The 72,089-nt window shown below is 31.9% G+C and overlaps 2 protein-coding genes across 2 annotated transcripts; both read right to left on the bottom strand.

The window, feature by feature from the left end:
* Window positions 1–32,133: 32,133 nt before the first annotated feature.
* LOC146993807 (uncharacterized protein F54H12.2-like) lies at window positions 32,134–32,832 on the bottom strand. Its single transcript, XM_085826247.1, has one exon. The coding sequence runs from the start codon at window positions 32,830–32,832 to the stop codon at window positions 32,134–32,136; it is 699 nt and encodes a 232-aa protein (XP_085682373.1).
* Window positions 32,833–33,450: 618 nt separating this feature from the next.
* Window positions 33,451–64,886, bottom strand: LOC146993806 (uncharacterized). The gene is made up of 5 exons (XM_085826246.1): window positions 64,541–64,886; window positions 61,135–62,376; window positions 35,320–35,692; window positions 34,023–34,291; window positions 33,451–33,771 (listed from the first exon to the last, which is right to left on the bottom strand). Exons 1-5 carry the CDS (start codon window positions 64,694–64,696, stop codon window positions 33,451–33,453), a joined length of 2,361 nt encoding a protein of 786 aa, XP_085682372.1. The 5' UTR covers window positions 64,697–64,886.
* Window positions 64,887–72,089: the final 7,203 nt, after the last annotated feature.

The raw sequence follows: 72,089 nt of genomic DNA, 5'->3' as shown, positions 1-72,089 counted from the left end.
CAGGAGACAAAGAGAGAAGAACCGTTCTTTCATTTTTCGATCTACTCAAGAGACAAGATTATTTTTAAATTAGTTTTTTTTCTTTTCAGATTTTAAAGTTTATGAATTAAATTATATGTTATTTTGAATTAAATAATAAATTTATTATGAATTTAATAAATCATTTATTATTAAATTAATTTATTACTATTATAAAAATAATAAATTATTTTTGTATCTTTATTATTAGCCTATTATTTGCTTCACAATATTACTAGTAAAATGTGCGTGTGTGTGATTATGGCAAAGCCTCGAGGGCTATCTGCCTAAGGGGGATTGATGCCTTCGTGGAGGACTTTCTAAGGGAAACTTGCTCGTATACACGTTACACATGGGGAAAACCACGAAAACGCCCATGCAGCCAGCCCGTTCGCGGGATTCGAACCTTCGACCGAACTACCGGTGTTCAGTGACTTTACCGCTCGGCCGCTGGTGGGCCCCTACTAGTAAAATGCTTTTGCAATAAAGTTATAAATTGAATAAACTTCTCAATTAACATGCTGTACTGAATAAATATGGCCTAAAGTTCGTTTTCTGTAGTCACATGTATATTTCACAATTTTGTATGCAAATCTCCAAATTTATAATAATTGTGAATAATTTTTTAATATCACTTTCTAAATGATATTATTTTTGAATTAAAATGAATCTTTTAATAATTTGACCGTAAAAAACAATGTCACATTTATGCTTTACATTAAATCATACTTATTTGTAATTATGCTAAGATTTTATAATAATATAAAAAAATTTGAATATTATTAGAAAATAACACTAAATTAAATTAAAAATAAATTATTGTCTTGTCTTAACATTTAAAAATATTTATATGTTTTTATAAAACAAGATCAAAAGCAGGTAATGAACAAGATGGAAAGGCAAAGTTTTTAACACTTTTTGAAACTATATAGCATTGATTATGCAGTAGGTTGTAGGTGTTGAAAACTATGAATTTACGAATTTATATAAAATTTTGTGATGCTTATTGTGTGCTTTAAATTTTGTTAACATGGAATTTTGTAATGCAAGAAATGAGAAGTTGTAGCAGTTTAAAGTTTGAAAGATGATAATGTCTTTTTTTAACATAGAAAGAATATGAGGCAACTTTTAAAAAAAGATGATTATGAAAAATTAAAAATCAATTCTTGTGTAGCATGAAATATAAAAATAGTATTTCTTTTTTAAAGTGGCTTTTACATTCAGTGGTCAGAATTGGCAAATTTAACCTCACAATCTTTAATCTGCAATTTCAGATGCAAAGGATTTAAATTTAGTTGCTCTATAGCAAACATGTATCTGCATATGAGTTGGAAAACGAAAAGGTTTTTAATCTATGAAAACTGAATTTTTTAAATTTTATTTTACAAGTTTTTAACCTGTTAATAAAGAAGATTATTACCAGTAATGGAAAAAAGCCATCATTATAGACAAAACATCTATTATCTTTACAGATATATCCTTTAGTATTTCAGTTGTAACAAATATATTCAACATATGTAATTACATAATGTGTTATAAGAAGCAATAAATTTCTAACTTATACAGATACATAGTTTAGGATATTACATACGAAAAGTACGTTGTACTGACATAATTATTTCGTGAAATAATACAAAAAAATAACCTGGAATGGTTACATATTTACATGAGAAAAACACGTTCTTTTCACATAATTACTTGCTGTAATATTACCCGCAAATAATCTGTAACCATTACAGATATATCGTTTGGGATTTTACATGAGAAAACATGTTTTTTTTTTACATAATTACTTGCTGTAATATTACACGTAAATCATCTGTAATCATTACAGATATAGCGTTTGGGATTTTACACGAGAAAAATATGTTCTACTTACATAATTATTTGCTGTAACATGACAAGGAAAAGATCTGTAACCATTACAGGCATTATCCTTGTAAAGTTGCAACGAATGCACCTGTTACTGTTACTCAAATAACCCATGGCATCCCAGTTTCCATGAGTTTTTTTAGTAACGTTACAGAATTTTTTTTTACAGTGTGCTATGCATTTATATTATTATATATACAATATAATTTATATTAGTATATTGTACAATGTGTACATGGTATATGCTTTAGAGATAGCATTTCCAATGCTACATGATAATAAAATAAAAACATCCTTAAGGTATATCGGAAAACAGTTATATATAAAATTTGGAGTCCTGTGTATATGAATTTTTCGAAAAGTTAATAATATTATAAAGAAGCAGACATATTCTTTTCAAATCACTCAGTTCGTTATAAGTATTGCTATATTACTGTCATAATTTTCAAACAAATTAAAAATATGTTGTTTCATGGAATGTTAGCAACTCGTAACACGGACAGTCTGCCAGACTTTAAATGAGTTATTGGAAACAAAACTTTGCCATAAAAATATAATAATCTCTTTAAAATGTGCTTCCACCATATGCATAATTTAATTATGCCAAATTCAGGTGCTCGAATTCTGTTTCGGCATAAAACATATAAATTCATTTAGTAACCTAAATCTAAATTTTCTTGAATTTGAGCTCTGGACAATTCGCGAATCCATCAAATAAGAATTCGAGAAACACAAATAAAGAAAAATATCACTGAATTTTTAAAAGTTGCTTATCCAACAAAAAAAAATGTGTGCCTTTATCCAACATTTGTATATTATACTTACAAATTTAAATTCAACTGCAAAATCTAGTGCAGAAATTCCTCCAAGGCTGAAAAATTTGATAAGACGCGCAGGAATTCCTAAAATTACATGAATAACCTCGCAAAAAGTAGGCGTAATCATTTCTGCTAGATTATTAAATGCTTATTCGATTACTTAGAATAAAAAATGTTTTATACTTACCACGGGTGAAGAGATTCTGCTACTCCCTGAAGGATTCTGCTAGGAAATTAAACACGGCAGCAAAACAAACTAAACTCCAACACGGCTGAGAGCAAATACTCTTTTGCATTGAAGGATTGGATATTTCATGAAGGTTGCATTTCCTCCGATTTCTGAGGAAGTCAGAGAAGATGATTGCATTAGCTGAAACCAATACTATCAAACAAAGGCATTGTTACTTGACCTTGTCACAAAGGAGACAGGTGTTTGCTCAATGTCAAAGAGCAGAACGGGCTTAGAATCCTGGATGCTTGGGCTCAAGACCCTACCCCAAGTCGAAAACATTTTTTCAATAGGTTGCGAAACAATAACTTTTATAAGGCGCACAAGTGAAACCCCATACCCGATAAGAATATTGTCCCTAGGAAATTGTCGAACTGGCGGCGGGGAAAAAAAAAAAATAGGAAACGCAGCTTTCAGAAATTAGTTTCCACGAGGGAAACAGCTTTTTACGAGATTCGAAATATTCTTTTATTGAATAAGAATCTAAAATATTATTGCTGTTAATCAGAACGTAAACATTATTGATGATTATAAACGTTAATGAATATATGCCAGTTCTGTTGAAAAATTGAGCTTTTGGCCCTAGATATGGAATGTTCCATAATAGGTAAATCTACATAAATGGGAGGTTGAGTGGGTAGAAAAGAAGAAAGTGACCCATTGTTATGGTGTTTTAGATTATTCTTGGCAAAGCTGGAGAGGGGGCTGAGACGTAACCTTCGGGAACTTAGATGGGCTGGTCCAAGGCCAACTAGATATCTACAGGCCTGCTCCACCGATTCGTGACGTCACAATCGAAGGCGATCGTTCCCCTGCAGACGCAGCCGACTGATTCATTTATGTAGTACGCAGCGTTTTATTTCAAACACAAGTCAAGTTAAATTAGTTTTTACAACTAATATTTCGAATTTTAGGAATAATAACGTACTATGTTATATCGTAATGATATTTAAATAATGAATACCGTTCTACCGCTTTATCAAACAGAAAATAAAAATAAGATTCGAGTGATATTGTAAATTTAGCAGAGCTGATTTAAATAAAGTGAAACATATTTGAACTTTTATACGGAAATAAAATGGACACAAAATTATTTATAAAAATTATACGGTATGTTAATATCAATGAAAATATAACATATGTAATGAACTAAACATGAGATGCTTTCATTTTGTAATAAAAAGAAAAAAATATGTTAAGGCTCTCAGATGATTTTATATTGCTTAAATTATGAAGACTGATTTATACCGCTTGAATACTAAACAAACATATATAGTATTTCATAATAAAATTAATATCAATTCAGTATATAATAAAATATTGCTTTATAATTGTTTTTCGGTGCAATGATATTGAAGCAAAATTAACTCTTTCTTTTCTTTATTCCCATAAAGATTTTTTAAGATTCAATCAGAGATCCTAAGATGCTTTTTAATAATAAATGCACATGTGGACGTTAAGTGAAATACATAAATCTTATTAATACATTTATATATTAAAAGTATATCTGAAGTTTAGTCTATATATTGAAAAAAGGATTCATTCTAAAGATGTTTTATAGCAAAAACATTACACAGACTATTCAAAAATATATTTCAAATTCTCTTAAAAAAAGCAAGATCATAACTATGCAATCAATCCCAATGAGCATCATATCATGCTCCAAAATATTCGTAAAAATCTGTTTAAAAATGCACTCTTAAATACATCTCAATAAAAATACACAATATTAGCAATGAAAAATCCTGCGAGTCATTACGATAGTATAAGATATTGATTAGCCAGTTGAAATTATCATTTCACATCTGCAATAAGTGGTCATTTGAATTTTTTAAATATTAATAATGGAACATTACTATTGTAGACTATGATGCGAGGTCCACAAAAATAAACTTCATAAACTTGAATAAGTTTCTACGACTCACTGATATTACAATATATAATCTATATTATTCTATATAACATGGATATAGTTTACAGATGCTAAGTATTCAATTAATTTAGACATTCTTCTTTTTTTTTTTTTTTTTTTCTTTTAAAATTATTTAAACTCTTTGCACACCACATACTACTACATTAGTTTGTATTGCTTTAATTAATTAGATTGATTTATACTGATTAAATATTAAAAAGATATGTAATATTTCATAACAAAATTCATAAACATATTAATTTAAATAAGATTTTGATTTACATTTATGATTTTACATGCAATCCTATTGAAGCAGAAGCTAATTTTTTTTCTTTCTCATAAGGACGTTTCAACATTCAATCCAATATCTTAAGGTACTTTTTAATTATAAACATACAAGTGAACATGGGAAATATATGAGAAAAAAAGTTTTATTTTAAAGATGTTTTAAAGCATGAACATTATACGAGAAATCTTGTAGCATATCCAAAAATATATTATAAAATTCCCTGAAAACAAAATGAGATCATAACTATGCAATCTACCCCAATGAGCACCGTATCATGCTTTTAAAAATTCTTATGAAAGAAAATCTGATTAAATATACACTGTAAATTTATTTAATAATAGACAAATAGTAAAAGATGCATGCAGTATTAAGCAATGAAAAATCCAGCATATCATTACAATGTTATAAGATATTAATTATTAAGTTAAACATCATTAATTCACATCAACAAGAAGTTTGCCATTCAAATTTTTGAAATATGAATGCCAAAACAGGCTTATCATTGTAGCCCCTGATTTGAGGTCTACAAAAATAAACATGATTTAGCTAGTTGATTTGGCTTATGGCAAAGGATTTCGATTAATGTGCCTTGAACTACTACATTGTTTTGGTTTTTTTATCCAATCTATTAATGCTTGACAGTCTGAATCTGATTTAAATCCAGGTTGTTGTTCCATGTAAATTGGTTTATTCAAGCATTCATTTAAATATGCAGTTTTTACATCAAAAATCTTATTTTCTAGTTTTCGTAAACATCGTAATTTTCTTATTGATGGATCTTTCAACTAATTTCCAGACTTCATGAGCCTCCATTGAACTTAGTTCTTCTATCATTTCATACATCATACTACATAATCTTTTTTCATTGTTCTCGCTCGTCTTTTCTTCTGCTTTAGTTTTGGTAAAAATTACTTTTAAATCATAAATGTGTTTATCTTAAAGTTTATCTAATTGAAACTATATCTCTCTCTTTATTGCTTTTGATAATTTTAACAACAATCCTTTAACGTTCTTCTAGTATGAAGTAAATTAATTTTTTATCTCTTATTTCATTCCCAACTTGAATGCTTTTACTTTTCAGAATTACAGCTGTATTCATGTTAAGCATCTACAGATTCGTTTTGACTCATTTTCAGTTGAGCTAATTCTTTCTACATTTGATATGAATATCTTCTGTTCTTGCCGCCATTTCATTTTTTATTTTCTCCCATCTTTTCTTTGTATTTTGTTCATTCACATATTTTAACGCTTATGGAGCTGTCATAGTTTGATTCATTAGATTTCTTGCTATTGCATTATTATCATCCCATATTTCCCAAGTTTTTATTTCACTTTTAAAATTAACATCTTCCTTTTTGTTGGTTTTGGTGGTTCATCAGCTTCTATCCCACTTCTCCATATTTTCAAACTTAATTCACTTTAGATTCTATTTGATTATATAAGGTAATTACAATTCTATTTGCTCGTATAAGGTAATTATCAGCCAGCCCGTTCGCCGAGATTGGAACTACAGAACAAACTATCAGTTTTCAGTTATTTTACTACTCAGCCACTAGTAGGCAGCAACATGTTTCTATGGCTCAGTTATGCACAGTTTGCAAATACTAATTATTTAACTTTAAAATTACATAAAAAATTCACCTAAATTCCAGAATTATTTAATTTACTCATTTTTCTTTTTTGGTCATTGGTTTCCTTTAAATTGTTATTTTAAACCTTACAGTAATTATTCAGCAATATATTGGAAATGCATGTGGCACAACTTTTCAACAAATCATGCAATAATTTGCCACACTCACAAATACTATCATCCCAAATAATCCTGTTTCCAACTTTCTCTGTGATGAGACTTATTAATATAGAACGTTGATTTTTTGATGAAATATATAATTTCTCATACATTTCAGATATTAGAATTGAAAATATTTTAAATGCAGAGGTATTAATGAAAAGCACAAATTCTGTTAGCCAAAATAAACCACCTCGATCAACAACAGCTAAGTACGCAAAATCTCCAAAATAAACCACCTCGATCAACAACAGCTAAGTACGCAAAATCTTCACAATATTCAACTATCAATTCTTTGTCAGTAATTAATTTTTTTCCTGCAGAGTATACAATTTATATGCTTCAATACAGATCTACAAACATATCCAGAAATGTAAATTATACACATTGTATCTTTTTCTGTAACATTAACATCATTTGATTGATGCAAAACATCAACAAATTCCTTATCGATAAGTTGATCATCATTAAAATCTTCAATATCATTACAAGAAAAATGTTGTAAAATAAAGGAACCTTTCTCAGAAGACTGCATTTTAAGCAAACTAATTAATTTTAGTTTTCTTCCCGACTCTATAATCTGCTGTAAGGATACATTATAATTACAGCCACTCATTTGTCGAAATTGACCGAAACGTCCCTCAAGGTTATCTGTCTGAAATTTTCCTAAAAGAATAAAAGGTAATTTAAATTCTTTTAACAAATACTTTGAAAGTTCATTCAATGTTGCTGTTGTATGGAGAAGAGCAACTTGGGTTTCTTTTGACAGTTTCCTAATTTGTGACTTGCAATTTTTTGTTGTTGGGCAAAAATCGTTCCATGATATAAGCCACGAACAAAACTGTGATAAATATTCTAAGCTTTTATCTTCTGGTGTCCTTATAGGCTGCATAAATACACCTCGAAACTCTAAGGCCGTTTTAGAGTGTTTAACATTCACAATTTTCCACCACTTTAAAATTATATCAATTAAATGTTTAGTTTCTAAGACATCTTTTCCATACCCAGTTCTATTATTTTGCGATTCAATTTGCAGAGCAGTCTTTTCATCAAAAAGTTTAATAGCAGTACTTACATTCTGCTTCTCTAAAGACGACGGAAATAAAACTTTTCTTGATAAAGTTGCAGACATTTTAATATTATAATTTTTTTCTATTTCGTACAATTTTTTAAATGTAGAGCACTGGAATTGTAAACAATATTTGAGTTTTCAAATGACGGTATAAAAAATATTTGGTTTGAATCTTTCTGATTGAACCAGTTGTTTCGTATATATTTCAATAAATGAACTGTATCAAATAATATAAATATGGGAAGATTATGCATGGTAGGGTTTATAAATGAGGATTTAATGCACCACGACAAAGCATTTCGAACATATTTCTGTTAATTCTATTATTGTCTGATATTAGAGTTATAATTCGATAGCCACAAGACTGTACATGCTCAATTACTTGTTTTGTAAATATTAATAATTGATGTGATGATAAATTTTTTACGGGAAACATTGCTACAATATCTCTGTTTTTTGATAATATAGAGTTTATCATAAATGTTTGCAGAGTGTGGCCTCCATCTGCGAATTATCCGAAAAACCTAAAACACGACTACTTTTATACGAAACTTGCTAATATCTCATCTAATAATAATTGAGAATTTTTTTCAGAATCATTTAAAATTTCACATTTTTTTTTTCAAATACATCCAGTGACTTGTTTGTAATCCAGAATCTGCTCGGCCAATTTTCAGAAATAACTTCCTTAAGAATGACGGATAAGGCAATATAAAATACTTACTGTTACGTATAATATTGTAGCAGTTTGGATTACAATAAAATATATAACAAGACCAGGCAAGGAATTCTGCACTATACGAAGGCTGTTTCATTTGCATTAATTGAATCTGTTCATGCAAAAACTTAAATTTCTCAGAATGTGGATTATTTTCTGTTTCTGCACATTTCAGCAGTAGTTTTGATATTTTATCTAAATTTAAATTGCAGTCATCATGAATATCAGAAGCAGAAAAACCATCCAAATGGCTAATCATTGTCTCAAGTTTAGGCCATTTATCGCATAGGTTTTCTTCTCCAAATATCCATTTGAACTTTTCAATGGGAATTTCATTTTCATTGAAAAAAAAACGCTTACATTTAAATCTTCCAATATTTTTAAAGATACAAACACTTTTGGACAGTTTAAAAATTCTAATTTCGATAGCCAAAAGATCTTACCTTTGGTTATGAATATCCATGAAGAGGGAAGATCTATACCCCCATAGCACAAAACATCCTCAGGATGTCCTATTTAAGTCGCAATATCCCGGGACATACTTAGGATGTCCTAAGGATGTTGATTCTCAGATGTCCTGAGGAGATCGTAATTTAACATCCTGAGGATGTCTTATTTAAGTCGCTATGTCCCGGGATATGACAGGATGTCCTGAAGATGTTGATTGTCAGATGTCCTGAGGAGTTCATCAATTTCACATCCTGAGGACATTCATTCTGCATTGTCCGGAGGACTTTCGTTGTCAAACATTTTGAGGATATTTTGTTCTCAAATTTACCAGTTTTAATTTTTTGACATTGCACATCTGAAACTTGCACATTATTTTATTTTTCATATGTATTTTACTAAGTTGTTTCTAAATGCTGTACATTAAAAATATTGATATGATTGATGATTTATTCTTGTTATTTTGTTATTAATTTTAACTGCTATTTTTTCTGACGTTTTTAAAAATTTATTTAGTCATGGACAAGATTTTTTTCAATGGATTAGCATTTTCTAGAATATTTGCAAAATTCTAGATAACATATATTTTTTTTTATAAAAAATGTATAAATTACATGTATAATTACTTACAGATTACAAACCCTACTACAAATATAGGTAAAATTAGATATAGATATATAAAATTATATAATATTATAAAGATATATCATAACTACATCAAGTTTCAAAATCAACTTTTTAAACAAGTCAGAGGATTGCCCATGGGCTTACATTCCAGCACCTCGATCTGTAATATCTTTTTATTTGTCAAAGAATTTAACTTCCAAAAAAATCTACAACCACAAGAGTTAAATTACTACAAACACACCTACAGATTTATTGATGACCTTATTACAATTAATAATTTTGGTAAAATTGAAAACTCCGACATTTATCCGAATTGTCTTAAACTTAATAAAACTAATAATTCACAAAATAGCATAGACTTTCTAGATCTTCAAATCATTAACTACAAAAAAATTTTACTTTTTGACAAAACAAGAAACTTCAATTTCAATACTAACAAATTAATAAATTGGAACTCCAACATATCCAAAAAAGTAATTAACAATACTATAATTAATCAAATACAACGAATTAAAACTATATGCACAGATACAATAGATTTACAACGCGAAATTTTGATCCTTATCGAAATTCTCAAAAATAATCTAATTCCCTTTCAATTTATCAACCATTGCCTTAAAAGAGCAGGCGTTAAATACTCACTCTAAATCATTTAACTGATAGGGATATGATAATTTATTCCTAAACCTGAGAAGGCGGTATAAGTTGGACGACTGTCAGTTGAAAGATTTGTATATAGTGTAATTACTCAATTGTATATATTGTAAAAAGCTAATTGTCTTCAGACATATACTGTTACTATACTGTTACTAAAAAAATGGGCCTATTTCCTGCCTTTAGACTGTCTACTAGCTCTTGGACAGCGAAAATTCCTTTTTCCTTTCTTAAATTCTTAATCATTGCGACACGACAATTAGCCAGAAATTAATTAATTTCCATTCACTAGTATTTTAAAAAAAATCTTAACAGACGGTCTCTCTCAGATAAGAACTCCACAAAATACATCCCTCAAGAATTCCAAGTCCCACCCACTACCATAAATTTCTTCACCCAAGTCTTACCGACTGATATAATTCAAAGCCCCTACTGCCGCTAAGAATTTTCGGACACCCTACACTTCTGAGTCAGACACGAAGAGAACACATTGCCAACTCCCCCACTAGAAAGAATGTAAGTTACTTAATACCTTTCTGGCCTTTATATCTTCATGTACATTCACTGATCTTATTTATATTATTTTCTATTTTATTTTTATATTATTTTTATGTTCTCTTTGATTTGTTTTGTTTTTACAAAGTTTGCATTATTTATCTTTTTTATAATCTTCTATGTTTATTTCAACTTTACTTTGATTTCGATTTCATAATGACAATTTCCAATGTTTAATTTCTACAAATAATATAGTACTCAAATACATAAAGATGATAGTGTCGGGGACGATTACTCGAGTTTTACAGGATTTCTCTACAGTAATTGATTTTTACTCCAAATTGAATTGACTAAAATGCTTCATGAGAATAAGTTCTTTGAGTAACAACTATTCGCGGAAATATTTGGCCTGACTAGAATTGCCGGTTTGGCTTTAACTTATAACTCGAGTAAAGACGAAACACTTTCATATTTACGTATTTTTATCAATTATTGATCATTGAACGGGAGTTGGTTTGTTCCCCTTGAAAAGTCAACTAATTTCCGATCAATGACAATAATTACATGTTTTAATTTTTACTTTTACAATTGTAATATTATTCTTCGTGATGATTTAACTCCAGTCCCCGTTAAAACATTATTAACATTTTGCTTTCAAATTACTTCAAAACATCTTTCAAAATATAACTTACCAGTATGGATGCACACTTTTAAAATAATTCTACTTTAATTAAACTTAGGAGATAATATAATCAATTAATCAGTACTGTTTAGGATATATAAAATTAGATATATTAAATTACGGAAACGAATTTTTTTTTAAATTTGGTTATAGAGACATTAGGTATTTTTTTGGAAGCAGGAAACATGAAAAATTAGCAACTGCCTTCGCCGGGAATCGAAGGACGGACCTCTGGAATACCGGCCCAGTGTGCAGAACCACTACACCACGAAGACACGCTAGGTGTGGTGGTGGTGTATTTAATTATGCCAAAGCACACTAGGGCTATCTGCCTATGGGGAGGGATGTCTTCGTGGAGGACTTTCTAAGGGAAACTGGCTCGTATACACGTTACACGTGGGGAAAACCACGAAAACACCCATGCAGCCAGCCCGTTCGCGGGATTCGAACGTCGGATCGCACTACCAGGGTTCAGCGACTTTACCGCTCGGCCGCTGGTGGGCCGAAGACACGCTAGGAAAGCGGGAGAAATACCTTATATTACTTCTCTTTTTAAAGGCCGACATTTTTTTAAGGGGATCCAATCACTAAATCCTGGGTGTGGATATACCTCATCCAACACCTTTTTAGTTCGGGCGCCACTGTAGAGACATTAGGATTTTTTGGGGAGCCGTAGAGATGAAAAATTAGCAACCGCCTTCGCCGTGAATCGAACCACGGACCTCTGAAATACCGGCCCAGCGTGCAGAACTATTACACCACGAAGGCACGCTAGGAGAGCGGGAGAAATACCTCATAAGGAAAATTTTTTTCCTCTAATTACAGGAGAGAAAATGTTTTTCAATCGCGCGATCTGTTATTGATATTGAATTACAGTCGTGCGATAATTTCGCAGTAAAGATACATCTCTGATGACTATCCAAGATTCTAGAAACTTTGGTCTTGTATAGAGATGGTCGTCTTATAGAAATAATGCTTAATATCAATATTTATTTATAATCTCAGAACTATTGGTCACTTTCAGAAGTGGTCGTTTGAGAGGCGACATTCTATATATTTATTTACTGATACTCTCAGATTCCAAAATTTGTCTATATTCTCAGAAATATTGGATGGAAGGTGGTCGTCCCATACATGCAAAATTTTACATTTCATTAAAAATGAATTCGGCATTATTTAACTATTTCCCTATTAATTAATTAATTAGATAAAGAAAAAATTAGGAAATAGTACTGTTTATTACGGAATAATGTAGGAAGTTCTACAGAACTATATTCTTTCGCGTCATTGCACATTGTATCCGGCAAACTACTAGTTCCTCGTATTCTTCCGCAAATCCGTAAACATCTGTCTGATTTGTAGTGCTGTAGAAGTAACGAGAAATTGTGTACTCATATGTATTCGTTACTCGGTGAACCAGTACTCGTTACTATCGTATCGTTACTCGTTACGTTCGGTAAAAACCATCGGTATTCGTATCCGGAGCCTGTTTTATCGGTACACGGCCCTATGCGATAGGGAGTTTTACGTCGTATTTTTGGATGGAAATAATTCACCTCTTTTTGTGGTGTCAGAAGCGCCTACGGAAGGCCGTCAGGAAAATAGGAAAAAATAAAATAAAAAATAAATAAAATAAATATTACAATAGTAACATTAAATAGTAATTAAAATAATAAAAATTACTTAGTAAAAAACTTATTAATTAAAATAATAAAAAATAGTGATTAAAATAATGAATAATTAAAGTAACATAATAATTAGCAACTGAAATATAAAATACTTATAAGTAAAATTTAACAAAAATGTTAAGACAAATAAAAATTAAAATAATTCTCAAATTTATGATGAATAGTTAAATTATAAAGTAAAATACCAGACCTTGTCTTATTGGCTTAGTACCTTTTCGTCCTTTCTCATTTCATTCCAGCTCCAAACAGTGTCATTTCGTTCGCTGCCTTCCCCCACCAATTCCCTCTTTTCCGTTTTATCCGCTGTTTGCAAATTAGGTGTTTACTTTACGATAAGACGAACGTCTGTTTACTTCAATTAAAATGGTTTAGAAGAGATGACTGTTTCTACTTCGACTTAGCTTTTGATTTCTAATACTATTTATTATTTTATGCAGACGAATTTTGCTGAGCGGAAGAGTGAATTTCAGACGTGTTCAGAAGGTGTTGTGTCTAAATATAACAACATTTTTGTTATATAGTATCCATCTTTTTAATTTCACACATTTTCTAAAGCAACAGAACCACGGTATCACTATTTTGGCACACACACACCAAAAACATGTATCATTCTTTATTAAAAGCAATGAGTCCTCTTTAAATGCAACCATTCATGCTTTTTAGAGGATTTTACATGTCGTGGTCTTAAAAAGGTGATGTTCACTACCAATGTTTGTTTATGTTCTCAAAAATACAGATTTCTTAGAAAGTGACCTCTTCGAGATATCGTAATTAGATGATTTGCTATAATTATTTTCTAATAGATAACGGAATTAATGTAATTTAATGTCAATAACTCGAAGAAGCAAGTTTAAATACGGTGCAACAAAAATACAGAAGTATTTTAAATGACGAAAATATTCATATTTTGTCAATTTCAAATTTAAAAAGAATTAATTTTGGACAAATTATGAAATCTAACTTTTAATGTCGTCTTCTGGTTTCTATATTTATATTTGGCAAAGTTTTATATTCGTTATGAAAAAATAAAAATACAAGAAGTTTGAGTCCCGTAGACGGAGATTGACCGGGAAATTTAATTTCAAAATTTGCAGTGTTTGATGCCATTTGTAACTTGCCTTCGGGTATCGCTTAATTAAGTTAGAATAATCCGAGGAAATAAGTTTAAATGAAGTGCAGCAAAAATAAGCATAATTTAAAATGTTATGCGGTATCCATATCAAATTTCCCTTTTCATAATGACAATAAAACTTTCCCAAATACAAATAAAGAAACTGGGTTGGTGTTGGTGTATTTAATTATGGCAAAGCACACTAGGGCTATCTGCCTAAAGGGGGGATGCCTTCGTGGAGGACTTTCTAAGGGAAATGGCTGGTATACACTTTACACATGGGGAAAACCACGAGAACACCCATACAGCCAGCCCGTTCGCGGGATTCGAACCTCAGACCGAACTACCAGTGTTCAACGACGTTACCGCTCGACCGCTGGTGGGCTAAAGAAACTGGGAGACAGCATTAAAGATTAGATTTCGTTATTTGTCCGTTATTCCGTTTGCTGCTTCTCCCCATTCCTTTCATCAGAACCGCTAATGACGAAAGGGTGAATTTCTAGTAAAGCATGTATATTAATGTTCATTATACATTTGTCCTATTTTTGCTTTCTTTCAAAACAGCGATAATGTGGTTCTAAACAGCGATAATATTGTTTTATAAATTAATAAAATGGGCCCTATGTTATAAAAACCTAATTATATTCAGATACACACCTTTTGCACATGTTTGAAATCCAGGCTTCTAATCAGAATGTCTACAGAAAATATTTAATCATTATTAGAAATCAAAACCTAAGCAGTGGCGTAGCTAGGGGGGGACATCTGTTCCTGGGCGCAGCATTTAGGGGGCGCCAAATGGATGTTATGAAATTTTAGAATAAATTATTTTCATTTTTAAATGCAATAAAAATAAATTAAAAAAATTCGCATACAGTCTATCGCCCCATTATAATAAGGATATCTTTTTCCTACATTTTGTGTCATGTGATTAGCAAAGATTGAATAGAAAAGCTAGGTTTTCGACTTAAGGTTTTCGACTAGTAAGGTCAATGAAAGTCATCCTTCCCCACAAGTCCCTTTCCCATTCATCCCTAAGTAAACGGCGAGAAAATACTTCGAAGGTTATGTGATACTTTTAAGTTGTAAAGCTTTTGTCCTTTTACAGCTTTGAATAACCCTCCGTATGCGGTCTCATTTTCCCTGTAGCAATCAAGTTTAGCGTCGCGATTCTTTGAAAGTGGAGACACTAAAATAGCAAAAGCCCTTTCATTTTGAACCAAATATTTAAAATCACAATGATTAAGAGAATTAAGTATTCCAAAAAAGAAAAAAAAAGTAAGTTAGGGTATTTAATTTGACATTTATTAATTATTACACAAATATTGCACAAGAGAGGGGAAGAAGCTCAGTTAAACTTGTCAAAAATATTAATTTATTTTATTTTATTATTATTATTTTTTATAATATAGAGAGAAAGCCAACTTCGCTGCGTTAAGTACAATGAATTTTACGCTATTAGTCATCTAGTAATTTAAATCCTCTGTTTAAAATTATTTAAGGGAGCAGGTGTTAAATATGCAGATGGTTTATATAGTTCATTAGTGGGTAGAATGTATAAGTGTGGTCAACGGTGCTGGTTCGATATTGTTTATAATATCAGCGAACGGGCTGACTGCATAAATACTTTTATTATTTTCCCTTATATGAAATTCAAATACAAGCCAGTTTCGCTCAGAAAGTCTTCCATAAAGCCATCCCTTCCATAGATGGATAACCTCCACTTGCTTTGCCGTACTCAGTTCAATAATAGCAAGCATATATAAAATGCTAATTATAGCGACATAAAGTTTGTATTTGTAAGATTACATACATCATCAACAGCAAGTCAAAACTACATATTAACGAAATCAGTTTTATGCAGAAAATAAGAATTTCTCTCGTAAATACAGGAGAGAATAATAACTTCCCCTCATAAATTTTTGGTATGGGCTTGATTTTGCAAAAATCGATGTTCTACACCAGGCATTCCCAAATCCGTTCTTAGATCGATCCCTGTTAAAGGTTTCTTCATCTACCCACTTACATTTTTCTTTATAATATACAGTCTGCAACATAACAATAATAATAATTGCATATATGGCACTTAAAGATAATATTTATAACTAAGAACACAAACAAAAATTTAGATTTATGTTTTATTATGTTTTGTATAATTATTAAGTTTACAAATATAAAAGGTTTTCAGGAAAAAAATTACAGAATTTAATTTTTTAAAAGTTCGATTTTAATCACTGCGCTTCATATATTGATGCACATGCACATTTTTAAATATGTAGCATAAAATTGCTTATGCCGTATTATTCCTTGTTTCCCGTAATAAGTTGACTAAAGCTTTCTTCAGTTAAGTAAGAAGATGGAAAAATCAATGGTGCTGGGCTAGATAAAAGCTTTTATTTTGTGATACTTCTTTCGAATGACTTTTATTCCAAGACTTAAAGTTATTATAATTATACTCCAAAATTCAACTTATACGCATGTATTTTGAATAAGTTTTGTCTTCCTGTGATATAGCATTATATGAATAGCTAATTAAATATCACTTTTATCAAATAAAGTTTCGTAATTAATGGGATCTTTATTGTGCCGATTAACTGCCCATGCAAATTCGGCTATCGACTTTCATTGTATTCCTTGATCATTATTTACCTCCTTTAAAATTTTATCGACAACCAGGGGGTCAATACCGACCCCGCCGAAAACCTTTCTTCTACACTATAATTCTAATACGTTTATCAAAAACAAATGCATTATACTTTTAATCATGCCCGATGAGTTAACCAAAAAAATTCGAAATCATCAATGAAAAATGTGGCACACGGGTATTGTTAGGAAATACAGTGGATGGACAAAAATATGGAAACACCTTGTGAAATGCATGTTTGAAAAGAAAGATTGATTTTAATGAAATATGTAGGTGGCGCTGGCGTTTTTGACTACTGACGCCACCTATACAACTTCATAAATGTGCTAAACAGTTCAGTTGTTGTCCGAGTACTGTTATGTGAGGTTGTCATTGCATTATGTCAGAGTTAACAGACTTCGAACGTGGGCAAATTGTTGGAGCACGTATGGTAGGTGCTTCCGTAAGCAAGGTAGCTGAGGTTTTAGTGTTTCAAGAGGTACTGTATCGAAGATTTATTCCGCATATTTGAAAAGCGGAAAAACATCATCTGCTAAATCACAGCGCGGACGAAAGTGTGTCCTGAGTGATCGTGACAGACGATCATTAAGGGCAATTGTGACGAAAAATAAGAAGACCACAGCTGCAAAAGTTACTGCTGAAATGAATGTTGTGTTACCGAATCCTGTGAGTACCAAAACAATTAGAAGGGAGCTTCATAAACAGGGAATTGCTGGCCGTGCTGCAATTGAGAAGCCACTCATCAGTGATGCTAATGCCCGTAACAGGAAAAGGTGGTGTTTAAGTCATAAAGCCTGGACTATAGAGCAGTGGAAGCGAGTAATATGGTCTGACGAGTTTTCTTTCACATTGTTTCCCACTTCTGGCCGAGTTTACGTCTGGAGAACGCCATCTCAAGCCTATAATACAGATTACTTGTTGCCAAGAGTGAAACATGGCGGGGGTTCTGTTATGGTTTGGGCAGCCATATCGTGGTCCTCTGCTAGCCCCATGATAACTGTGTCAGGGCACATGACTGCCAAGACTCATGTGAACATCTTGGCCGATCAAGTTCATCCCATGGTACAAACTTTGTTCCCCGATGGTGATGGTGTCTTCCAAGACGACAAAGCCCCTGTTCACACAGCTCACATTGTCCAGGACTGGTTTTCTGAGCACGAGGATGAGTTGTCCCATCTCCCCTGGCCACCATAGCCACCAGACCTGAATATTATCGAACCTTTGTGGTCTACATTGGAACGGAAAGTGCGTTCTCGTTATTCACCGCCAACATCGTTATCTGAACTTGCCACCGTTTTGCAGGAAGAATGGTATAATATTCCCTTGGCAAACATACAGGAACTGTGTTTATCCATTCCGAGAAGACTGCAAGCTGTTTTGGATGCCAACGGGTTTCCTACACCATATTAAGCAAAGAAACATGTTTTTTTAAAGGTGTTTCCATATTTTTGTCCAACCCCTGTATATCATTCGTATTCGCATAGAAACCGCATCATTCGTATTCGAATATCAACCGCATCATTCGTACTCGAATAAACCGCATCGTACGACAGATGCGAGTAACGAACAAATGCGAGTAACGAAATGAATTTGTGAGTACCGAATCGGTACTTCGAGTCAACCGATGTACCCGTTACTCGGTAACGAATACATGCGGTTTGCTCCAGCTCTACTTAACACAATTACAGTTGTCTTATTCACTCTGCCAGTGGTTGGCCTTTTACTAAGGCTGAGAATTTTAATAATATTAGTATTTAGTATTGCAAAACATTTACAAATGAAATTGATGCTTTCAAGGAAAAGTTTAATTGAATTACGTATTCAATCTATTAATACCGAGAAGAAGATAAAACTGAAAGCATATTGATCAAATATCAGGTCTGTCTTCTAAATTAGGTATTAAAAATCATTCATGTGATTGTTATAGATTTGTGCATATTGTATGGAATTTTTTAAAATTCGCAAACCTAAATTGCGGTAACACCATTAATTTCTTTCGACATATTTCATCCTCTGAAAATTCTTTATTCTGAAAATTTCGTTCTCTGTTTGAAAACAAAATAATGATCCTGTTAACAGCTGTACAGAAAGTGACAAGCTCTTTTTTTTTTTTTTTTTTTTTTCTTCTTCTTCTCATTCACTGCTTTATGACAGTGTCTAAGCAATACTTTTTACAATACACTGTAATAAAATATATATAACATTTTTTTTACGCATAAGTATTAAACGACTACGTTTTTATACTGATTAGATAATCACTAGACGTCTGTGTTTATAGACAGATTTGATAAAGTTATATGGAAATGCACGGAAAAGCTATTTACCTTGAGGTAGACATCTTTATAGAGAGACTTTGTAGGAAAAATTGCTGGTATTCATGTCACAACTGCAGTTTTAATGAGTAGAAAAAATAGATAAAATATGAAAACATTACATTTACATTACGCTTAATTTTAAGGTTTTGTGTGTTACTTTCATTTATTAAATATCATGTTCTTCGCACTTAAACCATAGAATTCAATTCAACGGCAATATCGCAAAATAATTTTAAAATGAGCGTATTAGATAATTCCCCCCCCCCGTACAATATTATCATTGCTCACTTTGAAATCGTTGAGTTTGTTTATCAAGAATTCCTTACAGTGTTCCAAAATATGAAATCGATAATAAAACAAATTCCAAATTAGGGCTTCCAGATGCCCATATTTGGTGGAAGACGTTATTCAAAATCTGATGGCTCTAAGTACCGTTGTTTTATCACAATACGAGAAACATACATACATTTATGAAGATTCTTCATTATTTAATTTCTTTAAATATAATACAGGGCTGTAATATTCGATGGCAACAGTTTGAAAAGTGAATCAACGCAGAAAGTGAATCGACGCAAAATGCCAAAACGAAATTAATAGGCCTTCTGGGCTAATGCCCTCTAGAATAATAAAATTTTTTTATTCGGATTTAAATTGCTTATTTTTTGTAAGATTGCTGTTATGAAAATTAGTCCATTTTCTCAAACATATACGAAACAATAAGCTATTTAAATATATGTTTATTATACTATAGATTACTGCGGGAGATGAATTCAGCTATCGCCTGTAAAATATGTAGTGAAAGATCTATAAGTAGCTGGTATTGGTATAATAATAACAATAATTTTATTAATAAATGAAGTTAAGGGAAAGTTGTATAGAAAAGAATGATAATATTTATTTTATTACTCGTTTACTTTTATATTTAATAAAAATCACTTTGCTCATTACTGTGATTACTTAATAAAGTTCAGAACCTCTAACATATGATAGCATACGTCGAGGCGTTGCAACCATGGCCGGCGCTAGGCATTTTGCCGATCGGCGTAACTTTTGAAGGTTTTAAATTTTGCTTTCCGGTGCATTACTAAATTAAAAAACATTTTCAGCTTCTAAATGCCTCTGCCTTGTATATTACCTAAATTCCAAAATTTTTGCCATCCCTAAATTTTGCTGCTCAGTGTTTTTCTAAATTCTAAAAATTTTCCCGCCTTTTAATTCTGCCGCGAATTGCTGCCGCTCCTCCTGTGACGTCAGCCCTGGTTTCAACGAGTATCAGTTTAAAGCTTACGATTATTTAAAATTCTTGCAACATGTTTATTATTCTAGTATTTCCGAAAATAAAGATGTTTCTATGTTTATAACGTTAATATCAGTCTTATGCTGTCAAAAGTAGATAGAAAATGCGGGTTCTGCTGCACGTGGTGTGGGGTGTGGGCGTGGCCAATGACGTCACACAGAGGGCGGGACCAAAGGCAACGTCATCACACTAGGAGACGTGGTCACGAGTGGAGTTGAGGTGTTGGTAGATTGCTGATTGAGTTGTAGACCTCCTGCTTTTCATTTAAAGTTAGTTTTTTTTTAAATTGGCAACGGGGTCATGGCGTCCTCTAGGGACGAAAAAAGAAAATAATTTATTTAGAAGTTTCTTTTATTAAAAAAATGTTCTATGATTCAAAATATAGGATCGAACCCTGAAACAAAATATCTGCTTTTCTGCAAAGAAATAACTGTTAAAAATATTGCAAAGAATAACATAATACTCATTAAAATTTCACACACACACACATACACATGGGCTTTTATCGAAAGCCTCAGCTTTCTGACACCTGAGGGTCTCTCTTCACAGTTTCACAGTCATGGGGTTTTTTTGAATTCCCAGGTGCCAGCCCCTTCCCACAACTCCACTGTGAAGTCATTGACCAATGATGACATTCAAAAAAATATTAATTTACTTTTTCTTTATCAGCCTCTATTTTATAATGACCGTACGCTAGTGTATGGATGCCATCCTCCAAAATATACCTTTTATCGTCGAATGGGGAGAGACTTTATTTATTCTGGCGAAGAGTGAAAAGATGATGTTCTTCACTTGCAATTCTATATTGAATCTCACGTCTAGACTGCAGGTTTTGAAGGCAGTGCTTGTAATTCTCATGCAGGATTTTACTTCGCATGACGTGACGTGAAACGCCCTTTGCCGTCTTCTTCTCCCCCGTCTCCGATAAAAAGGAATACATTTTTGCTCTCAGACCCACAAATTCATAAACCAATTTAGATGAAAATTCATCTTTCATACATCCAATTTTTTTCATGTTTTTCTGACTGTAAAGAGGATGATTACGGGGATAGTCTGATGTATCGTAAATGTCGCTGCAATGTTTCATATCCTCATATACATCCTTCGTACGAATTTCATACGTGAGAGAATCTGTGTCAGTGAATAACAATGACGCATTTTCTCCGTACTCCTTCTTTATAATATTGTAATGGAAGTTGTACATCAGAATTTTACTTAATTCCAAAATCACAAAACCTACATAGATTGGTCGATTCAAAGTGAGGGTGTTTTTCAATCTCTCCACTGCAACAAGATTCTCACTGAAAATTTCGAATCGTTTAAAAGTGGGACATGCTACCAATTTTTCTGCCTTTTTCCGTTCATTCACAAGTTGCACGTTAACATGGTTTCTTATATTTTCCATAGTTTTACCATAGATGGAATTATTCAGTAGTTTAAAGAAATCTTTCTCAAAAGCAGATTTTGAGTTCCTGCGTTGTTCTGTATTAAAATCAATATATGGTTTTAGCCAGGCCTTCTGATTAAATTTCAAAATCCTATGTACGGCAGTCAATCTCAAACCTTCCTTTAAATAAAATTGTAAGTTCTTATAATACACAATATAATTTTGTTTATGCTTCAAATTGGGGATTAATTTAATTTGGCTATTGAAATTTTGATAGGGGAGGATGTTCTGAGAGAAAGGAGAAAGATCTTCTAAATTAATTTTTAACTTTTCAGGTGCGAGAGGATAATCATTATGAGCGTCATGTAGTTCAGGAGGATACTCCAAATCAACTTCTAAAATATAACCTTCTGTTGAATTTTCACTAATGGAAAGAATCCATTCAGGGGTCACAGCTTCCGCAGAAATCCATTCAAATTCGCCATAGGGTAATGCTTGCGACATCGCCCATCCATACAGGTTATTTGCATCTAGATACATGATATAGCTCTCTGGGTTTGTTGAATCGTAATTTGGCATATAATGATTATTTGCCTGCGCCCACCGCTTTGTAATCACTGAAATTCCCCCTCGTATCCCCTGTTCAATGAAGAGATGCATATCTACATCGGTTAAAAGTTCTAGAGGCTGCTCAATCATTTTTAAACATGCTTGCCAGGACAGACCGGGTGATGTCATTACATGAGCACAATCGATTTCATAAAATTGCAAATACAATTTCCTAAAATTTTCGAATACGTCTGCCAATTGTAAAACGTCTGATTTCACGTACAAGTTGTGATATTCCCCCATTGTACGGATGTTGAAGCTGTTCCATACTGCCTGTGCATGTTCGTAATCTGACGCTGAAATCTCCTCGTCCGTTAAACTATTGTGAAAGGCGGCAGGAGATGGTAACACCGTCTCTTCAAACATCTCAAAGGACTGGATGTAATCGTAAGGGTAAATGCCCTTTTTCAAGAGAAGAGAAAGATCCCCTTCTCTTACATTTTCCTTTAAAATGCTGAATTTTTCTGCAGGCAGATTTTGTACCAGTTTTTCAAGAGATGTATTCGAAAACTGGAAACTGTCGATGAATTGTAAAGAAATTTTGATCTTATTGTGTTTCTTGCTAAGAGCAAAAGTGATATATTTTTCCATATTCGTAGCGATGACTTCAATTTGATGGTCTTCGATCTTTCCCAGTCCCTGCATTATATGGTGAGCGTCATAATGCCTCAAATTATGGAAGACCACCGGTATCTTTTTCTGCAAGCGATATTTCAGATTGCATAAACTGTGTAATGCTCCTCTGTAATGTCCCGTCAAATGATCGTGATCGCGAACGCGATCCTTATAAAGAGGCTTCTTACACAGATTGCAAATCGTAGCCGTTAAATGTCCTGCTCTTGTTGTGGTGTCATAATTAATGGAACGATGTGAGTTAATGTTTCCGCAAGTTCATCTTTTTCACGGATGATATTTTGCAGAAAATTATCTACGGCATCTGATCCTAGATACACGTGAGCAGGTCCTATGATGCAAGCGTACCCGCAAGCTTCATGCTTCATAATGGGTTGTGTGTATGAGGTAGCATGACTCGGTTCCGATGTATGCACTTTTTTGACGATAGCCTCAAAGTCAGCATATATGATATATGGAATTGGATGTTGGAAATGTTGATTTCTAAATAAAAGAAATTTATCTTCCTCTGAAGGCATTTTAATATGCTGCGGTGAGTGTTCTTTGCAGAACGTTATATGATTTTTTAAATTTCGCTCCTCTGAAAATCTGTGGAGACAGCGATAGCAGTAAAAGGTGTATGCCTTATGACGTGTTAAATCTCCCATTAACCGCGAAAAATTTCTAATGAGGCAATAATGACTGCCTCCTTCATTAGAAATGTAGAACAAATTAATACAGTCCTCATTTTCTTGAGGGGATACATAGAGGGGGAACACTTCATCATCTTCATATCCGAAGACGTTAATACGGATATTATTCAGTCTTTCAATGACTGATATTTTCGTGACTGGAACAGGGCACTGAATCTCGCCTAATTTAATATCTGCTTCATAGGGTATGTAATGACTAACTCGTTCAGGGTTATTTTTCCGGTCAATCTTCATTTTATGTGCTAGTAGGCAGCATACGAAGCATTTTAAGTCCATGTTCTGGATATTTAAAATGGTTTTCTTATCAGCCAGCTTTTTGGGAAGGGGGATGTAACTACTGGGGGCGAGCGGATGATATTTTGCCACACATAAATCTAATTGATTTATTTTATCGAGAATCCATCCCGATCCCCGCTGAGTAAATGCTTCGAAGGATTTCAGAATTTTTTGAAATCCCTCTTCCACATGACCTTCCATAGTTTCCTCCATTAATTCAATAGCACATTTAGATCGGAAATGGGAAGCAATAGCATCTAATTCTCCATCCCGTGTTGTGCGTGTTAAATGAACTTTTGCCACGACATACCATTTAATATCGGATTTGTCGGCTAATTCTTCTTGTAATTTTGATGTAATTTGGGGGCGCATCTCTTCAAAACATAACAAAAAGTCGGACGCATTTTCCTCAGAGGGTGTAAACGTATGTACACTAAATACGTTTAAAGCACCTTCTTTCCTCATTTTTTTCACGGGACGATAGAGCGCATCGACCTTCCTTTTAGTGCAGTGAGCCGTGCGCACATGTTGTAGCAATTCACTCTTTTGAGTGAACACTTGGTCGCAAATATTACAAGAGTGTTCTTTAGAAGGCTTGATATGGGTCAAAGCATGACGTTTCAAATGTCCATTTCTTGCAAATGCTTTCTAACAAACATCGCAAGTAAAACATTTTTCTCCGGTATGAGTTTTCATATGTCTGGTTAAACTCTCCTTGCGGGAAAAGAATTTAGAACAGATGGTACAGACCTAGGAAAATTAAAGGGGAACCCTATAAGTATACATCTTTCCAAGGTGTATGTTACATATTATATAAATATGCGTCACGCAAAGTGTAATAAAAATTTCTCATCTACCCCAACTATTTCACATAACGCGCTTAAACATAACAGATATAACTAAACATAGTTTCCTCAAGATTTAAATCCTTTCGCATTTAACTCAAAGATACGGAAAAACATGAAGTGAATAATACCCTGAAAGCGAGCAGTTAAGTGAGAATCTTTACAAATACGGAAACGATCGCTGATAATGATCAGGTAGAAACTCTTCACAAAAGGGTCACGTGTGCAAAGCTGGTTAAAGTTACAAAGCAACATTGACAATTGTATCGTTACTTAAAAGATAACAAATAGAATTCTTCTATCCCAAAACAAGAATATATTTTCAATAGAAAGTGTGTATCTAAAATATTTAACTAACTACCGATATTTTTCTTTTCTAACATTTAATGTATACATGGATTTACGTTGCATTTCAAGTACTGAGAAACATAGTTATTTCAGAATTTAAGATTCATTCATGTCTTAAGCGTGTAACGGAGAAGGATTATTGTTAACATACTACATTTTCTGATACCGTACCGCTACCTTTCTTAAAACACAACAACTTTACAAATTATATGCAATACATAAAACTGAAAATATAATATAAAAAATCACAACTATACACATGTAATTAAATATCAATACCTCTTCAAGAAACATTTATCAGCGTTAACTAAGTTCACGTTATAAGTTTAAACTTTCGAATGAGGTACTAAAACTTCAAAATATACACTGATACTAAAAATTCACACCGTAAATCATGTAAAACATACCTAACAAAATGAAAAACTTAATCTGTAATAATCCATTTTAAAACTTTTCCCTCACATAAGAGGTCCTGAAAGAATGATCTACCCTAAAATAATTTTTGCAAAATAAAATATTTTATTAAAAAAAAAAAAAAAAAACTTACATGTTCCGGAACCATACTGATTATCAGATCTCCAGCAACATCATTTTCAAAAGTTGACATTTTCAATTTAGAAAATATTAATCAGGAAGACTTGCTCTTTCGGAGATTGTCGAGCGAACTGACTTCTTCCATTTCTGACACAGCGTTTTATAGGGATTAAAGAATATTCTCCAACATTCCAGATTTGTGTAATCTGAACCAGGATAACCCTTTCTTTCGAATACGATTTCAACTTCCATTAACCCTTATCATGATAACGTGAAGTCTACAACGCTTATCAAGGATCTTCCTTCACTTCTGTATGTACTGTCAAACTTGGAATAGCAACAACAACCTTAAGATAATACATTCTTTTGCATATGATTATCAGAGTTTTAGAAATTTTCCATTACTCTATCATGATAAGTAGATGATGCTTTTAAGATTACCCTTATGCATATATGTAATGTCAAACTTAAGAATAACAACTCTTTCAAATAAGTTTTCAGTGATTATCAGAGTTTTCCATTAACCTATCTTACCATGATAACGTAATATACATATGACGCCGGACAGACTGTCCTTCCCAAACAAGACAAGACAAGAATGTATTACGATAAGTGTTGATGAATTATATTGGTGAAGATATATTTTTATGTATTAATTTTAAAAATATAAGAGATTCTTTAAGGCAGGAAAAAATTGTTCATTTATTTTGTGATAGGTTTTTTTGAATCGAAATGTTATGAAGATTATAAAAATGCATTAATATAAGTACAGCTATTCTATTTAAATTTCTGTGTTTGGTTGATGTTATGATTATTTTTTTTCCTTATGTTTTTAATAGAAATAAATTGAAATTTTAGTTTTAATTTTAAAGCAAACGTGTATATCAAATGTCAGTAAATGGATATTGCTGTTAATTTGATATTAACTAATGAAAGAAAATTCCAAGTATATTTTATGTATAATACAGAAATTTATTCTTCGAAAATAAATGTATTGAAAGGTAAAAGCTTCTTGGTGAAATGAATGTTTTTCATAACATTTAAAAACGATGTAAAACAAATATTGATTGTAGAGAGAAGAAAGAGTCTATATGTAAAAATAATAATTTTATTCATTTAATAAGGTTCCCATTTTCGTGGAGAACGTATATGTTTTACAGATTTAACATGCAATATTTTTTTTTTCATATTAACATCATGATTCTGTAAATTTTCATTTTTGATATAGCCCATTGGCATGTTGATTTCAGTCAAGGCTTTTAAAAATTCGCTTTTAGCAGGAATATTAATCTTTTTCTTTTTGGTTGTAAAAAGGATATTGAATAAGTCTATAATATTTGAATGCTTAATTTTTTCCTTATGATAAAGTACCTCGCCTTTATCATTCCACTTAAGAATATCAGGATGTCGCTTTAAAATAGCTAATGCATTTTGTGCTTTTCTTCTCATTCGTAAAGGTACACTGTCTAAGATAACAGTAGAATAATCAGTTACAGTCATCTGTTTGTCGCCGTCTGTCACAGATGAAGAGGCTTCTTCCTCTTTCACTTTCTTGATCTTAGCTGAATCGTCTAAAGAATTTTGTTTGTAAAAGTTCATAATAACGCACTAATTTCTCACGATCGTCAACTGAACTGTTTAAAATACGCATCATAGCTTTATCCAATTCATTTAACTGTTTATCAGAGATGGTATGCTTTGTCATCATCTCTTCTGGAACTAACACATATTTCTTAGTGAACTCCATTGATTAGTCCTGTAAGAACACTGAGAGCAGCAGGAATCAAAACGTTTAGAAAACCTCCTTTTTGTAAAATTAATTTTCGTTTCTTCACAAGTGTATGTATAAGTAATGTCAAACTTAAGAATAACAACTCTTTCAAATAGTTTTTCAGTGATTATCAGAGTTTTCCATTAACCTATCTTACCATGATAACGCAATAATATAATGACGCCTTATAGACTGTCCTTCCCAAACAAGACAAGACAAGAATGTATTATGATAAGTGTTGATGAATTATATTGGTGAAGATATATTTTTATGTATTAATTTTAAAAATATAAGAGATTCTTTAAGGCAGAAAAAAATTGTTCATTTATTTTGTGATAGGTTTTTTTGAATCGAAATGTTATGAAGATTATAAAAATGCATTAATATAAGTACAGCTATTCTATTTAAATTTCTGTATTTGGTTGATGTTATGATTATTTTTTTTTCCTTATGTTTTTAATAGAAATAAATTGAAATTTTAGTTTTAATTTTAAAGCAAACGTGTATATCAAATGTTAGTAAATGGATATTGATGTTAATTTGATATTAACTAATGAAAGAAAATTCCAAGTATATTTTATGTATAATACAGAAATTTATTCTTTGAAAATAAATGTATTGAAAGGTAAAAGCTTCTTGGTGAAATGAATGTTTTTCATAACATTTAAAAACGATGTAAAACAAATATTGATTGTAGAGAGAAGAAAGAGTCTATATGTAAAAATAATAATTTTATTCATTTAATAAGGTTCCCATTTTCGTGGAGAACGTATATGTTTTACAGATTTAACATGTAATATTTTTTTTTTCATATTAACATCATGATTCTGTAAATTTTCATTTTTGATATAGCCCATTGGCATGTTGATTTCAGTCAAGGCTTTTAAAAATTCGCTTTTAGCAGGAATATTAATCTTTTTCTTTTTGGTTGTAAAAAGGATATTGAATAAGTCTATAATATTTGAATGCTTAATTTTTTCCTTATGATAAAGTACCTCGCCTTTATCATTCCACTTAAGAATATCAGGATGTCGCTTTAAAATAACTAATGCATTTTGTGCTTTTCTTCTCATTCGTAAAGGTACACTGTCTAAGATAACAGTAGAATAATCAGTTACAGTCATCTGTTTGTCGCCGTCTGTCACAGATGAAGAGGCTTCTTCCTCTTTCACTTTCTTGATCTTAGCTGAATCGTCTAAAGAATTTTGTTTGTAAAAGTTCATAATAACGCACTAATTTCTCACGATCGTCAACTGAACTGTTTAAAATACGCATCATAGCTTTATCCAATTCATTTAACTGTTTATCAGAGATGGTATGCTTTGTCATCATCTCTTCTGGAACTAACACATATTTCTTAGTGAACTCCATTGATTAGTCCTGTAAGAACACTGAGAGCAGCAGGAATCAAAACGTTTAGAAAACCTCCTTTTTGTAAAATTAATTTTCGTTTCTTCACAAGTGTATGTATAAGTAATGTCAAACTTAAGAATAACAACTCTTTCAAATAGTTTTTCAGTGATTATCAGAGTTTTCCATTAACCTATCTTACCATGATAACGCAATAATATAATGACGCCTTATAGACTGTCCTTCCCAAACAAGACAAGACAAGAATGTATTATGATAAGTGTTGATGAATTATATTGGTGAAGATATATTTTTATGTATTAATTTTAAAAATATAAGAGATTCTTTAAGGCAGAAAAAAATTGTTCATTTATTTTGTGATAGGTTTTTTTGAATCGAAATGTTATGAAGATTATAAAAATGCATTAATATAAGTACAGCTATTCTATTTAAATTTCTGTATTTGGTTGATGTTATGATTATTTTTTTTTCCTTATGTTTTTAATAGAAATAAATTGAAATTTTAGTTTTAATTTTAAAGCAAACGTGTATATCAAATGTTAGTAAATGGATATTGATGTTAATTTGATATTAACTAATGAAAGAAAATTCCAAGTATATTTTATGTATAATACAGAAATTTATTCTTTGAAAATAAATGTATTGAAAGGTAAAAGCTTCTTGGTGAAATGAATGTTTTTCATAACATTTAAAAACGATGTAAAACAAATATTGATTGTAGAGAGAAGAAAGAGTCTATATGTAAAAATAATAATTTTATTCATTTAATAAGGTTCCCATTTTCGTGGAGAACGTATAAGTTTTACAGATTTAACATGCAATATTTTTTTTTTTCATATTAACATCATGATTCTGTAAATTTTCATTTTTGATATAGCCCATTGGCATGTTGATTTCAGTCAAGGCTTTTAAAAATTCGCTTTTAGCAGGAATATTAATCTTTTTCTTTTTGGTTGTAAAAAGGATATTGAATAAGTAAAAAGGATATTGAATATATTTGAATGCTTAATTTTTTCCTTATGATAAAGTACCTCGCCTTTATCATTCCACTTAAGAATATCAGGATGTCGCTTTAAAATAGCTAATGCATTTTGTGCTTTTCTTCTCATTCGTAAAGGTACACTGTCTAAGATAACAGTAGAATAATCAGTTACAGTCATCTGTTTGTCGCCGTCTGTCACAGATGAGGGGGCTTCTTCTTCCTCTTTCACTTTCTTCATCTCAGCTGAATCGTCTAAAGAATTTTGTGAGTCGTCTTTAGGAGGTTTAAAGGGTGAATTGTATTCCTTAGAAGAAGAAGTTCAATTTCTTTTGTAAAAGTTCACAATAACGCACTAATTTCTCACGATCGTCATCTGAACTGTTTAAAATATGCATCATGGCTTTATCCAATTCACTTAACTGTTTATCAGAAATGGTATGCTTTGTCATCATCTCTTCTGGAACTAACACATATTTCTTAGTGAACTCCATTGATTAGTCCTGTAAGAACACTGAGAGCAGCAGGAATCAAAACGTTTAGAAAACCTCCTTTTTGTAAAATTAATTTTCGTTTCTTCACAAGAGAAATCTTACGATTTCCTAATTTTCGTAAAGTTGTTTTATGCTTACAGAGAGACTTCTTTTGTTGCTCTGACAATGGAACGTTTCCTTTGAGTATGTTTAAACTACATTCGCATATAGCTTTTATACAATTGATATTAATTTTCTTTAATAGCTGTTTCCGTAAGTTTAACGGACAAATGTTTAACAGCTGTAACTGTCTTAGCTGTTTCTTGACCAGCGTCATTTTATAAAATGATGATGCATTTTATAAAGCTGTTGTTTTTATTATTTTTTAGTAATGTTTCATTTGATAAACATACTGTACTTGGTTAGGTAAAATTTGGGTGCGTAAACGTAATTCTTCCGGAGTTTCACTGCGCAGATCAATGAATAAATAAGAAAAAGGTTTCTTGGTTGCATCTTCATATACTTCTTGAAAAAACTTTAAATGACGCGGAAAGAGCTATTTTCCTAAATGTACGATTTGACAGACATCTCTTCTGTTTTTACACAAAATCAAATAGTGTGCATTTAAAGTCACTTCACGCATTTCTTTTCCCTTGTGAAAAAAGTTTTGTGTGATAAAAATAACGCTTAAATTTAAATGATGACTTGCTTTTGTAAATAAGTTAGTCAGACGTTTATCATTCCCACATTCGCTCATCAAATCGTCTATGGTGAATAATGTGTTGGAACCTAAATATTCTTGATATTTAATTGGTAAACCTTCGACAAAAGTAACATTCGGTATATCATTATACAGAGGTTGGTAAATTCCATAACAGCATACTACTTTATCGGGAATCGTTGAAAACATTTCCTCTTTATATTTTAACAGTTCTCGTACAAAATAGGTTTTCCCACATCCAGTGGGTCCCGAAATCACCATTGTAAAAGGATGTTGTAGCTTTGGAAATTCCATATTAAATGAGACAAGACACATAATGTATAAAGTTTAAATGTATTTATTGATAGAAAGAAGATCTTACATGAAATTTCTTGATTACAAAATTATATACTTTAATATCATTAGATATATCTTGAGGTATGAAAGATAACAATATATCATTGAGAGATTGTCCACGACATTTACAATGTAAATAGTATATGCAATATTGACCACATACTGCTGTTACATTAGTTTGGAGAGTCATCGAATTAAAGTCCATCTGTGGAAATCGTTCTGCATACTTGGTTATCGGTCCAGGAAAATAGGATGGGTCATGTCCATAGGAATCGAAAAATTCTAAATGCTGTGGGGATGAAATGTAAAAGGCTAACCAGTGACTACCGGATTCAGATGCACGATCTACATTAGCTATAAAGCAACTTGGATATTTCTTGATCTCGATAGGGAGTCGATCACTTGCAAAAACTCCCAGAAATGCTTTTCGTGTCTTTGCATTCTGAGAGAGTGCTCTGTTTATTTCAAGGCTGTCCATTGCTTAATTAGCAAAATCGCATAGTACATGACGAGATTTTGTTATTTCAATCACGTTTTGAAATTCTGCATAGACTAGCACCGAGAGAGTCACAGAGAGAGCTTTAGCAAATTTAATTTCTACTCGCAAATTGCCTTGATGCTGTAAGTTAAAATGAGATCCATCACACATATCTGGAGTTAAATCGAAAGCATATAACACATATCCTTTCACAAATTCTTCTCGAGATAAATAGATGCCTTTGTCGCGATTAAATCCAGAAAATAAACTGTGGTAAGCACGCACATAATGATTAGATTCGAAATCAAGGTCCATTGGTTTACATGGAACGGGTTGTCCATCTACATAAATCGATATAAAGTTGACATGATGATGGGCAAACAGAAAGGGATTCATCGAATATTGTCCATTCATTGCAGCATTTTCTACACAAGTAATAATGACTCGCTTGGGCATCAATCCTAAAAATACATTATCTTGCATAAAAGACCAACTTCCCTTAGATACTGAATATGTTTTGCATAATACTCGATCTATAGGGTATTTAGCAGAACTTTTTTCCAACGCTTTTACATGTCCGAGAGAGACTCCAGGGTTTACTTTTACTTTTCGGATAAACAAAGAAGCATGATCCAAGATCACTTTATAATCGGCATCTTTCTCAGTAGAAACTAGACAGAAAGCAGATTTACTACGCACCATTTTAATTTTCACATCAACTAAATTTAACATGAGTCGATTTTGTTGAAAAATGTCACAATGTAATTGTCCTATCAAATCCACACTTTGACTGTTTTTTATAAGTTCACCGCGAGCTTTTAGTCCAGCATCCGCATCTTGAGCTAAGACATCTATTTTATTAGGTGAAGTGTCTTGGAAAAATCCTTCGCAGGTGAGTAAACTTTTCTTTGCATCTTCCCCATAATTCAATAATGTTTCGATGAAGGCTGTATAGGGATAGGTATTTGTCGCAGATGAAATGTTTCTTTCATTTAAACTTACATCTACTTGCGAAAAGAGAGAATGTAAAAATAAATTTACAGGGGCAACCGGTTCTTTGCCTGTGAGATTGGATCCGTCTGCCTTAACTACTTTAACTTTCACGTGTATATAAGAAGCAGCTAGATCAATATAGTCTTCACCACTGCCAGAAATATTAAATTCGATAGGTCCTCCATCTCATATCTTTGCGAGAGGGTGATATTCCACAAACTGTCCTTTTTCTATAGCTGTTTGCGTAGGAGGAATGGTAAATAAATCTAATTCAGATTTGACGCAAACGGGAGATTCTCAATGAATATACGAAGTCATACTTTTTTTTTAAGAGAAAATATCCTGTGCTTTCACCTTCTTTGATCGGTGAGAAATGGTACGCTTTTTCCTACGTTTCTGCTTTTTATTGACTCGTCCAGAACCAATCATGTTCTTCACTTTAGTAGCAGCTTTATCCGTTAATATATTTCCGGCTTCTTTCAGTCGACGCTTAGCAGCCTCTTTTACATCTTGTCCTTGTGATACATCATTTAACAAATTCAGTCCACTATGCCATACTTGTTTTCCAATTGCTTTGGCTCCTGATTTAATAAGAGGTACGGCAGCGCGAAAGAAGGATCTGAATAGACCCCCTAATCCGTATCCTCTCTGATAAAGATTACCTTGATAATAATTCAATAATACGTTTGTTGTACATAATAATCTTCAAAAGATTTGACAACACTGATAAGGTACATACATTATAAGAAGCATTTTTGACGGAAATGAAGTTTCACGTATGACTTTCCTCGTTCAAATGGCGTAAATGCTCCCATATGCGTTCTTATATCGATTTCCAAAGTGTCTATCATTTTCCGATTCACAGGTAAATAATGAGGTCTATCAAATAGTGCACTCACCACTTCTCCATCGCTACCAGTTACTCTTACAATTCGAAGTAGAGGAGCTAAAACATCTCCTACGATTTGAGGTTCTACAATATCCGTATATATCATTAATACACGATAATGTGCACAGGGGTCGGCTGCAAAAGGACTTTCTACAACAGTTTCGGAACTATCATCTGTAGATGTAATTTCCATAGGTTCAAAACCTAACATTTGTGCTAACCCATCATGTAAAATCACTTTAGCGTTATTTTTCACTTTGATTTTCACTCGTTTTGTTACTGGGTTATAATTAAAAATTATTTTGTTTTGATGTTCTTTAATATAAATAGCTTTTAAAATATCAGGTACTGTTTCATAACATCCTGGAGGTAATCTACGACCTAACATTTCACCATCTTTCTCTAAAACAAATCCAATTAAGTTATTGTCTGCATTCACATTGTGCCATGTGTGCGGATATAGCAATTCAATCAAACAACTTCCCACATACCTTTTAATTCAATGGGAACAGGCAAACGTGTTATAAAATGTGAAATTTTATTTTCGGGAAATAATTCATAGAGCTATCGCTCGGAAGTGTTACGTAGAAACTCATTTTCATAAATGATTCGGATACAGTATTTTCTCACACTTTATATCGAGAGTAAATTAGAAGCTGGAATCCATTGATTGAATTTGTCGGGATAACCGCGAGATTTTACAAAGTATTCTGTCTGTTTCTTACGCATACGTTTCTTTAAAATTTTTTCAATGCGATATTCCTCTTTCAGTCTCACTTTCTACAACTCTTGTGCATAAAACGTTCCTTTTACTGAATCTCCAAGTAAATCCTTAATTCTATACACGGCTGGATGTCTTTTAACACACTCTGTCACCACAAATAGTTCTTCCGTCCAATTGGTTTCATAACCTTTTTCGAAAGTAAGCTTTAGTTTGGAAACACGTACCACATCTCCTACAGCGAATATACATTTAGAAATGTTAGAAGGATGATCTTCATACAAGGTAAACCATACATCACTCATTTTCTGAATTGACTTCTATGGGAGCTCGCTTTATACTTGAATGAAAAGTAGCATTATAACTTTCTATTAATTTGTCCAAGACTTCTACATATTTATATGTATTTCGAGTCGTAAAGTATTTCCACATTTTTTTTTCAAAGTGCAATTAAACCTTTCCACCACGGATGCTTTAGTAGTATTGAATGTATTGAAAAGTTTAACTTGATTTCTTTTTTAAAATTTTATAAACACTTTATTTTTAAATTCGGTGCCCTGATCCGTTTGAAGTAATTTTGGTTTACGTTGGCTCATTATTTTTTGAAACGCTTTCACAATATCTTCTCCTCTCTTTTGTTTCAGAGGAATAGCCCATGCATATTTGGATAATATGTCAATACAGGTTAATATATATCGATAACCATCATTATGATCACGTAAATGTGAAACATCCACTAAATCAGCTTGCCATTGTTGATCTATAGAATACACGATTACTCTATTCGTTGGAAATTTTCGGCGAATCGGCTTGTGAAGCGTGTACGCATCTACTCCCTCTAACCATGTTTGAATCTCTTTCCTGGAAACTTTACCTCCTGCAGCACGATGTAAAGCTTCAACACCACCAAAACTTGCAACATGAGCCGGATCCTGATACGATAAATTCATATTCATAACCTATTGAATTATTCTTCATATGGATAATTATAAATTCCCACTGTCGTTAAGACGTAGCGTAAAATCAATAGGAATTTTATGAAATTCTGTAAAAATATAGATGGATGATAAAATAACACATAAAACAGTGTATAAACACACCGCAACGGTGGCTTCTCCTGGGGCAGGCATAATTGTAATTGATGAGTTGATTCAAATTCCATTTTCTTTTATATAGGCTTTTTTACCTGAATCTGAATGTATCCCGTCAGCTTAGTGGTTAAAATCTTCAAACTACTGAGCTGGTGAGATATTTTGTTTGAGAGTTCAATTCTATATTTTGAATCATAGAATATTTTTTTAATAAAAGAAACTTCTAAATAAATTATTTTCTTTTTTCGTCCCTAGAGGACGCCATGACCCCGTTGCCAATTAAAAAAAACTAACTTTAAATGAAAAGCAGGAGGTCTACAACTCAATCAGCAATCTACCAACACCTCAACTCCCCTCGTGACCACGTCTCCTAGTGTGATGACGTTGCCTTTGGTCCCGCCCTCTGTGTGACGTCATTGGCCACGCCCACACCCCACACCGCGTGCAGCAGAACCCGCATTTTCTATCTACTGTCAAACGTCTGTCATTAAAACGTCTCTTGCATATATAAATTTTCAATACAATACCGATATGCTTCTATTAAAACAAATCTTCATTAAATGTTAAGGTACGTTAAATCATTAACATTTTGAAATTTATTTTAATGATTCTGTTCAACTTATTGTGTTGCGGATAGTCGATTCTGATTAAAAAATAGGAACTTTGAATAAGTACTCTGGATTTATATATTAGCTTCAAACTGTCAAACCAGATTTTAGTTGAAGAGCGGTTATAATTCAATTATTTTTATTCTCCATTTTAGATATTAGATGAAGAAATAAATTCCATTTCAGTACGTGTTGAAAGTATTTCTGTTGTCTTGGCTAATTCGATAGCAGTATTAAAAATTCGAACAAAACATAGATTTTTGGCGACTCAAAAGTTATATGCAGCAACCCCAAAATAACAAGCTAAATTTCAGAAAAGCGAAACCCTTCCCAGCAGGGAGTCTATTAGTGCAATCACTCCCGTCGAAATTACCGGGGGAAAGAAATCCTAACGCGAGCGTATATATGCTTGAACGCATATATACGGCTCGGCCACTTGGAGGGTTAAAGTAAACGTAATTAGCCGTGTCAATTGCACATGCGTAACAGATTTATGACATATCAATCATATGCCAGCCAGACATGTTCTGCCTCGTGCCAGTAGCATGGTTGCAGTGGTCCAAAATGGAAGCTCTTATTCCTTCTCCTGCCGCCTGCGAGGTTGTGTCGGTGATAAAGTTCTTGAATGCAAGTATTGCGCCAATTGAAATTTATTGTCAGGTCTATGAGACAAACATCATGAGTAAAGCAGATGATGCATCGTTGGTGTAGGCAGTTTTCAGAAGGTCGTCAAAGTGCTCATAATGAAGAATGCAGTGGCAAACAGTCCCTCATCAATGATGATCTTGTGATGGAGAACCGTCTCTTCACGATTACGAAGCTGAGCAGCCATTTTCTGCAGATATCACAATCCTTGTTGCAAGAGATTGTCACTAAGCACCTGCTGTTCAAAAAATTGTGTGCCAGCCCTGCTAAAAATGCCCCGTAGAAACCCATAAAATGTTTTTATGGGGAATTGGCCTACGGGTACCCGTACAGCTCTGTGGGTACCCGTAGGCCAAATCCCCGTAAAAACCCATAGAAAGAAACGTACCCGTACGGTTGTACGGGTACCCGTAGGCCAAATCCCCGTAAAACCCATAGAAAGAAACCCGTACGGTTGTACGGGTACCCGTAAGCCAAATCCCCGTAAAAACCCATAGAAAGAAACCCGTACGATTGCACGGGTACCCGTAGGCCAAATACCCGTAAAAACCCATAAAAAGAAACCTGTACGTTTGTACGGGTACCCATAGGCCGAATACCCGTAAAAACCTATAGAAAGAAACATGCACGGCTGTATAGGTACCTGTAGGCGAAATACCAGTAAAAACCTGTAAACGGAAACCCGTACGACTGTACGGTTACGAGTAGGCCAAATCTCTGTAGAACTGTAGGCACTATAAACAAAATCCCAGTAAAAACCCATAGCCAAAAATCAAAACTTTATATGCATATCCATTGGCCAAATTTCCATTAAAAAAATGGATATTCCGTAGGTCTATGCCTTGTAAAAACCAGTAAACAAAAGCATGTACACCTATACAGGCACCCATACGCCAAATCCTGTAAAAACCACTACACAAAAATCCACAGACCAATAAAGGTTCCTCTTGGAAAAATCGCTGCACAAAACCCATAAACAGAACCAATAGCATTATACCATATTGGAGTATCCATACATAGAATCGTACATAGAACGGGTATCCATATACAGAATCCCTATAAAAAACAATACACAAAAATAGAACTGTAAATCAAATTTCCATAAAAACATAAACCAGCAGAAGTACATAATTAGCACTGATCAAATGTACAGAACTAAATTGCGGAGATAGCATGTAAAGTAATTTTAACTAAAACTCAGTGCGAATAAATAAAAATTTTAAAATATCTAGAAGCCTACGAGCCCGTCCTTCTTAATGCACGTCAATATCTATAAACATATTACAAAATATTTGTATAAATTCTCTTTACAAAATTTTAAACTACCTTTATATAATTCTGAAAATAAAATGAATAGAAAGATAATAACCAAAGTCATGATTCACAACCATCGAATGATATATGTACATATATATATGTAAGAAAAATAAGGAATATGCAAAAGATTAAATTAGCAGCGTAAAATTAATTTTCCTTCTCTATTCTAAAAACAGTAATCTTTCTGCACTGCATCATTTGGAGATTAATTCATGTCATATGACTCTTACATAATTTGATGTTGAAAAAGAAACTAAAACAAACAGCCAATAGTAATTTTACAGCAGTATTAACTATCAAAGACGAGTAAAAATGCATCGAGAACGAAAATTAACTCGGTCTGAATTAAGATTTCACACTTAACGTAACGCATTTGCTTTTTACGCTTTGTATTAGCTGGATTGCAGTCCGTCTGCTCCTTGTTTCTTACTACACATTTATCAAAAATGTTAATTTTTGGAATAGGCATAAATTGCCAACTTGTTTGTGGCTGCAACATATTTGCTGAAAGAAAAGTTGAATTAAATCTACCTCGACTGCCAAATTTCTTATTCATTGTGGATTGGAGTTTCAACATCTCTAAGCCATCAAAATTCTTGCTGTTCATTACGGATTCAGCTGCTTGTATTTGACTACAGAATCTATTACATATATATATAATATCATTTCATTTGATGGTTGCGAATCATTACTTTGACTGTATATATATTATTGATTTCATTATAAATATATACATATAGTACTGTACCTCACTGCATATATTTGTATTTCAGTTCTTTAATTGGGAAATTAAACAATTGTATTTAATCACATCAGCTTGTTTAACAATTTGATACCTAATGAGAAATGTATTGCCTAAGGATGGTACTTTCTAGCATCTGCTTAAATTTTAAGTTACCTACAATGCACTAAACCAAATTAAAAAACAAAACTAGAAGAAACCCAAATTTTCAGGAAGAGAAACTTTATTAACAAGCAAGCAAAAAGAATACGGGACTAGCAAATTAGAAACTTAACACAGAGTTCAAATTTAGCATACTTGCTATCCCCTTAAAGCTCGGTTACCGATGATAGTAACACCCTGCAGCTTATTATGACATGCATACACATAGAAAGTGGAAAGGATGAATCCAAGAATATAATGTAGTGAAGAAATAATAATATACAAATACTGTGTCGACCCCTTATTACAATACTTTGAATGTTACTTGTATCTCTCAAAAGATAAATGAAACATGAAGATAACATATAATAAACTTAATAGTACCCAAAATACAATAAATTATATTGTAACAAAATGAATTTTAAAAAATTTACAAGTTTCAACAAATACCAATTCTCAACGCACAGTTCGGGAATTAAGAAAATATCTCATAGCGTATAATGTTTTATTCCGTATCTCACTTTTAGTGCTATATAATCTTCCACAGATTTTATATAAATAAAATCTATAACATAATGGGTATTTATAGTATATGTAGTTCTTGATGTAAAAAAGATCAACTTTTGTAATGTAAAAATTCCATCTATGTGAATAAGTATGAATATACTCATATACACGTAATTATACTAAATAACTAATTTAATGAAACTAAATTCCTATAGAAAAATGGGGAAAGTGTAGAATCGCCCACTGCTTGGCGTGTTTTTTAAGAATTGCACATACTCAGTATCCATGTACACATCGACCTATTTTCACTTAAAAAAACATCTCAGAATTGCACAAAAATGCCATTGTGCACTCCTTTGACTTTATTCATGTACACATCAACCTATTTTCACTTAAAAAGTCAAAAGAAAATTGACAAAAATTCAATTCCTTTTACTTTTGTATAAAGTGCCAAATAAATAAGTGGGCGATTCTGCACTTTACCCGAAAAAATATATAAAAATACCATTTACCTATATATATTAATAATTTATTATTACACAAGGTTTTTCATATATCATCTCAAAGGAACATAAATTTAATTAAAGCGATGCATTATTGGAATAAATTTGAGTCAGTGTTTTACGTGCAAGTTATTTAGATTTCTATTGTAGAAAGAATACTTGAAATAATGTATAGAAATATTATTTTGAACCATAAAAATTCTCAATAGTAAAATTTAAAGTACTGAAAAGGTAGCTATTGTTTTTGACAGTAGATTATATAATATAAAAATACCTCATGCTGAGCATTTTCTGAAATTACAATGCTAAATGAAATTGATATAGTGCAGTATTTAGCAATAATAACTTTTTGTAAACAAATGTGGCTATATTCGCTTAATTGTAATGACAGTAAATTTAACTGCATTTGTATAAGGCTGTACAGAAGATTTATTTATATGGGTTTTCATCCGCAGAGAACAACCGGATTCCCTGTGGAAGTGATTCCGAAAATAAATGTTTAAATATTACTCTAACTATATTTGAAAGCAATGCTATAACAGTGCCCTTATAAGACTCATGATCCGAAAAGCTTTGGTTTTAAATGTCTCGTAAAAACTTTCAATTACTTCTGCAAAATTCATACCCACGTAAAAATTACTACACCAATTGATTATGCAGCAAAACGTTCCTAAAACAATCAACTCCACAATTCGAGATAATGCGAGTTTCCTGTAGCCTGACAAAACTATGAATGATTTTTAAGTCCTGTTATTTAATTATTGTCCTGACAAATGTGCCATTATCAGAGGTGGTCATTTAAGAAATTAACCACTATATGAGGTTTCAACTAAATGTAATTTTTTTCAAATAAATAATTCACTTTTTATACTCCCAAGACTAGTACATTTAATATTACATAAATCTTATTCACAAATCTACTTCTATTTCAAAAGCAACTTATGAAAAACACATTTGAAATTTTCTTCATCAAACTATTAATAATGAAAATTAAAGTATGCATAAAAATGATTATATGTGTTTTAAAAAAATAGCACAAAATATTTAATGTAAAAATGTGGTTCTAGTCTCATACTTGTAAAGAAAAATAGACCAAAAAGAAAAACAATGTAAGCTACTATGATCATCTAAATTTTCACATAATTTTAGTAGTGGAAAAAAGATTCCTTAAGCTTGTATGTCTTGTCTACCCCATTCAATAAGTAATAAACACATTAAATACTTCAATGTTTATTTCATTAATAAAACTTACCTATTTTGCTCGCGAAATATAATTAATACATTTTTTAAAATATAAAAAAACATTCTTTTTGCCGGCCACATCACATTAGTCGAAAAATTCAAAATTAAATCATGCAAGATCATTTTTAAGTAAGGTATGCTCAAATTTATTAGTACATAATATTCAAATGATAAAGCATCTACATGAACAAGCTTTAAAAAAGTATTTCTAAACTGCAATCAAAAAAATAATTTTCCAAAATACAGTTTCAGTCGAATGCAAAAACTACATTTCTGCATCTGCACACTGAAACAAATTATCAAGCCTGAAATTATCACTTTTCAGTCTGTACCTTCCGTTGTTTAAAAATAGTGGACTGTAAATTAACTTGATGTTACTTCAGTATAGAACTCAAAAAACCTCAGACTCCTAACGTTGACCGAAACTTCTTTATTGACTTTCAAATAGTAAGTTAGGCGAAGAGGAACGGCGAAGACCACACAAACTCCGACTTCAGTGGCGGCTTACCAACACAAACTCAGAAGAACCTGCGCTTAGTTGAAACTCCAGTAATTCACAGCAACCTCGAAGCTCTAACCGCAAGCTTTAAAAACCTAACAAATTTGCGTCTGCGCCGCTCCTCGGTACAAAGAAAAAAATACAATTTGCATAACATCGAACATACCCCCAGCCTTGAAGTCCCAAGGGGGTTCAAACAATAAATTTAAACTGTTGAACTGCATAAACCTAAAAAAAAAAATTTAAGTCTCTAAATCAAGAATTAAATGGCAAAGCGCATAGCTTTGCTACAGGTCGTTTTATTTCACCATTAGACGTCCGCAAACTCACCACTCGAACTTTCTCATCCAGACCGGGATGCACTTTAATAATTCTACCTAATTTCCAACGTAGCGGAGGTAAATTTTCGTTCTTAATAAGAACCATATCACCAATCTTCAGGTCTTGTTGCACCTTGCACCACTTGGGTCTCTGCTGCAATCTAGATAAATACTCACTGCTCCAACGATTCCAGAAATGTTGAAATAACCTTTGCACGTTCCTCCAACGGTCACTGCAGCTCATGGTTTCTTGAATTTGGTTAGATTCTGGAATAGCGCTTAAAGCCGCTCCGGTTAAAAAGTGTCCTGGTGTTATCGCCTCCAAGTCGCTACAATCACTTGAAGCTGGTACTAAAGGCCCTGAATTAAGACAGGATTCAATTTGGGTTATTAATGTCAAAAATTCCTCGTATGTTAAAATAAGTGTTACTAAACATCTTTTTAAGTGATGTTTCATAGACTTGATACCCGCTTCCCAAAGCCCTCCAAAATGAGGGGCAGAGGGAGGATTAAACAACCATTTAATATTTTCTGAAGAAATATAACCCTGTAGCTGTTCATCACGTTGAACAATAGAAAAGGCTTTCCTTAATTCTTTATTAGCTCCTATAAAATTCGTTGCACAATCACTGTGAATTTCACACGGTTTGCCTCTACGAGCTATAAACCGCTTAAGTGTCGCGAGGAATGATTTTGTTGAAAGATCTCCAACTAATTCTAAGTGTATTGCTCTTGTAGTAAAACAAATAAATAGACATACGTAACACTTAAAGATTTTGACTCCTCTACCAGGACGATATTTAACGTTAAATGGTCCTGCTAAATCAATCCCTACACGAGAAAAAGCTCTACTTTGAGTAACTCTTGAAGCAGGTAAATCTGCCATTAGCTGAGTTGCAGTTTGCGCTCTAACTCTACGGCAGATAACGCATTGGTTTATACACTTTCTTATAATATCTCTAGCATTCACAATCCAAAATCTATGTCGTATGACAGAAGTGAGTAGCTGCGTACCTGCGTGAAGATACGTGTCATGATAATGCTTAATAATTAAACGCGTAATATTGTGATTCTTAGGTAAAATCATAGGATGTTTCTGATTATTTGAAACTGTAGAGTTTCTGAGCCTTCCGCCTACATGCATTACTCCCGCGGAATCCAAGAAAGGACTTAAAGACAGTAATTTACTTGATGTCTTCAAGGGTTTACCAGATTCTCAACAGAATAATTCTTCTGGAAATTCGGCTCTTTGCACAATCCTAACAATCATAGAAGTAACTTCACAGAATTCTTCAGTAGATAAATAACCCTTTATACGCTCTGTAGGTAATTTACTACAATTATTTCTGAATCTTAAACACCACGCTAACACTCGACATAACTTTAACCATGATGAAAATCTTGAAAACACACTAGGCTCTTAAAATTTGGAAATATTTGAACTGAAACTCTTTTTCAATTCCTTCAACATAACTTCACCCTCTAATTCTACACTTGAATTTTGCTGTACATGAATTACGGATTCGTTTAACCACTGCGGTCCCTTCATCCATAACTCACATTGTAGAAATTCTCATGGAATAAAACCTCTGGTCCCACAGTCTGCAGGATTTTCTTTCCCAGCAACATAATTCCATTGAATACCTGGAACAGCTTCTTGGATTTTTGCAACTCGATTTGCCACAAAAGGTAGCCAACGGCGAGGTTCGGACGAAACCCATGCCAATGTAACCCGCGAGTCGGTCCATGCGTAAATATTGTTAATAGGCAGTTCTATGCATGATAATACTGCATGTAAGAGGTCTGCTAAAAGTAACGCAGCACACAACTCTAGTCTCGGAAGAGACTGGGTTTTTAAGGGCGCTACTCTGGTTTTCGATGTCAGAAGGCTGACTTTGACTGACGAATCAAGGTCGATTGTACGGAGATAGATGACTGCACAATAAGCCTTTTCTGAAGCGTCGCAGAAAGCATGGATATCTATCACTACTGCCTTCGGACTCAAGACATACCTCGGAAATTGTAAGCTCGAAAGTAAGGGCAATTCTAGATAGAAACGCTTCCATTTCCTACTTATTCTCTTGTCGACGAGTTCATCCCAACCCAGCTGTAAGTTCCATAACTCTTGTAATAATATTTTCGCGTATATTATTGTTGGCGCTAACCATCCCATTGGATCAAAGATTTTGGCTACTTCTGATAAAATAGTCCTCTTAGTAAACTCTTTATCACTTATGCATACCGAAAAATGAAACGTATCACTAGAGTTGTTCCAATTAATTCCCAATACTTTTACTTTCTTGTCACTGTTTATTTCAAGAGAAATACTAGATTCTCGTAAGCACTCGGGAATATTCTCTAAAATAGCTGAACTGTTTGAAATCCACTTCCTTAAGCGAAATCCACCCCTTTTCATCATTTCATTCAACTGCTGAACTAGAACATTCGCTTCCTCTTCACTTTGTGCCCCTGAAAGCAAATCATCAACATAAAAATCACGAAGGGCAATTTTTGATGCTAAAGGAAATCTCACTTGTTCATCTAATGCAAGTTGTTTAATTACTCTAGTAGACAAATATGGCGCACAGGCAGTCCCATATGTAACTGTCACTAATCTAAATGTACTCAAGGGCTCACTAGGACTATCCCTCCAAAGCATTCGTTGCCAATTTGTATCTTCTGGGTGGACACGAATTTGTCTGAACATCTTCTCTACATCGGCACATACTGCAATTTTGCGAGTTCTAAACCGTAGAAGAATTGGAAACAGCTCTTGCTGAACTCTTGGTCCAACCATCAAAATATCATTCAATGAAAGACCCGATGTCGTTTTAGCCGAAGCATCGAAAACAACTCTCAGTTTAGTCGTAGTACTTGATTCCTTTAATACGGCATGATGAGGCATGTAATACGTAGAGTCAATAAGAATCTCTCCCTCAGGCACTCCCTCCATATGTCTCAGCTCAAGGTATTCCCTCATGAAATCCTTATACAGTTCATATATCAGAGGCCTTTTTAGAAGTGAATTTTCTAAAGATTGGAATCTACGCATAGCTAATTGTCTGGAATCTCCAAGCTGAGAAGGCGGAGAGTGAGACGGTAATTTCACAGTATATACCCCACTTTCCTCTCTCGTATATGTAGATTTGAAATAATCTTCACATGCTCTCTCCGATTTAGTAAGCATGTCAAACGTAGGTACAGCATCCAATTTCCAAAAGTCAGACAGCATCTGATCAGTTTCCACTTTTATATTATTAACATAGATAGTAGGATTAATTTCTGTTGAATTATTATTATTCACACTACCTGAAATAATCCATCCTAGTTCAGAACGAGAAGCTACCGGTTTACCTTCTTCGCATTTAATTATTTCTCCCTTTAAAAGAGGTAAGGCAATATCTACGCCTAAAAGTATATCAACAGGCCCACTTTTGTAAAATGTTGGATCTGCTAACATTAAATCATTATATTCCTCAACGTACTTCTTATCCAATGTAAAATGCGGCAAAGTTCCAATAATTCTATTGATGATAAATACTGGTGTTTTAAATGACACTTTCGCCGGAAAATGCGGAACGAAGTTTATTTCCGTAATTTCATTAGTTTTCGTATCCAAAGACCCTGAACATGAAATAAAAACTTTGGCATTTCTTCTTGCTAACCCTAGCCTTTGTACACAATCTTCAGAAATCAGGCTTGCTTGACTGCCAGGGTCAAGGAGGGCTCTACACAATTGGTATTCACCCGATGAATCTAACACTTTAATAACAGCCGTACATAATAAAACTTCACTCTGAAAATTAAAGTCTGAAACACAAGATTTAATTACTGGACTAGAACTTGCGATATTCTCCCCTGACCCAGCCGATTGAGCGCGAGGTTCTGGCCCAGGGAAAAATGGCTTAGCCGTCACTGATAATTCATTCGAACTGTTCGAAACTCCTTTAAGTGCCTTTGGTTCATTTTGAACTCTTTCGAAATGCAGTAGTGTGGGATGATTTTTAAAGCACTTTTTACATTTATGTGTACTTCTACACTCGAAAGCTTTATGGTTTGAAACAAAACAATTAAAACAAACATTATTTCTCTTGACAAAATTAACGCGTTCCTGAACATTCAGATTTAAAAACTTATTACATTTAAAAACTGAATGACCGGCTTTACAATACGTACACTGCGCGCGAATCTCTGAAGCCAATGAAGTTAATTTGTCTTTTGTAACTTGTTTTTTAACACCTTGCGGTTTACCTGCTTGCAAGGTTCTGGCATGAGATTTCAAGAACTCTAGCAGATTATTAAGTGTTGGTATTTCCTCACTCTTTAATGTTTTTTCCCACCATCCTCTCGTCGAAGAATCCAATTTAAACTGTACTATTAACATTAAAATAGTATCCGCGAATTGCTCCACTTTGAATCCTAGATTTTCAAACGAACATACACACTCTCTTACAGTGTCTACTAACGCTAATATATGACTAGGAATTTCAGATTGTAAATTTGATAAATACAAGATTTTCTTTAATAACGATGAAAGTAATTCTCTCTTATGTGAAAATCTTTGACTCAATAAATGCCACGCTATTTCGAAATTCCTATCACAAATAGTTAAAGCTTGAACAATCCGCAAAGCATCTCCTTTTAAAGAACCCTTTAAATATTGTAGCTTTTGTGCACCTGATAAACGGTCATTATCCACTATCGCCGTTTTAAATAAATCAAAAAATGATAACCATTCTTCAGTACTGCCACTAAATACAGGAAGAGTTAGCTTAGGTAAGCGTATACTCGCTATTTCACAAGATTTAGTTTCCACACTAATGTCTTTAACATTCTTAACTCTGGTTAGCATTAAAATTAACTCATCACCAGTATCTTGTACGACCTGTTGTTCTTCTATAAATACATCAATATCTTTTTCTTCACACACTACAAATATGTTACTAAAAATATCCGAAAGTTCGGTCATTAAGTCATTTAATCTAGATTTAAAAAGTTCTAACTGATCAACATCAGCAGAATCGTAAGTCACGGTAATTTTCTCTTTCAGTTTACATAACTTAGCTTTAGCTACACGCTTTTTAGTCTTAAGCGTTGTAAATTCCATTATCTAATAAGAAAAAAAAACACACTGACTCACCAAATTTACTGCGACTCCGTAGCCGACGGACCACAAAACATGTACCTTCCGTTGTTTAAAAATAGTGGACTGTAAATTAACTTGATGTTACTTCAGTATAGAACTCAAAAAACCTCAGACTTCTAACGTTGACCGAAACTTCTTTATTGACTTTCAAATAGTAAGTTAGGCGAAGAGGAACGGCGAAGACCACACAAACTCCGACTTCAGTGGCGGCTTACCAACACAAACTCAGAAGAACCTCCGCTTAGTTGAAACTCCAGTAATTCACAGCAACCTCGAAGCTCTAACCGCAAGCTTTAAAAACCTAACAAATTTGCGTCTGCGCCGCTCCTCGGTACAAAGAAAGAAATACAATTTGCATAACATCGAACACAGTCTTTAAGCACATTGTTTTTCAGAATAAAAGTAAAGATGGAAAATCAATTTCACGCTCAGAAACTACATTTCACAAATAGTCAGTTATCAGCAACGTTCTCTCAAACATTAGACACGATTACACGTGCATGGCTTTAGTGGTATATTCATAGTCAGTGCTGGTATTTTATTATTTATTACTAATTTCTAAACAGTAAAACAAAGTAAAATTTGTAATACAGTAAATCCTAGTAAATAATATATTGCATTACTACAACCACGAAGAAAATAACACCACCATCACACAACAATAACTAGCGCGGCGCCATATTGCTTGTTTGGGAAACTTCTGAGAGTGGGAGAGGGAGGGAGAATTTTTTTCTTCACGTCAGCGTTAACAGGGAGAAAAGTTTTGCGATTGTGAATGAACTTGTTCGCGTTAAAGAGATGTTGGTTGATACCGGTGTTTATTTGTAATATCAGAAATGTAAGTGCATATGTGTGTGTATTCAGAGAACCAACTCGTAGTAAAAACCACCTCCCTAAGACGACCGCCTCTGAAAGAAACCAGTATTTCTGAAAACATAAGTATACTTTGGTATTGAATATTCCCTCTGTAAGGCGACCATTCACAAAGAAAATTCTGCAAGTGTGTCTGGTCGCCTTAGAGAGATTCATTCCGTAGATGTAATCTCCCTAAGACGACCACCTCTAAAAGATAAACGTATCTCTGAGAACGTGAGTATCTATTGATATTGAGCATCACCTCTCTAAGGCGACCTCTTGCAAAGATGAATTTTTATTTGCGGCTGGTCGCCTTGGAGAGACCTCGTTGTGTGTAGTGTATATGATTACTGTTATTGTTTCCGAAAAAAATTTAAATAAAAAAAAATAGCATATTTAGTAAAAACCCTCTCTAAAACGACCACCTGCGTTTACAGGTTACTCTGGTGGTCTTAAAGAGATCATATTTTCATAATTTTGTTTACAAGAAGTATATTAACGTCAGATAAAAAAATAGCACAAACCCATATAAACCAACAGAAGATTTATTATTATATTGATACCAGTAAGAAAACCAGCAAAAGTCAATATAAACCTATACAAACCAGTACAAAGTTCTGGCATTGAATGTTGGTTGTATGGGTGTCAATTGATACCAGTAAGAAAAACCCACAGAGATCAATAGAAACCAGTAAAAGTCAATAGAGACCATCAAAAATTCTATAGGTACCAGTAGAAAGTTTTACTGGTTTCTATGGGTCATTTTGAAACCAGTAAAAAAAAACCACAGAGACCAACAGAAACCAGTAAAAGTCAATAAAAACCCATAAAAAGTTTTACTGGTTTCTATGGGGCATTTTTAGTAGGGAGGTGGGTGTCGGAAAACCCGACATCTGAACACAAAATTGAACGCTTAGGAGCAGCACTGACATTTCTGTAACGGTATCCCGATGACGGCGACTAGTTCCTCGATGGGATCGTCACAGGCAATCAGACTTGGATTCTGCACTTGGCCGCGGAAACCAAGCAGCAGTCAATGCATTGGCAGCATAGTGGGTCTCCAGTCGGGATGAAGTTCAAACAGATGCTATCGGTACGCAAAGTGATGTGCACAGTGTTCTGGGACAGGAAGAGCATTCTGCTCATTGAGTTCCTTCCACGTGGTGAAACAGTAAACGCTGACCGTTACTGTGAAACACTGTGTAAATTGTGACGAGCCATTTGAAACAAGAGGCGTGGGATGCTTACTGCAGGTTTTGTGCTCCTGCATGACAGTGCTCGTCCACATCCGACTCAACGCACAGCAGCGGTTTTGACGGAATATCTGAATGAAGTGTTACCGTTACAGAAAAGTAACACTTTATTCAGATATATATATTCAAATAAACTACAAACAATAAATAACAGTGACTAAATAATATATAAACAAAACAGCCGCTGATTCATAATTAGCCATTTAAAGATTTTTTAATTCCATATGCCTGGGCAAATATTTCCTCCACAATATCTTTAATTTTTGCTTTTCTATGTTCATCAATGGTAATGACTTCAAATTAGCTTGCTTCATTGCACTCCTTAATCTACTTTTTACAATTTTTTATTTTGAAAAGTTCTTTCGTATTCATCGTTATAGATAGGGCGAGTACAAACGTATAAGCAAAAAAGACATTGGCATACACAATACTACATAAATTATATTTCAAGAGTAATTTATATGCACACAAGAAATTGCATTTAGCTTTGGATGAATGCTCATGAATAGATAGAGCTCTTTTTCTTTCTGACTCAATATTAGATTCAGAATAATGATTTTCAATTGAATTTTTTATTATTTCACATTTAATTACTAGGTCATGATATTCGTCCTTAAGAATTTTAACCAGCTGTTACACCTGCATAATGTCCTAATAATATAGAAAAATAGTAGAAAGCGTTCGGCGACAATGGCTTCAAAACGTTTTGGGGATCGAGAAGTGATATGTCTTCATACAATTTCCTATGCCCTTTAAACCTACTATTCATCGATTAAATGGCATTATCCAATATAAAATTAAATACAATAACTTGTTTGATGGAGCAATTTAAATTATAGTCGGCCGATTCTTGATCGTCTATTTGTTTCACTTTTTGTATCTTCTAACAGTAGCTCTTCTTTTATAATTATATCACAACCCAGCCTTTCTAGTTTATTATTGTAATCCGTTGCAAACAATTTTGATGCCTTAAATGTTAAATTGAAGTTTCTAGAATTGGCTTTTAAAGAGCTTGCAGCCTCCCTAACTATATTATATGCTAGGATGTAATCTAATCCTTTAGTCTGCAAATACTTCATACTGGCTCAGTATATTGAAATATTTTCAAATATACATGAGCAGACAAAATTATTCTAAAAGTTGATATTTTATCCAGAATAGATTTTGCCATTTGTCGTATCTGTGCATCCATTGGAAGATATACTTTTCAGAGTAAGTATTAATTCTACACACATACCCACCCTCGCAGGGTTGTCTCGCCGAGTCATCTGTGTCAATTCGATTTTTCAAATTTCTTGATCAGCCCGTAACCGCACCAACCCACCAGCCTTATCCACCACTGAATCTTACGAATATCTAAAGTGTGAAGAAATATGTGAAAAACATGTTTTGCCCTGTGGCGACTTGCCTATTACAACGCTGCCAGTCTGGTAACCCATAACAATGAAACACAAAATAATATTTATTCTATTCTATTGTTATGATTATTAAGGATCTGTCTCAATTATTGTACTACCTTAATAAAAATTGTATTACCACAGCCCCCTATCCTCTTGGGGCCGAATTCTCAAGGGTAGGGGTCCTTGGGGGGATCGAACTGCTGAAACTGGTTTTTAAATGTTCATGTTCCATACATTTTAAAGCAAGACTCTTGTGTACATCTGTTTCTCCCTTATATGAGAAAACGTAAAAACATGTTTTGCCCTCCCCCCCTTGGGTGCCGAATTTTCAAAAGTCTCTTCTTAAATGACGCCTTCAGTAGACAAGCAATGAGCTCCTAGCTTTTGATATTTGCATCTGTAATAGCTTTGGGCGATGATGTATAGATGAATGAATGAATGAATAAATATTAGGAATTCGTTTATATATAGATTTATAATTAAACAACTAAACAAAACGGTACAAAAGGAAAAACACAAATCAAAATAATATATTATTTCATAGAAAATGGGAAACAACCAAAAATCAATATCAAACATGTAAATATGTATCCGACTTAAAAAGAAAAATAGTGTAGAAAACTAATAAAAGAAATTAATTTGCACTGAGTAATGTGCAGCACTTTCGTAACTTAACGGCATGGCGTCGGTGCCAGATGATTCTTTTCTGCATGCCGAGCTCCCTGACATAAACACGCTGCGCATGAATCTGCGCAAATGATCAGCGAGGAATCAGGAAGAAACTAGCATCTGAGGGGCTAGACCAAAGAATTTGTAAGGGACACAAATTCTTTGGCTAGACGCTTGTGGAATCGCGAATCGAGTAGAAAGAGTACCCCGACTAGTGCTGTAGAAGTAACGAGAAATTGTGTACCCGTATGTATTCGTTACTCGTTACTATCGTATCGTTACTCGTTACTTTCGGTAAAATCGATCGGTATCCGTATCCTGAGCCTATTTTATCGGTCTACGGCCCTAAAAAGGGCCTAGAAACGTCGCATTGCATTGAATCACGTGAGCTATTCTACCCCGCGGGAATAGGGTAGTGCTGCGATAGGGAGTTTTGCGTCGCATTTTTGGGTAGAAATAATTCACTTTATTTTGGCTATTATTTTTTGGTGCACTAGATATGATTCATTATTAAATTTTCTATTGCTGTCAGGGCTTAGTTTCTAAAGTCAGAAGGGCCTACGGAAGGCCGTCAGGAAAACAGGAAAAAATAAAATAAAAGAGAAAGGAAATAAATATTACAATAATAACCTTAATTAGTAATTAAAATAACAAAAAATTACTTATTAAAAAACTTAATAATTAAAATACTAAAAAATAGTCATTAAAATAATGAATAATTAAAGTAACATAATAATTAGCAACCGAAATATAAAATACTTATATAATAAAAATGTAAAAACAAATAAAAATTAAAATAATTTTTAAATTTATGATGACTAATTAAATAATAAAGTAAAATACTAGATCTTGTCTTATTGGCTTAGTATCGTTTCGTCCTTTCTCATTTCATCCCCAGCTCGAAAAAGTGTTATTTCGTTCGCTGCCTTCCCCCACCAATTCCCTCTTTCCCGTTTCATCCGCTGTTTGAAAAATAGGTGTTTACTTTACGATAAGGCGAACGTCTGTTTACTTCAATTAGAATTGTTTAGAAGAGATGACTGTTTCTACTTCGACTTAGCTTTTGAATTTTTAATATTATTTAATATTTTTATGCAGACAAATTATATTGAGCAGAATAATGAATTTCAGACGTGTTCAAAAGGTGTGTATCTGAATATAATAACATTTTTGTTGTATAGTATTCATTTTTTTTAATTTCACACATTTCTAAAGCAACAGAAGTACGTTATCACTATTTTGGCACACACATCAAAAATATGTATAATTAAGATTAATGTTACATTCCTTATTAAAAGTAATGGGTCCTCATTAAATGCAACCATTCATGCTTTTAGAGGATTTTACATGTGGTGGTCTTAAAAAGATGATGTTTACTACCAATGTTTTGTTTATGTTCACAAAAATAGAGATCTCTTAAAAGATGACCTCTTAGAGATGTCGTAAATAGATGATTTGCTATAATTATTTTCCGATAGATAATGGAATTAATGTAATTTAATGTCAATAACTCGAGGATGCAAGTTTAAATACGGTGCAACAAAAATACAGAAGTATTTTAAATGACGAAAATATTCATATTTTGTCAATGTCAAATTTAAAAAAGAATTAATTTTGGACAAATTATGAAATCTAACTTTTAATGTCGTCTTCTGGTTTCTATATTTATATTTGGCAAAGTTTTATACTCGTTATGAAAAAATAAAAATACAAGAAGTTTGAGTCCCGTAGGACAAAGATTGACCAGGAAATTTAGTTTTAAAATTTGCAATGTTTGATGCCATTTGTAACTTGCCTTTGGGTATCGCTTAATTGAGTTAGAATAATTCGAGGAAATAAGTTTAAATGAAGTGCAGAAAAAATAAGCATAATTTAAATAGTCGTAGAAGGAAGTCATGCGGAATCCATATCAAATTTTCACTTTTTCATAATGACCATAAAACTTTCCCAAATACAAATACAGAAACTGGGAGACCGCATTTAAGATTAGCTTTCGTTATTTCGTTTGCTGCTTCCCCCATTCCCTTCATCAGAACCGCTAATGACCGAAAAGGTGAAATTTCCCCGATTCATCCCCTCTCCAAAAACTCCTTGTTGAGACTGTTATTTGTTGAGACAAAAAATGCTATATTATAAATGTCAACTTGCTTTTTACACTTAACAATATGATCGTTAAAAACATTCGCACATGTACAGGTTAAGTACGAATTAAGAAAGAACTTAAAAGAAATTTAGAAATCTATAAAAGGTAAGGAAAGTTTTATGTTACTTTATTAGAGATAATAGTGAAGCACTAAATATTTCAATCAGTGTTGTTTCATAATGCTATGAGTATACCTTTATTCATTTAAAAAATGGCCCACCAGCGGTCGAGCGGTAAAATCGCTGAACACTGGTAGTTTCGACCTGAGTTCGATCTCAGGCAAACGGGTTGGCTTCATAAGCGTTTCGTGGTTTTTTTTCCCGTACCAGCTTACAAGCCAGCTTACCACGTACCATACGAGCCAGCTTTCCTAAGAAAGTGCTCTACGAACGCATTTTTCCTTTTAGGCACATAGTCCCAGTGTGTTTTGTCATAATCAACTAAACCAAATCATTTAAGAAATATATCAGTTGATCACTGCTCAGTGTACATTTGCTGTTTGCTTATAAAAACACTTTGTAATGACGTTTCCACTATTTTGCTAATAATTCTGGAAGGCTCATAGAATCCGAAATTATGTTACACTAACATCCGAAATTATGTTACACTAGCTAACAGAGAACTTAAGTCTGCTTAATACAACAAAAATCTGCTTGACTTGCTTTCGTGTCTTTGGGAAACGTAAGTATATGCAGAAATAAATATTAAAACCTATCACGTATATTTGTAAGATTGTAAAGCATACTGTTTTGGTTCACGATAATGATAAATATGCATCATGTTACGACAGTTTTAAAAGATCACAAATAACTATACATATGCTAGACTTCTAACAAAATTTCTGTTACAATATGAATATGCATTTATTATTATATGAGTCGTAAAACGGCCCACCAGCGGCCGAGCGGTAAAGTCGCTGAACACTGATAGTTCGGTCCGAGGTTCGAATCCCGCGAACGGTCCGGCTACATGGGTGGTTTTCCCCAAGTGTAACGTGTATACAAGCCAGTTTCCCGTAGAAAGTCCTCGACGAAGGCATATTCCCCTAGGCAGATAGCCATAGCGTGCCTTGCCATAATTAAATACACCCATACACACATGAGTCGTAAAATTCAGTGTTCATCATTCTAGGTATATGACAATTTTTTTTTTTTTTTTTAAATTTCGTTTTGTTTTTAAAAATTAATTCACTTTATAGCTTTTCTTCAATTTACTATAAAGAAATAGGAGTTTAAATTTTGATTTATATATAATATGATGTAAATTCATCATTCATTAATAATATTTTATGTATAACAAAAAAATTATCGTTAATGTTCCAAATTTTAATTTTTTTAATGATTTGTCTTACATTTGTTGTATATTTGTTGAATGCATAGCTAAATATTTCAATTATACACAATAAAGGTTATGCAGAAAACAATTCAGCTGGCATGATAGCTAATTTCGAAAGAAAAATTAGACTCTTTTTGCTCTTAAATCTTAGTACAAGCAGCCATTTTTAAATTGACGTTAAAATAAATTTATTCTATGGTCTATTAGAAAATAACTAGACTGAAGCATTTATTGACGACTTCTAAGAGGTCGCTTTCTGAAAGAAACCTGTATTTTTGAGAACATAAACATACGTTAATGATGCCAGAGCAAATGCACAGAGCTCCAAAAATCCTGTAAAAGCATAGACGGTCACGTTTTAAAAGGCTAACTACTTTTAATAAAGCTTGTATATTAATGTTCATTATACAATTCTCACATTTTTACTTTCTTTCAAAACAGCGATGCTGTGGTTCAAATGCTTTAGAACTATGTGAAACTAATAAAATGGGCCCTATGTTATAAAAACCTAATTATATTCAGATACACACCTTTTGAACATGTTTGAAATCTATTATACCAATCAGAATACTTTGTCTACAGAAAATATTGAATCAATATTAGAAATCAAAAGCTAAGTGAGATTAAAGTAGAAAGAGCCATATCATCTAACCCATTTTAATTGAAGTAAACAGGTGCTTACTTTATCGTAAAGTGAACACCCGTTTTTCAAACAGTGAATGAAAAGAAAAAAAAGAGCCCACCAGAGCTTGAGCGGTAAAGTTCACTAATAGTTCGGTCCGAGGTTCAATTCCTCGCTAACGGCTAACTGCACGGGCGTTTTCATTGTTATTCCCGTGTGTAACTCGCATATGAGTCAGTTTCCTTTAAAAAATCCTCCACGAAGGCCTCCCTCCCCGTAGGCAATAGCCCTAGTGTGCTTTGCTGTAACGGAATAAACCGAAACCGAAAAAAAAAAAAAAGAAAAAAAAAAGAAAAGAAAAGAAAAAAAAGAAAAAGGGAATTGGTGGTGGAAGGCAGCTACGAAACGTCGTTTTAGAAGAATGGGCTACATAACCAAATTTCTCTCTATACTCTGGTAAACAGTACATTATTTGCTCTTCAAAAGCCTAAATTTAGCTAATGCTCGGCTTAGTTCTTAAATTGCAATTTTAGCCACAGCCCCCAAACAAGACGATGTCTGGTATTTTATTTCATTACTTAGTTATTCATCATTAATTTAAGAATTAATTAAATTTTCATTTGTCTTTAAATGTTTATTGAATTATAATAATAATCATTTAATATTCCAGTTGCTATTTATTTTATTATTGTAATAGCTATTTTATTTTTATTTATTTATTTATTTATTTATTCATCTTTCCTGATGGCCTTCCATTGAGCTCCAGCACTTCTAATTTTAAAAATTAAGTCCTGACTACAACCAATGATTGCGAAAATAAAAGTCAAGTAACTTATTTAGTGATAATTAAATAAAATAAAAGCTAAAACTTTTATTTCCGCCTTACTTGGCTTTTATTATATATATGTGTGTGTGTGTGTACTTTACATTTAATTATAATTTATTTGATATATATATACATATTTACGTTTGGTAGTATTACCGATTGCAATAAAAAGGGAGGTGCACATCTAGATGTTATAACGGACCCATATACAAAATTTCAACGTTCTACAACTAATCGTTTTTGAGTTATGCGAATTGCATACATACGTACTTACATATCACGAAAAAAATGCCTTTCAAGTATCAACTTAGAGTCATAATCATTAGTCATAAGTATCAGCTTAGAGTAAATGGGATTACATTTAACAATAAGTTTTTTTGAAAAAAAAAAGAGAGAGAGAGAGAGTCTTTCATTGTGTTCGTACGTACAGGCGTCAGCCCAAAAAATAATTCACATGAATTCCGTAATCGTCAAAAACGGATATTTCCGTTAAAATATGATACCCAAAAGTTTTCTCGATTACAATAATTACTACCATTTTCTTTGATATAAGGAAGTAAAGAACCTATATTAACCTACATATTCTTATATAAACAATACCCTAAGTGCAGTATATAAATATTTCAAATCAATAAAATCTGACTATGGCACGCTCAAGGAAAAAAAAAAAAAAAAAAAAAAGAAGAATCATCTAAATTTTCAAATTACAAACATAAATAGCAATAGTAAAAAGCAAGTACAAAATAACGCTTCACGCTATCAAAATTGCTCATTTTCTTAAATATCAACAACTAAATAGTATTTCAACTAAAACACATAATGTAAACAAGAGTTTGCCCGATGCCCAAAAAAATTCAAAATTATCTATGAAAAATATGAGTGCATTGTGACGCAACCGTATCATTCGTATTCGAACAGAAACAGTACCTCCTATAAACGAAGCCACGGCACGCCGCACACTACGTCACTAAAGTCGTCTTTATGTACAGAAAGCATGGTTGCCACATGAAACCACTTATCGCTGTTATTCCTTTAAGAGGAGAGAAAATGAAAAGTAGTTTTTATTTCCTTGCATAAGGCTTACTATATCGTTTGGTTTTAAATATATATATATGTGTGTGTGTGTGCAAATATATATATTCCGATTTGATTTCATTGACTGCATTTTCTAATTTCAAATACCTAACCTTACTTTCCTTATATATTTTTATGCTTAAAATAATAACAGTATAGTAAAGAAATTAATTCAACATACTTCAGATTAGTAGTAATAAATATATACTGAATATCTGGCTGATGCTGGTTTGCTTTCTGAAGAATATATATTTTATTAAATATTTTCTTCCTTAACAAAGAGGATAACGCATAATTAAGCAAGTTTACAACTGATTAACACTAAAAATCCTTAAATTAATTGTAATCAATTTTTAACGGCATTTTCTGTTTCTCATAAATACAAATTTACACATAATTGTTTAGTCATTTTCCGCTTTTTTTTCACTTCAGTGTGGGACTGAATTTCTTAACAGATGAGAAACCTGGAGAATGATTTGAAAAATACTATTTTTTAGCATGTATCAATATTTATTCATTGGTAGTTTTAAAATACGGTAGCAAAACATTTCATATATTTAGGCATTTTAAATTAGATCATTATTTGAGAATACATAACTGCATCTTCCCCAATAATAAAAAAAAGAAAAATTGTAAAAATTCAACAAACTTGACACTTGCTAGGAATTCAAAATTCTTATGTTTCATTCTTATTGTTAAATGTTTGTAACATCCCTTTTGTCTAATTATGTGCATATAATTTTTTTTTGTAACTTGTAAATTTTTGTTCCTGAAAGCATTTCATTGTAACTTATTTGAGAATTTTTTAGCAAATGATAAATATGAAGTTTATATATGTATTTACTGGAATTTTTATCAGGGTAATCAGTAGGAACTTTTAAAACATCTAAATAGATCAAATGTCCTCAATTCTTAGAATTGAAAGAATAACAAGTTTTATGTATTTTCCTATTAGAAATGAAAATAAATATAGCCTGATTGTTAAGATGTAAAGTAAGATTTAAAATTTTCAAAATAATTCAGATTTTTATTAAAGGAAAGCAACACAATTAGGATGCAAAACATATAAAAAGGATTTTATTTATTTTTTTTTTTGGCCTGAATTTTTTGTACCAGTAAATTTATAACTGGAAGTAATAGGAAATGGCATTGCATACTACAGTGGGGAAAAAGGGTGGGATGACTATTTGTTTATGTAACTTGATGCTACTTATTTTTTATTACAGTTAAGTCTTTTTAATATCAAAATAGTTTAGTATAACTGCATGAAGCCTTACAGCTGGGAAGGATTAAAAATATTTTTTTACTCAATTTATTTTTGATAAGTTTTCCCCTGTATATGTACAACCACATCATTAGAAATTTTAATTCCAAAGTATTTAATTTTAGTTTTGACAGAATTTAGCATGTATTACAATGAAAATATTGTATAAGAATACAGTGAATTTCCTCCATAAAAATGCATTAATATCTATAAAAATGACTCATATGGAATTGTAGGTAAAAACAAATTGTATTTATTTTCTTCTTACAGTGTAAAATTAATGTAATAAACATGTCTGCTTCAATTAAAATAATATTAAAAAATTGCAAGATACTGATTTCAAAATCTAAACAATAGTAATATTAATTGGCAAAGTATTTTATCTTCAAAAATCAATATTTCTCTAGTTTACAATAAATACACCTATTTTGCACAAAATGATATTATATAAGAGACTTAACAACTTTAGCACTTTACTGTCATAATTAGTTAACTATTAAAAATGCTTTTTTTTTTTTTTTTTTTTGTGTGTGTGCATGCATTTTGAAAGAGTTGGTAAAGATTTCACAACACAAATAGAAAAAGCACTATTTTTTTATTTAACATACTATCTACATTCTGCAAAAAATATTCATTTAGATAAAATGAATTACAAATTAAGTCTGAAGATAATAAGAAACAATAGATTAGTGTCACTATCTTATTTTATAAAGTTTACTAACTTATAAACATAGTATATGTCATTTCTGCTGTATGCATAAATTATTTTTTTAATGTTTTCAATTTCCGTTGCTTATTTAAATTGTTACTTAAAAGATTATCATTCAACTTTTTGCAGTAATTATTTAGAAAAATATTCGTTGATGCTTGTATGATGTTCTTCAAATTAATTTGAGGGTCATGAAGTTTAGGACAGTCATTTAACTCTAAAAAAAAATTTTCATGAAGTAACTTTAGAGTAATTTTACACACTGTAACTCGTGGATTTGCCGAAAATAAAAATTTTTGCTCATATTCATCTGAAATAAGTTTCTTAACAACAATAAAATTGTATATAACAGCATGTAGAATATCAGGATGAGGATACATAAGACCTCTATCAAAAACCTTAATCCATGAATGAATATTTTCATCGTTTTCTAAAGCTAACTCCTTATCAATAGTAATATTGGATTTACATACATCACATTTTAACTTTTTTAGCATACTATAACAGCAATATCCAGCTATATAAGTCAAAATAGGTACATCCAATTTTATGTCGTGTATATCACTATCTTCAACTGTTATTTCATCTATGAATGTTTGTACATCAGTGTCATCAAAAGTTTGTTCTTCAGTGTCTTTAAAATCAGATACATGAAGAGGAATATTTCCAAATTTTGAAGAATTTATTAGGGTTGGTAATGTACTCTGAAGTCTTAATTTACCCTCTATTTCATAAACCTGTCTGATAGAAATATTATGATGAGCTCCAGCCAGTTGCCTGTACTTACCAAATCTAGCCTCTAACATATCTGTTTGTATTTTTCCAAGTAAAAGGTATTTAAAACCCAACTCATTTATACAATACCTTGATATCTCAATTAAAGCATACGTTGTATGGTATACTGCAAAATGAGTTTCTTTGGTTCGGCAACCAGAGGTTAAATTCAAATTTTTCCAACTATCTAGCCAATTCAAAAAGTTATTCATAAAAACATATTTTTCATCATTTTCTGCCACAGTGAAAGGTGTTTCAAATACATTATTTTTATGAACCCCTTTAAAAATAGATTTCACATTTACAATTGACCACCATTTGTTTATTATTTTAATAAAGTTTCCAGTTTCTTGGAAATTTATTATTTCTTTCTGCTGCCCAAAAGAAAATAATGCTTCAACAACATTATCATTAAAAATCTGCAATGCAAGCTTTACACTTTGTTTTTCTAAGTTAGTTGGATATAGAGCTTTTATTGTCAGACCATAAGCATACTTTAATAACTTACCAGTTTCAGATTCATGTAATTTTTTAATACAAGAAAAAGATGCAGTTTCAATATGTGAAGCATCATCAAAACTTGGGAAAAACATACTCTGATTATTATTTTTTTGATTTATCCAGTTATTTCTAATGCATTTTAAAATATGCACTGTATCAATAATAAAAAACATTGGCCTAGATTTGTCAACAGGGTTTTGATAAACAATACTAACTTTAGGTGGTTCAGAAAACAGAGACATAGCATTTTTATTAATCGAATTATTGTCAGTGACAATAGCAATTTTAAACCCAATATTTTCTAATCCCACAACAATTTTTTTAATATAAATATACAAATTATCCGCACTAAGTGTTTTCACCGGCAAAATATGTACAACATCCTTATAAACAGATAATAGGCTGCGAATCATGAAAACATATGCACTAGATGCAGCATTTTTGCAATTATATGCCATTCCACACAAATTACCACCCTTATAATTAAATGCTTGATTTAGATGAATTTCATCAATCATTAAAATAACAAGCAGATCTTTTTCTGATAGTTCTTGAAATTTAAATTTTATGTAGCTTAGGAACTTTTGGTTGTATTGTTCATTTATTGGATATATATTAAAATCTGAAAAAATTTTCTGAATGGTCCGTGGATGAGGCATAATAATATTTTCTGAATTTCGAATAAAATTATATGCATGTGGTGAAATTGTGTGAAGTAAAGTGGAAAATATTAGAAAGTCTGCAGAATACCTATATTGTTGTTTTTCTGAATTCAAGTTTGATAGTTGCTCAACGAGAAAATTTATTTCATTGTTTTTATGTGGAATTTTCTCTTTTAAAATTGTCATTAATTCATTTACAATTTGTAAGTAATTTTGAATACTGTCTTCAGATGAATCATTTGAGGCAAATAGGTCTAATTTCTCTAAAATACTTAAAAGATCTTTAAGGTTGTTAATTTTTGATGGGATTACATATTGCTTCAGTGATTTAATAGGTATATTTCTAATTGCTACAGATATATTCAAATTACAATCAATCAATAATGATTTTAGAATTCTTGGATGATTGTCATTAGAAATATTAAGAATCATAGTATGTATAGGCCTGTGTATAACTATCCAGTTATCTGGTAAATTCACAGTATTAAAACAAATTTTTAGTTCATCTAAATTATAAAACATTTGTTTTCGTTCATACTCTTCCTTTTCAGCTAAGCTACAGGCTAAGGCTTTTTCGAGTGCATCTTGTTCTCTTTTGAGTCTTTTATGCTCTGGTGATTCCCTTGATGAAACACTGGAACTAAGATGACTCGGACCATCAGGAAACAGACTTGGAATTGCACCATTCTTTAAACGAGGATATGACAATGGTATAATGATCTTCTTTCCAGTTTTCTCATCAAAGAATTCAGTTTGCCTCAGAACATCCTCTTGCTTGAAGTGAAGTTCACACACCTTTTAATATGAAAAAGAACAAATAAATAAACATGTATCAAAAGGTTAAACAATTATAAAATCGTAAGCATTCGCCATCCTTTAAATACATGCACAGTCTAATAAGGGTTTTATTGTATTTTTATTTAATCATGGCAAAGCACTCAAGAGCTATCTGCTTAAGGGAAGGGTTACCGTTGTGGAAAACGTTCATCATTTAATTTCTTTAAAAATAATACAGGGCGATAATGTTTGGATGGTAACAATTTGAAGAGATATAGCCATTTAAAGTGCACAACGCAAAAAAGTGATGCAGCCATTTAGAGTGAATAATGCAAAATCTTAAAACTATTAACTCTTTTGGGCTAAAAAGAGCCATGGATGCTGTCATAAAGTTTTGAAAAGTGCAAATAATTAGCACATGTTTGTTGTCATATGTCAAATGCATATAACATAAGTAATATTTAATTGATACATCCTCAGGTAACATACAATTGCTCATGTATATATAATTGCTACATCCTAAATATTTCTTTCTTCAGTTATTTGAAAACAACACTTGGTTATGGAATTACATTCAAAATGGTGATAATACAATATAAAAAGAATAAGATTAACCATCAGTTGATGGATAAGAATAAGATTAACCACATTCATTCGTACCATTCAAATATAAAGTTACTGGCTCTTTTTCTAAACATTTTTACAAATGATATGTTCACAACCAGAAGTACAAATTTACTTGTGTGCCTATGAATGTTTATATTTAAGAGCATAAAACATCATTAGTCATTAAAAAAATTCATTTTTCTTGAATTATTGAAAACATGTATAAGTGCTAAAATATGATACACAAAGAAAAAAACAAGAATTTGTATATTTAACAGTTTATTTGCAGTAATTAAATATTTTAGGCTATTCTTATGTAATTTTGGAGTGAAATATTCACATTCATCAATCGTGTTTGACATTATATTACTGTGGAAGGCTCACTAGATTGCTTATTTTCCATATAATTTTCTTAACTTTTTTCAAAAATTTTAAAAGTTATATAACTTATTAATACAATGAAACATTTTCATATTCCACTGCAACAAGTATAAATAAACAAAACCCCTTATATAAGTGTTTTTAGATAAGAAATTAATGTAAATTTCAAGCCCACAAGAACTTACTGCCAGTAGCAAGTGAACCACTGTAACAAGGTAGGTGTTATTGGCATAAGAAACTCGTACTTTTATAGATGTGTGTGTGCATGAAACAATTTAATAGGCTAATTAGGATTTATGCTAACATGTAATGAAAACTAGTAAGCTTACAATCTTAGGCAATATTATTTGAACAAGACACTTTAATTTAAACACCTTGTAACTTATTCCAGAAATTAAAATAATTACTGTCAAAACTAGTCCATTTATACGATTGTTTTCTTTTACATATATTTCATAATTTTTTTAAGGATTTTAGAATTAATAAAGTTTAGAACATTGCATAATTAGCATTAATTTCCTGTTCACATGAGTTACGAGCAAAATGCATTCTCAAATGCTCCTAGCATATAATAAAGGGGCATTGCATACATTCAGTTTTTAAAGAAAAAAAAAATTAAAATAAAATAGGTGGAACGAGACTTATCTAAATCAAAAGAAATAGTATATCCAAACAGTTAAATACTTATATCTAAAACAACTTTAAATTAACGGCTTTAAAATTACGACTTGAAGCATTTTATATTTATCTACTTAAAGTTATAATATGAACTTTATAAGGTTGGTGGATTTTCTATTGACTAGTTATTGAGAAAAGGGTCCATTTTATAATCACTTTAAAATTCAGTATAAGCTCTGTATAACATAAATTCCTGAAAGATTAATCAATCCCAAATCAATGTGCGTGTTATAAAGATCCCGACGCCGAAAATATAAATTACTGAAAGAATTCATTAATAATACTCATTCATAATGGGATAAGAGAAATTTCTGCCTAGTAAATAAATATATAACTATGCTTGTATAGAAAGTAATTAAAACTTCGTTTTATTTTCTATGGTTGAATGCAATGGAACTTTAGTAAATTATTTCCCTTGCTTTGAGAATTTTTTGTTTTCGCATTTTCAAGTCATGTTTCTTTCAATGACATTAATCTTTCAGGAATTTTCTAATTTAAAAATGAAATGCATGCTTACCTTTGAATGTTTCGTAGGCTTGAATCCATCTTTTCGTTTGCAGTTCCAAATCCATTGTTTTCTCAGTTGTTTCTCCGTAGGAAAACTAAATACAGCCACCTTCGGGCCATTCTTATAATTTCCTTTGCATGTTGCAACACAGCATTTATGTGGCATAATAAAAAATAAATAAAGTAATTTAAATGAAAAATGTTCTATTAGAGCACACTACACTTTCAAACAACAGTCAGTTCACTACGCTACGACACCGAAGTATATTCTTTCATTCTTTGCCACGAGGAAGATGGTAGGAATGACGACTTAGATGACGTCAGACCGTTCAAGCAACCCTAGAGGCTTGGCTTCGTATATAGGAAGTAGAGCTACTAGAGATACAGGCTGACTCGTCAGCCATTTTGAATCTAAGCTTTAGGGTTGCAATTTAGGTGTGGAGCGGCAACTTTGGCTCTTTATCGCTGTCCGCTAAAATTTAACATTCTAGAAAATCCGAATTTCATCTTTTTTCTGCACTCCTATAAAGATGTGTGGCTTTTCCCTCTTCTTTTGTCTGCAGTTCAGATTCTTTCTCGTATTTTTTTTTTTTTTTAAATTGCTAAATTTCTCGTATGATTCAAGTTATTTTAAAAGTTTTTAAAACATTTTCACATATCATATTTCAAATTTGTATTTTTAGTTAAAAATACTTTCTTTTTGAATTCCTTTATTGAATTTTCAATTTTTCTTTTAAATACACGTATAATGTTATTTATCTCAAAATGTATTTTTTGACAAGAGCTTTCCCTCAACCACATTCTTAATATGGTTGAGGGAAATCCCTCAACCTCCATTAATTCAGGATAAGTTTTAATCTTTAATTTTTGTTTTTTATTTTTAATATGTTATTTGAATTTTGCTCACATGGAATCAAACGTCTATTACTGTAGCAAATTTGTTAAAAACGTTATTTTGTGTGTGTTTCCAAAAAAAGCTGCTAAACACTTTATGATTTTAAATACTGATTCAAGATATACACCTTTAAATTATAATGCTTTTAGAATGAAATACACAATGCTATATATCAATGCTCAGATGACTGTGGGATTCATAGATTTAATAGAGTAAAAAATTCCATTAAATATTTTTTTTTTCTTTATTTAGCTAAAAACAATATTAAAATAATACACAAATAAATAAAAATAAAAATAATACATTTACATACAGAATTTACAGATACTATTTACTTATAAGTTTATTTGTTGTTGATGGTTACTTTTTATTATACTTGGAAAAATTATACTTACATACATATGCTCTTAATATTACACGTATCTGAATATTTAAATGATAATTCCATAACATAATAAGATTCAATCTATATCACAGCAAAGACAATACTTAAATCACAGTTCTTTTCATTAATTAATTTGCATAAGTAAAAACATAAAAATATTATTTAGCTTCAAATCTATAAAAAAAGTCCTCCAGTAACAAACATATGACAAACACATATAGTGAAAATAAAGATAAATAAATAAAAATGTTTTGCTTTTTTGTTTTACTTTTAAAACTAATATAATATAATTAATTGTCATTTATATGCGGAGATGTCTGAATAAATGCAAAAAAGCCATCTGAATAAATCTTAGCCAACACTATTCAGATAGTATTCTTGTTTTCAAGGTATATAATTTTTATTTTGTTCTTTTTCCATTAAAGGAGCTAACCTAAGAGACTTATTTCATTTATATATATCTCATTGATATATTATAAATATAGCTTAAACATGTTTTATGTGCATACTCAAAGGGGGTGGGAAGTAAGCCTTGATTCAAAATCTGTTTTAAAGCAATAAGTAAATAAATAAAATACACTGGTTCTATTAGAATGTCAAAAAATACTGTTATGTATTCTATAAACAAATCCAAATTATGACATCATATTACATAACCCTGGTACAAAAGAAGAAATGTCGGATTAGGAACATACTCTATTTATTTGGTAACAAAGAAGAGTAAAACATATGCAACATCACATTATGAAAAATCCTGCAAGCCATTACAATACTATAAGACATTGATTAGTAAGGTAAACATCAGTTGATCATTCTTTCACAACAGCAATAAATGTTTCATTCAAAATTCCTAATAACATGCCAAAACAGATTCACAATTGATGCCTCATTTAAGGTCACACAAAAGTAAATCCGATTTAGCTGACTATGAGATCTTCTATTGTAGAGGACTTTGTAAGGAGAACTTGCTTGTATTCACATTACACATGGGGAAAAACCAACCATGCAGCCAGTTTGTTCGGAAATAGAACAGAAGATGGAACTCCCAGCATTAAGTAACTTTAACCATTCAGCTGTTGGTGGGCCTAATTATTATTCGAAGAGACAAGCAGCAATTTTCCAGTGACAACTACTCTACTTTTTTACAGACAGAACTGAACAGCAAAAACTTCTTAAATTCTTGATTAGATTCTAATTTACTTTCTTCCTTTTAAAAGCAGGAGATGCAAAACTTTGCCGCTGCTGCCTTTTATTTTGAAGAAGCTTCTTGAGACGAATTCCACGGGCAGTCAAATAATATTTTATTATCTTTATTTTGATATTGCAACAGGAGGGAATATTTACCTCGCCTGCTTTCTTACAAATCATATTAACAAATTCCACATCCATAGTTACATTTCCATGTATTCCCTCGTTAGACCATTTTCAACACTGCTATTTGTTCATCTGAATGAAATGTTTTCACTCCTTTCAGCAATTCCTCATGCTGTACTTGAAAGTCATGAAGTTGAATTTCAGTGCTATGCCATTTTTTTAAAACATTAATTTCATTTTTTTTTTTTTTTTTTTTTGTTGCTGTAAGTTCTTTCAGTAATATTTTGTTCTGGCATTGCAGAAGCGAGATCAATTCAGTCTACTGTTTTATAAAATTCCTTAAAAGAACATCCTGGAATAAAGAAAAAATCTATATGAATAATCATCAAAGAAGGGGGGGGGAACACAACAAACAAAAAAGATCTGAAAGCTTTCAGATTTTAAATTACACCCAAAGGGGCTTTTTTTTAACATTTTGTGTTTTACCTTTATTTATTAAATATCAAGTTTTTCGCACTTAAACTATAAAATTCAGTTCAACAGCAATATTGCAAGATAATTTTAAAATGAGCATATCTTCAGAATTCCCGATTCATTGTCTCACGCGCTGAAGATAAAAGTGTCTTTTCTGTACAACATTGCCATTGGTCGCTTTGAAATCCACAAGTTTGTTAATCAAAAATTCGTTAAAGTTTTACAACATATAAAATCTATATTAAAACAAATTCCGAATTTCAAATTCGGGCTTCCAGATATTCATATTCACAGTAGAATTAAGTCATTCAAAATTTGATGGCTCTAGGTACCGTTGTTTTATCAGAATGCGAAAAACATACATGCATTTATGCAGATTCTTCACTATATAATTTCTTTAAATATAGTACAGAGTATAATATTTGGTGGCAACAATTTGAAAAGTGATGCAGCCGTTTATAGTGTTTCAATACAAAACGAAAACAATAGTCCTTCAGGGACAAAGCCCCTTTGGATTAAATGCCAAACTTAAACAGATAATAAATCCACAAAATAAAAATGAAACTTCCAGGTCTCTTTTTTAATTTGACTCTATTGTTTTCAGCATTTTCTAGATTATTTTTGTTTTATTTTCTAATATTTAAAATTTATTTCACTTAAAAATAGATTTTTAAAATTTATTTCCAGCTTTTCAAGGGATCAATTATCTCCATAATCATGAGCAATTTAATAACACAAATTATCAACTTATATCACAGCCTTCACAAATGCTGTTGAAATTAATTAAAATTAATTACAATTTGGTTGCAAGATGAGACTAAAGGTTGTTTTTGCAAACAAAACTGAAATTTATATAGAGAATTTGCAACTATTGATGAAATTAATTACATTCCTTTTACCAAAAAATTACTTTATAGAACATTTTAAATGTATATAAAGAAGCAATTTAATTATACATTAGTTATCAACTTACATCAGAGCCTTCACAAATAGATGGTATTTCATTGCAAAATGAGGCTAAAGGCTGTTCTTGCAAACAAACCTGAAATGTACACAAAGAATTTGTAAATGCTGATGAAATTAATTACATTCCTTTTACCCCCCCCCCCCAAAAGTTTATAGAAACGTTTTGTATAAGCAAGCAATTTAATAATACACTAATTATCTACTTACATAAGATCCTTCACAAATAGATGGCATTTTATCACAAGATGAAGTTGAAGCTTGTTCTTGCAAACAAACCTGAAATATATATATAAGAAATTTAGAAATACAGATAATATAAACTACATTCATTTTAAGAAATAATTATTTTACATAACATTTTATAATTCATAAAAAGATAATAAATTGTTAACACTCAAAATTCAAAAATAATTCCATAGCACAACAGCCAGATATAGTACAGCTGTTTAGGAACCATAAGACAAACAATTTCATATTTCAGAAATCGTATAAAAATTCATCAATATATGTAAAACATATGACATTTAATAGCTGCTCAAATGAAAACATAGCATAGATTCTTTACTAGCAGCTGTTATTTAATCAGATGGTAATGCTAAATGTTGTTGCAAACACACCTGATATGTACTGTAATGTACACATTTGCAACCACTGGTGAAATGAAACAAAGTGCATGATTATGAAGATGGAAACATTTAAAAAAACATAGTACAGTTTAGGAATAGATGTTAAAAAACTATTAAAATTTTTTAGAAGTGCAAAATGGCAATTTACATCAAATACTTCGGCAGCAAAATTTATTTCTTCAAAATATGAAGCTGAAGGTTGTGGCAAATGAATCTAAAAGAAATTATAATATATGAAATATGTGGAAGTGAAAGAAATTATAAACTCTGATCGGATAAAAATAAATACAAATAATCATTACCATTTTAAAAGTAACTTTCAACTTATAAAAAAGCATAAATACATTGGACTGTTCATAGCATTCATACTTCTTAAACATAAGTAAATATTACGTTAACATATTTTTAAATTTTAGAAACAGTGTTAATACTTTTTAGAAAAAGTTTATAATACTAAATATTTAATAACTGTTCAAATGAAGACTTACAACAGATGGTTCAGCAACAGAAATCGCTTCAGTTGATAAAGGTAAACTGTGCAGCAAGCCACCCTGAAGATGCAAAAATTATGAAACACATATAAGGATACCTGAAAATGCTGATAAATAAAATATACTTAATGTAATTTTAATAATAAATAATATAAATAATCCTAATAAGTTTTGTAAATCTTTAAACAAAAAAATAACATTCAGACAAGACATATAAGACATTAAAATATACATTTAAATCAATGTATTATAACTATATTATTGTATTACTCAAGATTAAAGTTATTAATTTCAATATTATTTCTTTTACTTATGCATATTTCTCTTTATTTATCTGGAATTTAAAATTAAGCAAAAAAGCAACTTTAGTTTAATACAAATTTTGATTTAAACTCTTTTGACTTTGAAGGCAATCAGATACAGGTTTCTTTCTTTTAGGAGCAAATTTGAAGAAACCAGACCCATGTATGACTGTCCTTGAAAAACTACAAAACCTTTATCCAAAAACTACATCAAATTGAGGTTATATGCCTAATTTTCAATATATGATTATAATAACAAAGTACATACTTAATTATATATATAACAACAGCAAAATTTTAATTTTTTAATCTAATCTTAGGGACTGTAATTACAGCTTTATCACATAATGCCTTAATTTCAATATATTGATTCTTTTATAAAACAATTTAGTCCATTTGTAATAAAAACATATTTTTTATGAAAACCATAAAAATAAAAAACACATACATTACAAAAATTGGATGTAACTGAACGGTGCTTTGGTAAACCAATGCCTTTTAGACGCTGTGGAGTCAACAGTTGTGGGGGATTAGGCACATTGAAAAGAGTTGGCACAGCATTGGGCTTGAGTTTTTTACGCCCATCTTGCCTAGAGCATTCAAATTGATTTTCTTCAATATGTACCTGCATATTTAACAAAAGCATGCATGAAATTTAACATTAAAATCAAAAGCACTAGTATTTAATTACAGTTACATATATTATATTAATTTAAGAATGTAATTTTCTGATAAATTTATTTTTTTTATGAAAATAGAAAAAATTTTTAAAAAGTAATTATGTTTGTAAAACTACTTAAAACATATTTCCTGCTCACACACTAAAAATAAATTTAAAGGACCTATAGTTAAAAATACATTAAGATTTACTATTACAATAAAGGATAATAATGGGATCAAAACGATTCATCGAATATTTAAATTAATATTTAACTTCTTAAAAATGTCTAAAAATACAGAATATATTTATCTTACTATAAAGAAAAAACAAAATCATTTATTATTTGGATCATACCATCCAGTTTTTAACATTGGCGCCAAATATCCGATTTGGCGACAATACATCAGAATCAAAACATAGAATGCTACTTTAAATCACCAATCGTACAGTAAAATTAAAGAAAAGAAAAAGGCACATCACATTTCTAACTGAGCACAAAGTTTACATGAAATGTATGATACAAATTTTACAAACGGTATAAACTTTTCACTATAACAAAAGAAGCAACGATATTGGTTTAATCCTAGTATCCGGTGCACACGGGATTTGGCTGCTTTTGGCGACTTTATGATGAGCAGTAAAAACGGGACATAAACGATGAGTAGTAAACGGGTCATTCAAAGAATATATATAGTTATATATAGTATATATTATGTATTTGGCTCTAGTGTAGAATTGGGTGCCCCTTTGATTGGCTACAATTTTGTGTAAAATTTTGGCGATGAAATCGTATTTCTGGTTACCATGATAGTGTAACTTTGCTTTAGCATCCTGATTTTTTTAAAATAAAAATAGATTGATGTGTACATGGACAAATTTAAACAGTGCGCAATGCCTAGTTTGTGCAATTCTGGGATGTTTTTTTAAGTGAAAACAGATCGATGTGTACATGGACACACAGTTTATGCAATTCTTTGACTTTTTATTTTGGTTTTGTGTAGCGGCCATCTTGAAATTGTGTCTTCCTGACGCCGATCTTGCCGTCAAAAAAGAATCTCCAAAAAACAAGGGGCACCCAATTGTAAACTTTTACCATGTATTTACACACATAGTGTATAGTATATAGACGTTCTTTGGATCATTTTTGGTGTTGGCGATAATTTTAAAAATCGCGCCAAGGCTGCACCGTATACTAGGATTTTACCACGATATTTTACTGCACAAACACATACACATTCTGCAGTTGATTTTGTACTTATAAAATCAGTTGATCGTCAATAAGTGACAGTTAAATGAAAATACATATTTTAAAGTACCAAGAAGAGTAATTTTTCTAACATTCTATGGAAAAATACGAAGCTGAACTTACCTCACAAAGATACGCTCCTGGGCCCGGGATCCATTGATCTCGACGAGAATTAACTATCCATTTTCTTCGTCTTTCT

This window comes from Stegodyphus dumicola, chromosome 11 (assembly GCF_044657685.1).
Source record: "Stegodyphus dumicola isolate Sdum_Otavi_A_Nest chromosome 11, ASM4465768v1".
NCBI classification, from domain to species: Eukaryota; Metazoa; Arthropoda; class Arachnida; order Araneae; family Eresidae; genus Stegodyphus; species Stegodyphus dumicola.
The sequence above is the reverse complement of the archived record's forward strand: the minus strand, read 5'-3'. Positions and strand labels throughout refer to the sequence as shown.

Bases quoted from the DNA above. Each gene is read 5' to 3' on its own strand.
- LOC146993806 (XM_085826246.1), bottom strand. From the start codon at position 64,696: ATGCCACATAAATGCTGTGTTGCAACATGCAAAGGAAATTATAAGAAT. The intron at 62,377-64,540 runs GTAAGCATGCAT...TCATATTAAAAG, and splicing joins AGCCTACGAAACATTCAAAG to GTGTGTGAACTTCACTTCAA. The intron at 33,772-34,022 runs GTGAGTGCACTA...AATCTTTATCAG, and splicing joins CTGGTAGCGATGGAGAAGTG to AGAGGATACGGATTAGGGGG.
- LOC146993807 (XM_085826247.1), bottom strand. From the start codon at position 32,832: ATGGTGCGTAGTAAATCTGCTTTCTGTCTAGTTTCTACTGAGAAAGAT.